The sequence below is a fragment of the Ylistrum balloti genome, unplaced genomic scaffold (genome assembly GCF_031769215.1).
Source record: "Ylistrum balloti isolate Yb309-2 unplaced genomic scaffold, AGI_CSIRO_Ybal_v1 Utg370612, whole genome shotgun sequence".
NCBI lineage: Eukaryota > Metazoa > Mollusca > Bivalvia > Pectinida > Pectinidae > Ylistrum > Ylistrum balloti.
The window spans coordinates 42,479-113,489 of NW_026782376.1; the positions used below are offsets into that span (position 1 = coordinate 42,479).

At 36.4% G+C, this 71,011-nt stretch overlaps 1 protein-coding gene across 2 annotated transcripts; it reads right to left on the reverse strand.

Moving 5' to 3' along the window:
• Nucleotides 1–29,347: 29,347 nt before the first annotated feature.
• LOC132556944 (nuclear pore complex protein Nup153-like) lies at nt 29,348–59,814 on the reverse strand. 2 transcript variants are annotated; one of them, XM_060221409.1, is made up of 26 exons: nt 59,733–59,814; nt 58,090–58,233; nt 57,213–57,468; nt 56,676–56,894; nt 55,317–55,426; nt 54,927–55,043; nt 54,459–54,581; nt 53,900–53,956; nt 53,290–53,355; nt 51,831–51,935; nt 51,621–51,655; nt 49,709–49,832; nt 48,826–49,017; nt 47,648–47,852; nt 47,000–47,266; nt 46,206–46,349; nt 41,128–41,274; nt 40,849–41,007; nt 39,601–40,215; nt 38,805–38,924; nt 36,064–36,228; nt 35,727–35,918; nt 35,061–35,420; nt 34,439–34,536; nt 33,917–34,047; nt 29,348–33,273 (listed from the first exon to the last, which is right to left on the reverse strand). In XM_060221409.1, the coding sequence occupies exons 1-26, from the start codon at nt 59,805–59,807 to the stop codon at nt 33,210–33,212; spliced, it is 4,290 nt and encodes a 1,429-aa protein (XP_060077392.1). In that variant the 5' UTR covers nt 59,808–59,814; the 3' UTR covers nt 29,348–33,209. The 2 variants fall into 2 exon arrangements, with proteins under 2 accessions (XP_060077392.1, XP_060077391.1); XM_060221408.1 differs by having other exon boundaries at nt 35,061–35,423.
• Nucleotides 59,815–71,011: the final 11,197 nt, after the last annotated feature.

Consider the following 71,011-nt stretch of genomic DNA (forward strand, 5'->3'; position numbering starts at 1 on the left):
CCCATGAAATATAGTAAGACATTTTTATAACAAACATGCTAACGGCAAATTTACAGCTAAAACATAGCGTTGTTAATTCCCCGACCAGTGCCTTATCATTTGCGTGTAAATTTCAAAATGTATTACCAATTTCACATGGGGAATTAATGTCTAACATGACGCAGCTTCTGAGTCCAATCAGGTAAATAACAATACTAATTAGTGACCATATAAGGTAGTGGCCCTCTAGAAGTTGTCACGTCACATTGACATCAGCACCCCGACACAATAGTATGTCATACATATGTATACAACTTTTGATACCCATGTCCAGGAAAGATAAGAGAATTGAAAATAAAGTGAACTGTTTTTTATGCATATTTCAGGTGTTCTATTGTATTTAGTGTTCAGAGTTACTAAACTATTTTTATCAAATAATAAAACAGCCTGTACTATTTCAGTTGTTGTTAGTTTGGAAATGGCTGTGTTGTCTCCATCTCGTAAGAGAAAGGCTATTACTCTTGAAACTAAGGACCAAATTATCATTGAAGCTGACAATGAGACCATACCAAAAAATAAAACTGCAGCTAAATCTGAAATCCCTACATCAACATTCTGTACAATTTTGAGAAATTGCACTTAAATTTTAATATAGAATTTGTCTCTAAATTAATCGCTGAGCAGGAAACAACATCAGAGTGCTACATATGAAACTGTTGAAAAGGCTCTATATCAAATGTTAATAGAAAAAAAGGAATTTCAAAACACTGTTATCCGGGCCTAATTTATTGGCAAAATCTGACGAGTTTGCAAAACAAAGTGGAGACAATGACTTAAAATCTAGCACTCGCTGGTTGGAATGTTTTAAAATGAGAAATAATATTGTTTGTCATTCCGTATGTGAGGAAAGTGATGTTGCTAGTCGAATCATTTTTTATTTTCTTTTAACAAATCAAGCAATACTTTCCTCTGATTTTATTGAAAGCGTATAACGAACTATTTATATAACAAACTGATTCACTTGGTCCCTAGAGATTCATTATAAATGTGTTTTACTGTCCTTACCTTCCCAGTATATGAGAGATACTTCACAAACTCAGCACATCCTCATCTATACATTGCCTAGTTTTGATGAGTAATCAATTACTTCGTTATGTTTGCAGAGGAACACCTACACTTATTGATTTTGATTAATAAGAAGAGAACATCCTATGTTTTAATAGTGAGATCCGCCCACAGATAATATATCTGCCCATTATTATCAGATGTTTACAGTAAAACAGTTTATCACCCAGACACAGAATATCTTATGAGGGGAATTGATTTGAGAAAGGTAATTACAAAATACAGCCATTCAGCTTCTAAGCAGTGAGAGTCCAGTGTTACAACATCACTGTTGTTGTTCTGTAACCCATGGGAGCTAATACATAATCTCCCACTCAATGACAGAGGGTGGGCTTATTACAGGACACTGGGAAAAAAATTCTGAATTCTACTGAATCGGAATAGAAATGAGTGGGCTTATCCAACCATACATGGATTTATTACCAGATAACTATAGTATTCTTATTGTGTTTGGTCTTTTTATAGGGAAGCAACTTGTACTTTCTATAACTCTTTATTTTGGAAAAAAATAATCAATAAAGTGTAATGATAAAATTATCTCTCTCTTCACTGACACTTCTGGGCCATAATTAAATTTAACCATAACAAGTCATACACATCAGTGATAACAATTTGTTGTCCTAAAATTAAATAAAGATGGGACCTTTCATGTCACCAGTGATGCGTTAATATTGATAATAATAATTTGATGAATTATCTTCTGATGAAAGTAAAACATATCTGGAACAAAAATTTAGGTATTAGGTTTTGGCCAACTATTTTCTTTTTATTACTGTTTTTTTTTTTTAAATATCTAACTATAGGTAGCCTGCTAAAATGGTACATGTGAACAAGTAATAACGTACTAATGATTTAATTGCTTCTGAATTTTTTTAAGAATGCAAATGGATGCAGAGAAATAAAGAGAGAAAACTTCAGACAGAAAGCTTAAATATGATGACACTCACTGGAGAAAAAAAGAATAGGCACCAAGAGTAGACAAGTGAAAGAGTGAGAGAGAAGCTAAATAACAGACTAACACCTGGCTAATTAGGACATTATACGAGTATACCATCATAGCGTAATCAAAGTAACGACGCTAAACCATATACATTATTGATCTCAAGCCTTACCACTATTTCACATGACGACTATGGTAATTTGCCCTTCGTCAATGCTGTCCTAATTACACTATGCTAAAAGTTTAATTACTTCCTCTATTTCTAATCAATTTTTGGGCAATAAAACGTGTAGTAAAAGTAAAATAGCTTTAACTTGCATCGAATTGCTGTTCTATACTCTCTTCAGAAGATATCCAAAAGCTTACCCAAGGGAGCTAACCCAAACTCATTTTTCTAAAAGACTAGAGGCAATGGCACTAATTACTTATATCTAATAGCATATTCTGCACTTTGCCAGTTTGAAAATAGTGATAAGTAATTAGTAACTCGACAGATAATGATGAAGGATAAGACTTTTTGAAGAAATCAATCTTTTATAATCCGGAAATTACAAATAAAAACATGTAACAAGTATCGTCATGGTAACAAAAAAGATGATCATGTCACATGCTTTCATGACATCAGTTGCGGTAATTATTGGCCAATTAATTAAAACAAATACCTTTGGAAGCCATGGAGTCTTTGTTTTAATTTTCATCAAAATTAGCTACAAGAAGTCGGTGAACCACAGGAAAAAAGATTTCTAGAAGTAATTAATCAAAACAAAAGAAAAAATTGATTTTTTGAAATCAAATATGCACTGTTAATTAAAAGAGAGGTTAAACAGGGAAATAGAGCCAACATCAGTTCAAAGATTGCTGGGTTGTTCAGTGGGGTTCTTCATTTGAGCTTGGATACCCAAAGGTATGCAGGGTAATTAATGAAATAATGGATACAAGTAGGTAGAATTCATCTCAACAAGGCCAAATGTCATGAAATACACAAGTTTAGTAAAGCACCTTGACACCCGTTCATTCATGTATTTGTTTCTAACATATTTGGATCTTGTGGAGAACATTTTAAAAATGGGAGTCAATTTGAATCATTTTGGCCCAGTGCGGGCGCTGGTGAGTATATAAATCACAATGATTATTAAACCTTAACCATGAGAGGTTTCTGCTAAATTTCATTAAAATTGGAAAGTTGGTTCCACTATATTTTTTTTTGTCGTCTTTGAGAAGTCAAAAATGTCAATTGTTTACTGACAGACAACTCCCGACCCTGGACAAAAGGCAATCACAATACGTCATTTGAGACTTTATTTCAGCTGACCTAAAAACAATAAAAATATTTCCCCACTGACTTATCCATTTTTTTTCAAGCACTAAAGGGAGAGCACATGTATAACTTTTTTAAACCTTACTGTGATGTGTTATTATGAGCTACTCTGCTTTAAAATGACCACCAAATGAAGTAGTTAGTAGAGCTTATAACAAGAGAATCTAGAAAATTGTTGAAAACTACTATCACATGATTTTTATTAGTTTTATGGAAGTTTGACCTTTGAATTGATCATCATGCCAAGAGTATTATGTGTGCCACAGATGAAAGGCAATTTGAAAAGAGCACTATCCCTGATAGTAGAAGTAATAAATGATTTTAACATGACAAAAAACTGACCAACATCTGAATGTGGTCAAATGTGTCTAAATGGATTGAGGCTTTCCATGACTGATGTAATCTTAGACTCTGACAATGACAGTAAACAAACCCATAGTGTGAAAATCAGAGATGATCATTGCTTTCTGGTGTCTGAAGTCTACATTGATTGGTCTTCGGTTACAATATACCGTCCTTCACGGACGTCTGTCTCAGTACACCATTATTGGCAAACAGGAACAGTACTTAGTGGCCTCCACCTCACCTGGGACATGTAGGGGTCTGAACGATCAGGTCTCATCACCAGTATGCTGCTGTCCAACACATGGATTACATAACTATTGTATTATTAAAGTTTACAGGGTCAGAGCTGTTATCTCTTTCACAGGCTCCAAGGTAGTGTCTAGGTCAAATGGTCTTGGATATTGTCTAGTTCACATGGTCAGAGGTGTTGTTTACTTCACAGGATCAGAGATATTGTCTAGTTGACATGGTCCAGGGTATTGACTAGTTCACATGGTCACAAAATCCAGGAGTATTGTCTTGTTCATAGCGTTTAAAGATACTATCTAGTTCAAAGTCTAGGAAGCTGTCTAGTTCACAGGGTAAGGGGTAATGTCTTGTTCATAGGGTTCAAAGATAATATTTAGTTCACAATCCCAGGAATGCTGTCTAGATCACTGGGTTAGGAGTAATGTCTTGTTCATAGGATGTAAAAATAATATCTAGTTCACAATTCTAGAAATGTTGTCTAGTTCACAGGGTAAGGGGTAATGTCTTGTTCATAGGGTGCAAAAAAATAATATCTAGTTCACAATTCTAGAAATGCTGTCTAGTTCACAGGGTAAGGGGTAATGTCTTGTTCACAGGGTGCAAAAAAATGATATCTTCACAGTCCTAGGAATGCTGTCTAGATCACAGGGTTAGGGGTATTGTCTTGCTCACAGAGTCGGTGATGTTTTTTTTACAACAAAGGGTCCAGGGAAAACAGGCTGGTTTACATAACTTAAATCAACAACATAAATGAGAACAGATGATCTAGATTTCTCTACAGCTAATATAAGAGACACCTAAACTTCTGAACGTTCTAGTAGTCAGCTAATGTCGCCATTTCTCATCGGTGCTTTTAACACTTTATGTATGGCTAACTTGTATGTTCTATCCCTTCCTCTCAATCAGAGAATGAGTGAGCTCTTAATTCTCCCAGTCCTATCTCTTCACAGCAAGAATTCAGCTTTATGTTTTAGATATCATGATTAACCTAAGACATTTGATAAATGCCCTAGCTAATAAACTACTTAAACGTCCTTTACAAATAACAAGCCCTAGGTGCATGTATTGGTCACTTGCAGCTTATGAAGAGGAGCCTTTACGAAAGGTGTACAATATCATTCCTATAATTTTTATATGTTTACGTCCATAATTTATTGCCTTTCTTTACAGTATGTTACAAATTAAATGTCACATTCTTAGATTTCTTCATTGTTTTAACATATTTAACCCCTGTGACCTTGACACTGGGACAGTCTTTGGAACAAATATGATAGCACATCATACCAGAAAGCCAAAATGAAACGTAATCACAATAGGTCTCTTGGTTACTCAGAAGAATTTTAAATATCTAAACTCATTTCTCTCTGTGACCTTGAAAGTGGGCTAAGGTCATTTATTTGAACAGATATAATACTTTTCACCAGTATACTACTGATTATTTGGTTATTTGGAAGTAGCTGAGACCTTGAAAATAAGTCAATGGTTTTTTTAGCGAAGCAACAGACCCAAGGAGCCTGCATCACTTACTTAGCTTATTAAGTTATTCTTCCATTTAATTTCAAATGTGACAAATCATTTCTCATATAATTTCTTCATCGAGTCCCTGCTTTGTGGTCAAACAGAAATCAGATTCATTTTTCTTGTTTCAGACCAAATTTGGGCAATATCTTTCTACAGAAGTAGAATTTTTAAGAACTCACATTTCCCCAATTGGGCCTATCCTTCCCACCCTTGGGAGCTGGGATGCACTGTTTATACAGACCAGCCCTTGGGAGCTGGGATGCACTGTTTATACAGAACAGATTCCCCTTCACCGGTCCTTTGGACTTTGGATAGTCTATTAATTGATGTCAATATACTGCTGGTCAAATATCATGACCCATGACCTCTTCATTCTCAAAATAAGTTGTTAGAAGTCATTTGTCTTGAGGTAAGTGACTTGTAACAGTAACAATAAGTGAAACTAAATCTTAAGTAGTAAAATTAATTTGTCAATTATGCAAGCCTTTTTTATACGAAGAGACCACAAGAAAGCAAGGTGTTAAACAAGTCCATGGTTCACAAACTTTAGCAAACTTCAACTATATCAAAATTTAAAGGGAAAATGCCATTTTTGGTAACAGTAACCCTTGACCCTAGATTCAACCTCGTCTAAAGCATATCCAATGCAAACATACTTGTTTCATTGGATTACCTGATTAAGCACAATTTTTCTCCCTTGGCAACTGTGCTTGTTGAAACTAAGACAGATCTAAGACAAATTTGACCAAAACAACGCAAATTGGTCCATTCAGTCAACAAACTGTTGACTCACCAAGAGCCTCAGAATTCTCTTGTTGGTATTGTTGGTGACATAAAGAGTTGGCAATAATTAGGAAGCATTCATCAGGACGAATTGATGAAAATAATTAGAAAATGTTTCAACTAACACGCCCCATTTCTCATCGTTGATATGATACTGAAAATAACATTCGACACAAACAGTCAAAGTACAAGGAACAAGAAGTAGGATTATTTTCATTAATACAACAGTTTCCAGTGCACTTTAACTTAAGGTTCGGTTTCTCTCAATAAATGGTACTATTCCATGACTTAGGGGAATGTTACACTTTGTGGATCAGTCTCAAGATAAATGGACTTCTCTATCTATCACTAGGTTACAAAATATACATAACAATCTGGGTTCTGGACAAAGCCGTGGGTCTGGGACAAAGCCATTCTTATCCATTGAGAAAAACTATGTTGTCACTGCAAGACCTACTGTTTCTCTTCGATCAATAACAATTTCTTTATATGGATTCTCTAATATGTAAAAAAAAAAAAAAAGAAGTAAAATCCCACAATATCTGAACATGATTCACATTTGGAAAATCAAACCTTGTTACAGAACTTGGACCAATAAATCTCGGGTCAGAGATAACAGGTGCAGCGGACACTGATGAGTGTGTATATTATTTAGTGAAGTGCCTGTTATGATGTAATTAGTGAATGCAAGCCAATGCATGTTCTGTCTGCACTGCGAGTAACCTTCCCTTGTGTACATAATGGATGAGTTAGTCTCGGGACATCCCATGTCCTGGCTCCATCAATTTTTCACTACATTTGATTTTTACCGATGCTCACCAACAATGTAACACTCAATAAAACCATGGTCTATACATACAGAACTACACAGCAGGAAAATGGTTCCACTTAGAGCCAGGATGTTAACGTCTCACCAGCCCAAAGACTGATCGCCAACCTTATGAAAAATGAATTGGATCTGGTCATTTTGATGTGTTTTCTCCCATAATTTGCCCAGCAGAGTGTCGAGGACTGGAGATAGGGACCGTGGTGTTCTACCTGATCACTAGTGACAGAAAGTAGACATCTACATCCCTCTGCAACACAAGAGGAAGTACTTCCAACACCATCCCAGGCTTTTTTTACAGTCTACAAGTGCAGCTGTACCTAACACTTCATTTATCTTATTCTGATATTTATAAATATCCATTTCATAAAATTTTATTATTAATTTCACACTTGTTTCCTTTTGTAGAATCAAATACATATCCTTTACTTATGTGTCATCCCTATGCCCCCTCCTATGTGTTAATTTTGATACTTTTTTAGTTTGTTAGCATGTGTTTACCAAAAGAGAAAACCATGATTTTCTGAATCTGCATCTACATGCTGAACAGGAAACTTAAACCTAGGTGAAGCCAGTCAACTCACATTTAACTTCTCCTTCTATTAAGCACTGCTACTGAATTTGATCTGAGAACTGATAAAAGAATAAAAAAAATTAATTTCAGGATTTTTAGTTTTTTGCTATAACAGAAGCATATGTATAATTAAACCTATACTTATCATTGCTGACATCAGTCTCAAACTCTGGCAGCCTGCCAAGTTTAAAAAGAATTGTGTGGTAATTACATGTTGTGTAATGGCTTTCCAACTCCCCATTGCCATGACAACAGTGTATGTGAAAGTGTTCCAGCATATAGTCAGGTATGTGTGCCAATAGTGACTTTACAGGACATCATACTGATATATTGTACATCATAACACACAACACACCATTTTGTCTTCATAGCCATACTTTAGTACTTAAAGTGGAACCATGGTGGCCAGCAATTCTGTAACACTTTCATTATTCCCTTGAGACTTTTGTATGTCCCAACACAAGTTAACTCCATTTCCTAGTTAGAAAATAGAAATCCTTCCATTTGAAAGTACTACGATGAATGATTTTTATTTTACATTTAATGTCCTAATTATTCTACACTAGAAAAGGTATCAGGTTGTGGTTAAGAGTCTTGTAAAAACCATAAAAACGGAGAAAAGCACTAATAAAGTGTTCAAAGACAAATGGAATCGAATGTACTTTCTAAATTTTAAGAAATGATTAAACTTAAAATTTCTGAATACTTATTGCAGCAAAGTTGAAGTAAATAACACAAAACTGATAATAATTTGTCCTAATATAAACAGTAGGTAATCTTGAATTTCTCAAAGAAAGTCTTAAGAGTAAAACAGAAACATTGGTCAATGGCCTTAAACAAATGTCTCCTATTCTGTGGCTGTGATGACAACAGGTCAATGGCCATAAACAAAGGTCTCATATTCTGTGGCTGTGATGACAACAGGTCAATGGCCATAAACAAATGTCTCTTATTCTGTGGCTGTGATGACAACAGGTCATGTCTCTTATTCTGTGGCTGTGATGACAACAGGTCAATGGCCATAAACAAAGGTCTCTTATTCTGTGGCTGTGATGACAACAGGTCAATGGCCATAAACAAAGGTCTCATATTCTGTGGCTGTGGTGACAACAGGTCAATGGCCATAAACAAAGGTCTCATATTCTGTGGCTGTGATGACAACAGGTCAATGGCCATAAACAAAGGTCTCATATTCTGTGGCTGTGGTGACAACAGGTCAATGGCCATAAACAAAGGTCTCATATTCTGTGGCTGTGATGACAACAGGTCAATGGCCATAAACAAAGGTCTCATATTCTGTGGCTGTGGTGACAACAGGTCAATGGCCATAAACAAAGGTCTCATATTCTGTGGCTGTGGTGACAACAGGTCAATGGCCATAAACAAATGTCTCTTATTCTGTGGCTGTGATGACAACAGGTCAATGGCCATAAACAAAGGTCTCATATTCTGTGGCTGTGATGACAACAGGTCAATGGCCATAAACAAATGTCTCCTATTCTTTGGCTGTGATGACAACAGGTCAATGGCCATAAACAAATGTCTCTTATTCTGTGGCTGTGATGACAACAGGTCAATGGCCATAAACAAATGTCTCCTATTCTTTGGCTGTGATGACAACAGGTCAATGGCCATAAACAAAGGTCTCTTATTCTGTGGCTGTGATGACAACAGGTCAATGGCCATAAACAAATGTCTCCTATTCTTTGGCTGTGATGACAACAGGTCAATGGCCATAAACAAAGGTCTCTTATTCTGTGGCTGTGATGACAACAGGTCAATGGCCATAAACAAAGGTCTCTTATTCTGTGGCTGTGATGACAACAGGTCAATGGCCATAAACAAATGTCTCTTATTCTGTGGCTGTGATGACAACAGGTCAATGGCCATAAACAAAGGTCTCCTATTCTTTGGCTGTGATGACACCAGGTCAATGGCCATAAACAAAGGTCTCTTATTCTGTGGCTGTGATGACAACAGGTCAATGGCCATAAACAAATGTCTCTTATTCTGTGGCTGTGATGACAACAGGTCAATGGCCATAAACAAATGTCTCCTATTCTTTGGCTTTGATGACAACAGGTCAATGGCCATAAACAAAGGTCTCTTATTCTGTGGCTGTGATGACAACAGGTCAATGGCCATAAACAAAGGTCTCATATTCTGTGGCTGTGATGACAACAGGTCAATGGCCATAAACAAAGGTCTCTTATTCTGTGGCTGTGATGACAACAGGTAAATGGCCATAAACAAAGGTCTCATATTCTGTGGCTGTGATGACAACAGGTCAATGGCCATAAACAAAGGTCTCATATTCTGTGGCTGTGATGACAACAGGTCAATGGCCATAAACAAATGTCTCATATTCTGTGGCTGTGATGACAACAGGTCAATGGCCATACACAGCTTTCACAAATGTCTCATATTCTGTGGCTGTGATGACAACAGGTCAATGGCCATAAACAAATGTCTCATATTCTGTGGCTGTGATGACAACAGGTCAATGGCCATACACAGCTTTCACAAATGTCTCATATTCTGTGGCTGTGATGACAACAGGTCAATGGCCATACACAGCTTTCACAAAGGTCTCATATTCTGTGGCTGTGATGACAACAGGTCAATGGCCATACACAGCTTTCACAAAGGTCTCACATTCTGTTGCTGTGATGACAACAGGACAATGGCCATACACAGCTTTCACAAAGGTCTAATATTCTGTGATGACAACAGGACAATGGCCATACACAGCTTTCACAAATGTCTCATATTCTGTGGCTGTAATGACAACAGGACAATGGCCATACACAGCTTTCACAAAGGTCTCAACAGGACAGAAACATTTCATTTCAAAGTCTATTTCCTCACCCAAGTCTGTATAAGTTATGTCCATGTTTATATTACCAATCCTTACACCAACGGAAAATCACAGATACAGTACAGGAACCTCCCACTAAAAAGTGCATTATGGGATTCAGAGAATTATGATGATATTTTTATGACATGGCCATAACTGGTTCCAATTACCTTACTGGCTATAATAACTTACACTTTACAATTTCTTCTCGATACTTCTACGACCCTGCAGCTTACATCACAGATCATAACGGTCAGAACTTGATGACCAGAGGGGGTCAGAAAATCTTCTATGAGAAAATAGTGTGTTTATAGTCAGTCATAAATACAACCTTTATACCTAATATGTATGTAAATCAGTGTGTACAGAGAAACGAGATAACCTAATTCTTCACTTCTACTAGGTGAGATAGCCTGAGTTCTCTGACAGACCTACTGATTACCTAGTAAACTCCAGCATCACAGTAAATATCTCATTTAACCTCACATAGTATTACACTCAATTGTAATTGAATGTAATTGTTCATCCCATAAACACAAGATTTTGGACAAGAAAACGATAGCTTTCATTTGCGTGATCCAATCTTTTGACTAGGTAGAAGTTGTGAATCAGCAGAACGCCATGCTTACCCTCAAATCTGAGCCCATCACCTTCTTTAATTACTGCTTTCTGTGAATGACTGTCAAGTTTTTTACTCACAGGTAATATATTATAAACAGGAATGTCTCCCACACTGCATTCACGTCTCTCCCACATGCCACCATTTTATAATGGACTTGTATTTAGAGTTAAGATATATGTATATCAAACATCTGTTTTTATATTAAGATGTTGATGTATCACAACACTGCTTTACTACTTCCTTTTTCAATTTTTTTTCAAAAGGTTTGTTTCTCCATTAAAAGTTGTTGATATTTTTATTCAAATAATCAATAACTACTTTTTTCTTTTCAAATATTTTGTTTTTCTATTTAAAGCGATTACCAATATTTGTATTTTCTTTTAATCTTTTTTTTTATAACTTTCACGAGACATAGAATTATGGATGAAAAGAAGAATTGTCCTCATTAACCTTCTCTTCAGTAGTTAAGTATATGTTCATTTATATCAATTTCTTTTCTTATGTCTCCAAATCTATCAAAAATGGGCAATTTTATAGCTCAGGTTTATTAGATTTGCAGACAGGAACCAGATCTTTTTTCATAAAACAACAAACTACCTGAGGATGCATTGACCTGACCAACCTTTCATAGCCTTGGGTCTGGCCTAAAGACTTTTGACAATTTTCAAGAAAAGGCTCTTAAAATCAAGATTTCTTTTCTGTACATTCTTCATAAAAATAATTTCCAGATTAAAAATATTTTCAGAGTAATCTACCCTATTTCATTTCCACATATTATTAGCTGAAACATGTTTTTTAGGCCTAATGTTCTGACATTTACATACTAAGACCTTAATATGCCACATGGTGTCTTCTTTTTAGAACAAGGTCATGATCATTAACATTCCTCTCAAGAGAATTATGGTTATTATTTCTAATTAACTAGTACATGAAGGTTCAGAAATGAGTTTATGGTAATCCTTACCAATTAAAGAGATTTCACTTCAGTACAAGGCTATAACTTATAGTTGAGTCAAAAACCGCTAGTGGGAATTTCCCTTCCGTCAAGTGGTAGAGTGTCCAGCTAGAGACTGAAGGGTCACTAGTTGGAACCCCAGCTGTGGCAAGGTGTTTATCATAACTCCAATGGCACAAGCTATAGAAGCTTAAGGAGATGAGGTTGCTTCTTTGGAGAGATCAAGTGTGGGTTGTTGTCTTCAGCGTCAAAGACTTTGTGCAGGCGGGAATAGTGTAGAAGTTGAGAGTACAAGTCGCCTCACTAGTCTCAGCTAGTGGGAATTTTCCTTTAGTCAGCATTATCCATCTAGGGACCGAAGGTTTGAACCCCAGTGCTGGCATGGTATTTTTCATTACTCCTTCATATCATAATTTTACTGATTATGGATACCAGACAAAAAACTGCTGAAAAAAGTCCTACAGTATTATTATATCTGTTTAAAAAGTAAAGAGTGCTTCATCCAACAGCAAATCTTTGGAAACTTAACTACAGATTCTGTTAAGGAGGGATTTGAAAAGTTTTCACTTTATTCATTACTGGGGCCCGCACTCAATTTGCAGCAGAGAAATTATCTCCACTTCCACTCCACGTTTGCTTTTATTACTGTGCTCATAATCTTGGGACCGATAATATTACAAGGAATAAATCACATAAAAGGTATTTTGAAGTGAAAAGAAGAAAATGGTGGCTATAAATGAATTTTAAGAACAATAATCAGATATTTAAATGGATAATTTCAAGTTGACATCATTGAACTTGGATTTGAGGCTCAATGGAAGTATAATGGGGACAGCACTGGTGGTAAATGTACAGGATGTCAATAGACTGGGAAGTTGAAACAGGTAAAGTGTAAACAGTAGCAAGCTTATCGGGAAAAGTGCATCCATTTTATCCCCCTAGGACAACTCCATGCATTTAGCGATGTTCAAACTAACAGGGAATGCAGTTAAACAGCAATGTAATAATGCATATTTAGATACGTCATATTCTGTCAGCAAGTGTCAGGAACTGTTGTCAAGTGGAAATTGTTGACAATATGTTGGCCAATCATACTGGCCATAAATCACTGATACCCTAGCAACAGCAAACATTTCAAATGTAATGTTTAAAAAAATTTCAAATACCAATAAGTTTGACATATATTTCTGATCAGCAATCAATACTTTTTATAATCGTTCTAGCAGGTGGCTACTCAGATTTACTCCAATGTATCAAAAGTGAATTTACATCGGACCAATAAATGTCTTTATCATTGACTTGGACTAAAATCAGAATAGTTCATAACACCAGCACAGTGTAGCACCAACACATTCCACATTTGTCTCCGTTTCTATAGTGACATAACACTGGCACATTTAACATCAATCTCAGTTTCTATGGTAATAAAGCAACAATACTTTCCACATCAGTCTCAGTTTCTATGGTAACAGGACACCAATATGTTCCACATCAGTCTCCATTTCAATGGTGACATAACATCATCATATTCCAGGTTAGTCTTAGCTTCTATGGTGATGGGTCACAAACAAACTCAACATCAGTCACCGTTTCTATGGTAACAGGACACCATATGGCATCAGTAATCTATATGGGCATGACAACAATTTATTCTCTTGTAATGAAGGTCTTAGCACATTCCCCTTTGTTACCATGGGGACATGATGTAAACACATTATGTTATTATGAGATATATGACGTCAGTACAAGAAATGTGATGCCAAAGAAACGTTACGTTAAAATCGCTTCACAGATACAAGTAATTTACATGTACAGCTTACAAAGTCATCTATGAGACATCACGTCATGTGATTTTCAGACAGATTCTAGAGAGTGTCAAATGAAGGATTTAACATAAGTCTTGCGTAGAAAAGATAAATGGCTCTTGTCTGCTGGAATTGCACTAAGAGCTGTGGAAAGGTGGGAAAATTGCTTTATAGACATATCAACTATTCTCTGGATTTTAGACCTGTCTCAGTCCAATATCCTAACTCCACTTCATGTAAAAAGTAATGTGATTTTTATCAGATATCAGAAACATCTGCCACCACATATCAATTTTCAGATCATCCAGAGTGAGATGATAAAAATATCACATGTTTGATAATATACTGGCATTACTGAATTAGTTGGATTCTCATCCCTAATATAAATATACATTGTGACCTTGACATTTGACATCATTATGTTAGGTCCTTTTTCAGTCGTATCTCATTCTTTAGGAACAGTGTTGAAAGTAACAGAAAAGTATCAGTATCACTTTATATACTCAATAGAAGAATGGACATAATATAAAGGAGTACTTAGGATGCATGGCTGCCCAAACATACTAATAATCAATATGAATGTACTGATGTCAATGGGTCATGCACCAAACTAAAATGTTTACCTTAGCTGCTGATGGGAAGACACAATGATCACCAGATAATCTTACACACCAGATCATCACACCTGTATCTCTTTCTCCACCAATTGATGGACTACATCCTTGATTATACTTGTGTACTTTTCATTTGTTAATTGTTCAGATAAAAAAACTGATTGAGCAATAGCACGAGAGGTTCACCTGACAGGCTGTCCCAGAGAGAGTTCTGGTCAAATGACAAACTGTCCCATAGAGAGTTCTGGTCACATGACAAACTGTCCTATAAAGGGTTGTGGATAGCATTTCTATCCCCAGTATAGTGTTCTCATCTCATTTGTAAGTAAGATCATTATTCTGTAACATGGCAGCAGATATCAATCACTACACATTATTTGTCCACCTGGCTTCAGCCTTCTCTAACAGCAAAACTAACAGTTAATGTCATGAATCCTGAACACAGCATGACCTTCTTTTCTTTAACCTCACATTGAACATAATAATCTGACCTTGACCTTACAATGAACATGATTAACTTCCTTGCCTTCATATTGATCATGATCATCTGGCCTTGACCTTATACTGAACATCATTATTTGTCTAGACTTCATATTGAACATAATCATCTGGCCTTGACCTTATACTGAACATCATTATCTGACCTTGACTTTACATTAATAACCATTTGATTTAACCTTGACTACTCATTATACCATCACAACTGATTTTGACCTCACATCATCATAATTCACTGCTAGGGTACAGTGATATTTTGTAATCTTTATTTCAGTAATACTTCTTTACTTCTTCATCTTACTACATCTATTCATTGGTGTGTTTTTTCTGTATAATCTTCGGGATTGCAGCTGGTAGACAGCTGATGAAGTTGTCCGTAACATTTTCCATAGCTTGCATTCCACAATCTAATTCATTTGAATGATGGCACAATTCAGAATGAAAAACATCTCCTTGATATTCTTCTTAAACTTTTAAATATATATATTATGAAATTTACTAAATTATAGTGTTACTGCACCGCCTCATCTGGATTTTGACTTTTCTTTCGGTCACTTTGGGTTTTCTTTAGATGCTTCTTAGACTTCAAAATCTAGGACCTTGGCATCACTGACAAATCCTTGAAAGATGAAATAGCTGTATACTGCAGTTTAATGAATTGTTTTGCTTTATCTAATATCAAATTTGTATTAAAAGGTACTATTCACCTGTGTGTCTTTTGTACACTCTGTAATCTACACAGCAATGGAAAGACAATGATCTTAACAAGATAAGATCAGTTCCTATAAATAACAATAAAACACAATGCTGAATTTCTCTAAGATTGGGTCTGCTACAGGACAGAGGATAAAAACAGAGAGAGTGTAAACAAGTACATCATCTATATACTTAACTAAAAGCCTACACAAATGGTAAAAAAAATTGTGACAATGACAACTGGACAATATTTATGATGGTAACAGTTGATTAATTAAAATCAAGTGGAAAATTAAATATTTCAATGTAACGATTGATTCATTGTACCGTCAGTAAATTAAAACACTGTGGAAAACAATCTGCACAAAACAATTTGTACATGTGACAACTAGACAAACAACCTGTACATGTGACAACCAGACAAACAACCTGTACATGTGACAACAAGACAAACAACCTGTACATGTGACAACCAGACAAACAACCTGTACAAGTGACAACCAGACAAACAACCTGTACAAGTGACAACCTGGCAAACAACCTGTACAAGTGACAACCAGACAAACAATCTGTACAAGTGACAACCAGACAAACAACCTGTACAAGTGACAACCTGGCAAACAACCTGTACATGTGACAACTAGACAAACAACCTGTACAAGTGACAACCTGGCAAACAACCTGTACATAGGACAACCAGACAAACAACCTGTACATGTGACAACCAGACAAACAACCTGTACATGTGACAACCAGACAAACAATCTGTACAGGTGACAACCAGACAAACAACCTGTACATGTGACAACCAGACAAACAACCTGTACATGTGACAACCAGACCAACAACCTGTACAAGTGACAACCAGACAAACAATCTGTACATGAGAAAACCAAACAACCTGTACATGTGACAACCAGGCAAACAACCTGTACAAATGACTACCAGACAAACAACCTGTACATGTGACAACCAGACAAACAACCTGTACATGTGACAACCAGACAAACAACCTGTACATGTGACAACCAGACAAACAACCTGTACAAGTGACAACCAGACAAACAACCTGTACATGTGACAACCAGACAAACAACCTCTACAAGTGACAACAACACAAACAACCTGTACATGTGACAACCAGACAAACAACCTGTACATGTGACAACCAAACAACCTCTACAAGTGACAACCAGACAAACAACCTGTACATGTGACAACCAGACAAACAATCTGTACAAGTGACAACCAGGCAAACAACCTGTACATGAGACAACCAAACAACCTGTACATGTGACAACCAGACAAACAACCTGTACAAGTGACAACCAGACAAACAACCTGTACAAGTGACTACCAGACAAACAACCTGTACAAGTGACAACCAGACAAACATCCTGTACATGTGACAACCAGACAAACACCTTGTACATGTGACAACAAGACAAACAACCTGTACATGTGACAACCAGACAAACAACCTGTACAAGTGACAACCAGACAAACAACCTGTACATGTGACAACAAGACAAACAACCTGTACATGTGACAACCAGACAAACAACCTGTACATGTGACAACAAGACAAACAACCTGTACATGTGACAACCAGACAAACAACCTGTACATGTGACAACCAGACAAACAACCTCTACAAGTGACAACAAGACAAACAACCTGTACATGTGACAACCAGACAAACAATCTGTACAGGTGACAACCAGACAAACAATCTGTACATGTGACAACCAGACAAACAATCTGTACATGTGACAACCAGACAAACAACCTGTACATGTGACAACCAGACAAACAACCTGTACATGTGATAACCAGACAAACAACCTGTACATGTGACAACCAGACAAACAACCTGTACAAGTGACAACCAGACAAACAATCTGTACATGAGACAACCAAACAACCTGTACATGTGACAACCAGACAAACAACCTGTACAAGTGACTACCAGACAAACAACCTGTACATAGGACAACCAGACAAACAACCTGTACATGTGACAACAAGATAAACAACCTGTACAAGTGACAACCAGACAAACAACCTCTACAAGTGACAACAGACAAACAACCTCTACAAGTGACAACAGACAAACAACCTGTACAAGTGGCAACAGACAAACAACCTGTACAAGTGACAACCAGACAAACAACCTGTACAAGTGACAACAGACAAACAACCTCTACAAGTGACAACCAGACAAACAACCTGTACAAGTGACAACAGACAAACAACCTGTACAAGTGACAACCAGACAAACAACCTGTACATGTGACAACCAGACAAACAACCTGTACAAGTGACAACAGACAAACAACATGTACAAGTGACAACAGACAAACAACCTGTACAAGTGACAACCAGACAAACAACCTGTACAAGTGACAACCAGACAAACAATATATACAGTAGACAACTGGACAAACAACCTGTACATGTGACAACCAGACAAACAACCTGTACATGTGACAACAAGACAAATATCCTGTACAAGTGACAACCAGGCAAACAACCTGTACAAGTGACAACATGACAAACAATCTGTACATGTGACAACCAAACAACCTCTACAAGTGACAACCAGACAAACAACCTGTACATGTGACAACCAGACAAACAACCTGTACATGTGACAACCAGACAAACAACCTGTACATGTGACAACCAGACAAACAATCTGTACAAGTGACAACCAGGCAAACAACCTGTACATGTGACAATTAAATAAACAACTTGAACAAGTAAGAACTTAATAAAAAACTGTATTCATGACAACTGATTACAAACAACCTACAGGTGACAACTGAACAAGCTTTATCATTGATGTGATATTAGTGAAGTCAATATCATTACAATCACAGCTGTACTTTTGACTATAGAATCACATTTCATGTCCCCTGCAGAAACCAAGTGTTTCTTCTGTAAAAGAATGGATTCCTCCAAAAATAAAGTCAGTTGTACCAATGTTATCAGACAACCCTGATAATACTAGTGTAAGTACAGCAATCACAAACTAGCAGATCAACCTTAGTCTGTATGAAGTGGCAGCTTAAAAGAAACACATAGAGGTTCTTACTTAACCCAATATAACACCTTAATTGTCTGATGTATGAGCTGGACTTTGACATGTTGTTGGATTACCTAAATACGGTTAGCTAACTAATCACATTTGATCTCAGCTTGTAAGACTGGTATACACTTAACACAACTCAATCACTGACTTCCACGTTTATTACTTCTCTTAAGTATGACAATTACACTTTAAATTTCCATTTTTCCCAATTCCAAAATGGAATTTTTGGATCAAAATCCGGACTGCATTGGGGATTCTGACCCAAAATTGGGGTGAAATAAAACAAAATGATAACTTGACATATGATATACACATGTGACAACAGGACAAACCATTTATATGTAAAAACTAGAAAAACAAGGACATATAGTCATCAAGATTCCCAGCCCAAGTTCATTTGTAAAATATATATATTTCAAGTAAACAACTTGGAAAATTAGGTATTGAAACCATTTATTATTTATTTTCAGTTAAAAGTTCCACTGGGAGTGATCAATATAATAACAATTTAGAAGTATAATACTGTGAATGTTAAAATCAGCTTAATATACTATGAAAGTCCCTTCTTTCTTTTACCCAATGGTAATGAGAGAATGTCACTTAATTTCTGTGATGCTGGATCATTCAATAATTCTATTACTGCTCAAGTATGACAAAACAGTGAAATGGTTTGTACACATTAATACAGCATCTAATAGTCTGGTATGTATACAGGAAAGTTACTATCAGGAAAACAAACCATAACCAGTGAGAGTGCAACATTACTTTGTACATAAGACTTCTAAAAACATTTTGGAGATTCACTATCATAGGTTCATTATGGCTTTTTACCACCTGGTGAATAGACCTATTGTTATTGTTCTGTTTCTTAATATTACTCTTATTCTTCTTCCATCATTTTGTGATATCTAAATTTCAGAATCGGTAAGAGGTATGTTTAATCTGTAAGAGATATGTTGACAGTTTTTAAAGGTATTTATTATTACTTCATAAAATATCCTGTGCAAAGCAATCAGCCATTCAGGTCAGAGCTGCCTTACTAAATATTCACAGACTTTGTTGAATATCAAACATAAGAGTGTGGTTAAGGTACTAAGTCTGCTAAGCAAGTCTCATAAAAAATTTGATCATTCCTTTGGTAGAAGTGTGGAAAGCGATCCTCAAGATTGTTTCAAGAAATCAGCCAATCAGGTTAGAGCACCATGATTAAATATGCATGGAATTCATGGTTGCTCAAACTTGAGTGAGGAGATTATGTAATAAGTTTACCAAGCAAGTTTCATAAAAATTCATTTGTTCCATCAAAAGATAACATGTGGAAAGTGTTCAGTCTGGGTTCTGAAAGATATCAGCCAATCAGGTCACAGCAGCCTCATTACATACGTGCAGAAATTGCTGTTAATCAAACTTGAACGAGGGGTTTAGGTAACAAGTCTACCAAGAAAAGTCTCATCATAATTCATTTATTCCTTCAAGAGATAAGTGTGGAAAGCATTCAGTTGCAGTGCTGAAAGATATCAGCTAATCAGGTCACAGCAGTCTCATAAATTTGCATAGAATTTGCCGATAATCCAACCTGAACAAAGAATTAAGGTAATAAGTCTACAAGCAAGTTTCCTAAAAACCTTCTTTCCTTCATAAGATAATGTGCAGAAAGCATTCCCATAGAGTGATTAAAGAAATCAGTCAATCTGGTCACACTAGCCTCATTAAATGCGCAGAATTCACTTTTTATCAAACCAAGGATTAAGGTAACAAGTGTACCAACCAAGTTTTACCACAATCCGACCAGTTCTTCAAAGGATATCACATGGAAATTAGCATCCGATAGCGATTAAAGAAATCAGCCAATCAGGTCACAGCAGCCTCATTAAATATGTGTGGTATTCACTGTTAATCGAACTTGGGCAAGGGATTAAGGTGAGTATACCAACCACGTTTCATCAAAATCCAACCAGTTCTTCAAAAGATCAAGCAGAAAGCAGCATCGGGATGGACAGATGGAACCCATTTCAATATCCCCCAGCAACTTTGTTGGGTGGGGATAGCAATCAATACATTGACAACTTCATCAAAAATTTACACAAGTGACAACTAGATACACCATTCATCAAGTGACAACTAGATAAACCATTCATCAAGTGACAACTAGATAAACCATTCATCAAGTGACAACTAGATACACCATTCATCAAGTGACAACTAGATAAACCATTCATCAAGTGACAACTAGATACACCATTCATCAAGTGACAACTAGATACACCATTCATCAAGTGACAACTAGATAAACCATTCATCAAGTGACAACTAGATAAACCATTCATCAAGTGACAATTAGATAAACCATTCATCAAGTGACAACTAGATACACCATTCATCAAGTGACAATTAGATAAACCATTCATCAAGTGACAACTAGATACACCATTCATCAAGTGACAATTAGATAAACCATTCATCAAGTGACAACTAGATACACCATTCATCAAGTGACAACTAGATACACCATTCATCAAGTGACAACTAGATAAACCATTCATCAAGTGACAACTAGATAAACCATTCATCAAGTGACAACTAGATAAACCATTCATCAAGTGACAACTAGATAAACCATTCATCAAGTGACAACTAGATAAACCATTCATCAAGTGACAACTAGATAAACCATTCATCAAGTGACAACTAGATAAATCATTCATCAAGTGCTAACTAGACAATCTATATAAGTGCCAAACAATCTGTACTAGAGACAACTGGACAAATAATTTCTACAAGTGATGCCTAACAAATAATTTGTATGTAGTGATGAAAAGGGGACAAGCAATCTTAAACAAATTTCAACTAGATAAGTACTGTTGTACATGTGATACTGGGCAATCAATACAATGTGTATGTATATAATTATGACAACAGGACAAAACTCAGCATGGTTAATTATAAACCAGGGACAACAAGACTAGCAAACATTACAGTATATTAGATGTGACAACTGTTTTTTAATCCAGACAGGATCATAAAAATGTTAGAGTTGTTACTGTTGGTATACACGAGTGACAAAAAAGAAGGAAATTTAAAATTGATTGGTTTATCAGTCTACTTTCCACCAAAGCCGGTACATTATCTTCCTCTGCTACAATGATACAACACTCGGCAGGTGGTCTGTTTCCTTTGCCATTTCAATAAAAGACATCTTGCTGGTAACCTTAGTATAATGATTCATTACATACACTTATCACATCAAAGACTCCAAACCGCCAACATGACAAATTAGATTATCCGTTGGTTTGTAGCAAGGCCGACTTGTGGGACTCCAAAGTAGGGAGCGACTCACCTTGCTTATTCCTGTTGTCCTCTTGTACACACACACAGCAGCACAAACACTTCCTAACGCACCTGACCCGCCTCTTCGACTTGGTGCCAACTTTACTGTATTGTTTTTGTTTAAGTTTCTTTACCGGTTTACCACAATGTAACTGTCCCGGGATCAATAAGCCAAGACTACTATCATCTAAACCATTTGCGGTCAAGTTCTCTACACATTCTTTCTGGTCATCTAAGTGGTCCTCCTTGTGATCTGAATGGTCTGATGCGTCGTCCAGAAGCCATACCTTGCACTCATTAGGATCAGCTATATCCCCCATCACAGCACAAAAATGCAAGAATATCAGGACACATTGCTAGGCCACACAGCACACAGCCCTGCTGTCCACAAACACAAACACTCCTAATGCACAGGAATACTGCCAATCCACGATGTCAACAGACAAATGCCAAAACATTTTACCTTTACTTAGAATCAGCTTATAGTCCAAACAAAACACAACTCATCACATTTCAATCATGTGAAACACTGATTCTCCTGGGAACCTGCTCCAGGAGGTATTGACTACATTTTCCACTAACAATGATCTATCTGGGAGTATATATGTATGCGATACCTATGGAAAGCATGTCCAAAACCTGCCTCTGGGCCGTGCAACTTGCGGTGTGGAATTACAACTTTATCATCACTGTAAACTATTCATTTGCCTTGCATGTGAATTGTTGCTGTGTGTCGCTGGACAGCTAATGCATCTGTACCCGACAGAGAGCGTGTTTGATGTGAAGATTGCTCACAACCATCGATGATATTAACACTAGTGATAGTAGTAGTAGTAGTAGTAGTAGTAGTAGTAGTATAGTAGCATGGAAAAACTCCTACATAGCACATTATAAGTTTCCATGGCAATGGAAGGCACTTAACAAGTTAAACAAGGGGATAACTATAACACAACGATTGATCAATTATTAATTAGGCACAACCAGTTTTATTGAGTATCATTTCGGCATCGGTGGGATTGCTATAGCACTAAGCAACAAGACAATCATCCATTTGTTACAAATCGCCAAAACCTGTTAACAGCTCAACCGACAGCTATACCATCACAAAGTTTATTAAGTGTGAAAACATTCACTGTAATTATTACAAATATCATCCAGTTTTCCTATAAGCTACTCATACAGAAAAATGATTAACTTGCTGAGACTGTTATGTTGCTATCGATGAGACCTGCATGTGACATTAAACCACTAGTTGTTTCCTTTCAATAATTCATTATGCATGACAAGAGAGAACTAGTTATTTTTTTCTTTTTTTATCAATCAGTGCATGGCAATTGTGTTACTATTTTCTAGTTATAACTTTTCCTGTCCATACAATTTTATAGCAAGGTATTATCAAACATGGACGTCTCCCGCGAGATATTGTACGGCTTCTACACAAACAGAAAGGCATCTAGCTCTGTACCAATATAAACAAAGTAATGACCCTCACGAGATCACAAATTTAGACATGAAAACTAATGGGATTGCCAATACATGCGACATAAAATATCATCTTTATCATAAAATGCACATCAAGTGTCAATTTTCAATTTCAATTTCAGATTCAATATGAATCAAATCAAAAACATTAATTTGAAAAAAAAAAAAATCACAACAAAGCTTTGAAATTGTCTGAAGGTTGTATTGCACTGCAGTGGAGAGAATAAATAATGACTTCTATCAGAAATCAATCGGTACTTTTAAACAGGACACACTGTAGAATTATTAATAGATTTTGTTTCAATTCACAAATTAAAGCATTGGGTAGTTTCTGATAATTATGTCTGAAGCAAATTAAATGGAGAAACATTAATTTGCTCCATAAAGGTTTTACTTCATTCTAAAAATTTAAAATTTATGCTCTCAAATAGCCATATCTCTGTAAGGAAAATAATTAAGGAGGAGAATTAGTTCTAGATCAACTCCAATATTTTTTTTTGTTTTTAGCTCTTTTTACAAATAAATAAACAAGATATACCCATAACTTATTAAATTTTAAATTAAACAGGTGTTTCACCTCCTACATTTTCCAAACTAATATTTTATCATCTTACATGTCCCAAGTCATAAAAAAAAAAGTGAAACCAAATGTCTTTGTGAGTTGGGGTATCTTCAATAATTTTGTCATCAATTAAATTGCAGTAATTGTAAATAACAGCACTTTTACGTCTATGTTTTCTTTCATCTGCCTATTGAATTATAGGATTTGCTCACAACTTAATAACATTACATCATTAAGTTTCCTTCTCACATGTAAACAGAATAAAATCAACGTGCAGCTAAAATGAACTTGCAATTGTTCTCGAGATAGATTGAAGTTGAACTGCATATATGTATTGATTTCACAAGTCAGGACTAAGCTTTCAACTTCTCTCCACACAGGGTGTCAGGCAGAGTGGTTCCATAAATCAATTCTCCTCATATCAAGTCAGCAACAATCAGCTAGCTTTTTTCTGAACATTAATTTCTATACTAGCAAATATATCATAGTTAGACTCATAGTGTACGGCTGTACAAATGCATGTCGTATTTATAAGAGGAAACAACATGGGTATGGGGATACCACAAGGAATGTGCGTTATACCAGCAGCCAAATGATATTGAGAGACTTGGCCTGGCGATAGTTTTTTTTCTCTTACAATCACTTTACTAGTCTACATAGTATACTTTTTGAAAGTTTACGAACATGTATCGGAGTTAAGTGAGGAGTCCGGTCTCAAACACTGTATCACAACGCCTGTTGGCAAAAACTTTCCTTTAGATTTTAAAACGATTTGGGAACAGGTTGTGTTCTATATATTTACACGGTATGCATACCTCTTCTGAACCGGGGGCTAGCCATCTTGCCTTGTGTACATGAAACTTCTTGGACAGTTCATCAATGTGCCACTTCCGAATTAAAAAGGTCAGAGGTCACAAGTTCCGGAAGCTCTCGGAAGAGACGCGTATGTGGACTTCGCGGGAAAATACAACAAGACATGACTACGCAACATATAATAACAAGATTTTCAGTCCGAACACGGAAGCTAGAAATATTTATCTAAGTTCGGGATTTAGATAAGACGTTTTCAGTACCCCAACAAAATGAAAATTCTACCTCAATGTTTTAGTTCAGGGACGTACATAGATATGTCTTATAAATCCTTGTATGGGATCTAAATTATTTTTCCGAGCCAAAATTCTGTTGCTATTTTAAGGTTCTATTGGGCTTTTTAATACATTTTACGGAACATTCGAATAAACGTTAGTCGGGATTTTTTTTGAAATAAGAAGCAATATAAAAATTTGTTGAAATTGCCAGGGGCTTAGCATGCGACTTTTCAGTCTAGATTTAAAATGTAATGAATAGGCCTTTAATTTCGTGTTTAGTGTAACGACCGTTCAGTGTAAAAACTAGCAAGAAAGGTGTCTCACTAAGTATATATCGTAGGCCTAATAGTTGAGTTGTGAGGTTAATGATGTACAATGTTACTCCTAACTGCGTCGGTAATTCGGTAGATTTTAAACTGAAAAATCTAGTTTTACTGCATTTGGAAATAAAAGTGTTTACAATTACAAAAGACCTATTTTCGAGATAATTCACATATATAACAGGCCTGCAGTCCGGGTCGTGAGTCTTCGATTTGTGGTGTATGATTTAACATGCACACCAACAAGACCAATTTGGTTGGCGCCTGAATGGAGGGCAGAGATGAAAGACTAAAACTATTTCTTCAGATATAAATACCATTCCAAAACTAAAAGAATACCTAGTATGATCTTTTCAACCTTTACCTTTAAAGATATCACCCAGTTTGCATTAATCATAGATGTACTGGCCACGTTGCACAGATGATAAGTCCTAGACGTGGACTGCGCAATGCTTCTTAACTGGATTTTAACTTGTGCATTCTGTAGAACATTTATCATTTTCCAAATATGAACTTTTATATTTCTTCTTATCCAACTAAATCATTTGGACATGAAATGTAGGTTCAATCTAGCATCCGCAACACACATTTTACAAATCACCATTTGTGTGACAGTATCCTAGAAAGACTTGTGCAATTCTTCTTAAGTACTGAAGGAAACAGTGCATTCCAATATCTCCTGCCAAAGTGGTATGGCGTTTTGCCGTGACGGAGTACTTTTTGCAGTTCATCGCTTTGCATGGTCGATCTGAAAATACATGAATAATGACGACAGGTAAACAATATAGAACATGTGCGTTCGGAAAGTAATTTGTTTAACGTGTATGACATTGACAATATTTCGACTAAAGCTGGGAAATGTACAAGAAAAGGCGAAAATATGAATTCAAAGGCTGGATTACACCTTATTATTTGACCTTCTATAATCCCTATGTTACACTTAACATAGCGATGATAATTGTTTTTCTATTGTCTTCCTAAACCAAAACTTTCTATTGTTTTCTAAAAAGTGGGCAAATCGAGAACCCAACCGATGACATTGCGCCATGTCTCCAACACTTTAAGTAGGATTCTACGGAACTAGCGCTATCATTTAACGCATCGGCTGAGTTCGGGTTTTGGATCGAGTAACTTCTTGCTGTCTGTGCTACAAAAACTGATGTAGGAATCCCTGGAGATTTTATCGAAACCCAATGTTGAAAGCATATGCACTTAAGATTTTTGGTCCAATTTGATTTTTCAAAATCAGCACACACTTGTACAAATTTTCAAGGATAGGATTTAAATTATATCTGACAACACTGGATTAGGTTTAGTTGTCTAACAGTTAGTATATATGTGCACAGAGTGTCAAAATTCCATTTGGAGCCGGGGAAAGACCCATATTTTAGTGCATATTGCTTCAGGTAGCAACTTTGACAAGCTGTAGAAAATAACACATAACATGTATCGAAGATATTTATTCTGATAATTAGTATTTGGATAGCTTATTGAGATTACCTATCCGAATTCATCGAAATAAAAAAATAATAATAATAAAAAACCTGTTTCACGTTTAGATCGAATCAGGCGGTAACACGACAGACCTCTTTGTTTAGCGTGAAATGTAAATATCTTGCCTCGTGGAAATAAGACAATACACGGACCTATTCAATTACATAGCATGCTTATGAAAGCATTGTAATGAATGTAAATATTTTAAGCAAACTATCACATATATTGTAAATATGTATACATCACAGCCCTGGCTCATTTTCTCATAAAACACAAAGACAAGAGAAAGAATAAAATAGCAATAATCGGGAACTTTGGAATTTGTTTTAGAACAACATTTACTGCCATAAATGTGTTTAAACGTGTTAAAATATTAATGAAAAAGACCCGTCGTACATCTATACGAACTCGGTATTATGCTGGAACAGCTTACAATGATATGGATTCACTTAGTGACACTAGACAAATTTAATCAACTTGTTCTGTATATGAACGAAGGTAATAATATTGGAAAAAGTAAATTGTGATTAGTTTAAACTTCTGAAGAAAAAAATACTTATGGACAGTCTGTGTTGGAGGTCAGAGAGTACCTACCGTCTCAAACTGCACCAGCATTAATTATATATGTACTCTTGAATAGATTCGCTAATCCCAAATACAATCGTTCCGTAACATTTGAAAGGTTTTAGAAATTACCATTTTCAACGTCTAATTATCTGACACAGAGTGAGCTAAGTTTGTTTATCTATGACTACCTTACCGTACACAAAGTGCGATAGGTTTGGTTAGATATTCAGGACTACCTTACCCGACAGAGTGAGACAGGCTTTGTTAGATATCCAGGACTGCCTTACCCGACAGAGTGAGGCAGGCTTTGTTAGACATTCAGGACAGCCTTACCCGACAGAGTGAGGCAGGCTTTGTTAGATATCCAAGACTACCTTACCCGACAGAGTGAGACAGGCTTAGTTAGATATTCAGGACAGCCTTACCCGACATAGTGAGGCAGGCTTTGTTAGATATCCAGGACAGCCTTACCCGACAGAGTGAGGCAGGCTTTGTTAGATATCCAGGGCAGCCTTACCCGACAGAGTGAGGCAGGCTTAGTTAGATATCCAAGACTACCTTACCTGACAGAGTGAGACAGGCTTTATTAGATATCCTAGACTACCTTACCTGACAGATTGAGGCAGGCTTTATTAGATATCCTAGACTACCTTACCTGACAGAGTGAGACAGGCTTAGTTAGATATCCTGGACTACCTTACCCGACAGAGTGAGGCAGGCTTAGTTAGATATCCAGGGCAGCATTACCCGACAGAGTGAGACAGGCTTTTTTAGATATCCTAGACTACCTTACCCGACAGAGTGAGGCAGGCTTAGTTAGATATCCAGGACTACCTTACCCGACAGAGTTAGGCAGGCTTGCTCGATATACAAGACTACCTTACCAGACAGAGTTAGGCAGGCTTGCTCGATATACAAGACTACCTTACCTGACACAATGAGCTAGCCCTGGTTAGATATCCATGACACTGTACCTGACATTGTAAGTTGGGTATAACATTAACACAATTAAAATTATTTACACGTCAAGATCTAAATCAAGTTATGATAAACATCTTACAAAAAATGAGAACTTGCCACCCACCATTGTATGATAATAATTTTGTTATTTAAAATTCGATATTTTCCATTTTTCATGAAATTTGAAAATCCTCTACTTCATTTTTCCGATCAATCAAAAGGGCACAGCTAGGAACCACAGGAAACATTTAAATGAAATCAAAAATTAATCCAATAGTTCTCAAGAAATAGTGAGAAGAATTGTTCAAGGACTGATGACACAAGATAGACAGACCACAAATGATTAAAAAGTCCAACATCTTAATTAGCTGTATAATTCCTGTTTGGCTCGTCCCTCTCGCCCCAGATAATCCATTTATAGAATTGGTTCCCCCACCTTTGGGGTGATTCTATAGAAATTTAGACAAAATTCTGTGAATCCTATCAGATAAGTATTTTAAAGAAATTGCTATAAATACCTATAGCCATCCACCTCCTCTTCAGGCTTAGGAGGGGCTGAGACACCTCTATTTATACAAAACTGGTTCCCATCCTCAAGGATGCTTCTGAAAATTAAGTCCAAATATGCTTAGTTGCTTATGACTAGCAGTGATTTTCAGGAAAAGTTGATACCGGTAGATGGATGCAATGCGAAGGCATAAGCTCACCAGTTCAATGTTGAGCTAGAAACAAAGCAAATCCAGAAATATGTCAAAGATATTTTATTGACAATCATAATTTTTCCACCAGACTTGCGACCATTCACTCTCACAAGACCCATACCAGGCCACAAACAGTCAACTCACAGGTACAGAACTTCACAGATCGTTCATCAATAAATACAGCACTCACTTACAAACCACCTCTATCATACCCAGAATTTTTACCTAAAAATAAATCTCCAAAACAAAATTTTGATAACAACAGGGCATTGCCCAACCTTTTGTGTTTGAGAAGCAGAATGGTGAATTCACATTTCAACATCACAAAAATGAAAGAGAAAGATGAAGAAGAATGAAAGTGTAGATCAAACCATGATTTCAGAACTGTAAAAATAGTCCATATACAAACAGATGTATCAATAAATTCACCAAACTGCTGCTCTCAGCAAAACAATAAAACCATTTTTCTTTACCACCTGATGCAACACGGTTCAAAAGTTGTGTGAACAATAGTATTTTCAAATTTACAACTACAAATGTATACATCAAACTTAAGTATATTTGGTGGAAAGAAGAGTGGTCCTAAAATCTCTTTTTGCTGACTCTGTCATCTGTGAAATCCTGCATTTGTATGGAACACAAGATACACCACCTTATCATAATACACAATAATGATAATAATAAAACAACTTATGCATCACAGTTTTAAGACTCTTTGTGTACAACACAGTACACCTGCTGAGGTCATTGTCAATTAGCACACAGGACAGACATACAACCACGAGTGGCAAAGCACACTTAATAATACATTGGAGTATCAACAGAACAATGTTTAATTCAGATTTGAGAATGTTCAGAAGAAAAATTGTTTATCAACATTCCTCCCAAAATGGGTGACAATGATTCAGTTCCACTTTCACATTGGTGTGACTGACTACTTATCATCACATCAGAGTACAAAGTACATGCTACAGCCGACACAATGGCAACTGAAAACCTTTAAAAGATCTTTGTAGTTTTTTATGTTAAGTCAGCATTATGCTAACAAGTTGGAAGGATAACGCTTATCAGAAAATCATAATACATTATGTATCAGAAGATTCACTCAAGTTTAACACCTAGCATTAATATTCTATTGAAATATTTGTCAATGCACAAATGTATTGATACTGCATACATCTAAACGAAACCATTCACTGCATCAGTACGAAACAAATATGAATTATTTACGTACACAAAATCCTGAGGCCATACGCAGAGTAGAAAGCGTGTATTGAGTGTTTCTATCGGCGTAGACACTCCATTAAATATAGCCCAGCAGGCCTCCATGCACCAATCCGTACTGTATGAATAATAAATTACAGCATCAATACTTATTCATCAAAGACCAAAAAAAATCTTTCAGTCAGATCTGAGCTGGTTGTTTCTACTGTATTACATACTAATTTGAGTACATTCTGGCTTAAACATGGCAGTCAGTTCTAATTTGACACCTCTTCTGTTAAAAGAGTTTAACAGAAGTATCAAGGAAGCACTCAAAATCGATGTCCTCACTTAAAACCGCAGAGACAAGAAACAAACTCTAATTGACATTCATCCTCTATTGGAATTTTGTCTTTTGCTTTTATTTCTATTGTTTATCAACAAACACAAACTTTTTATTCCCCTGTTCTATTTTTAAATGATTCCAGTTGTTATATATTATCTAGGAAGCTTCTTTATATCTTTCTTTTGTTTTGTTTCTGGCTTTTGCTTTAACAGCCTAACCTCATCTTTTGTGAATGACTTTTGAAGATGAGAGCATGATGAAAAGAGAAATATAAGTACATGTGTAATAAATGACCAAAGGATGTAGGACAAATAAATTAATTCTGTGTTACAACACTACTCCACATATGCTCTCAACTATACCTCATAACAACACACTCAAAACAATGAAACCAGCAGGGTATGTAGAACTCTTCGAAATATGTTCACATTTTTAAAAACATTGTTATTGTTATATAACATATACCTATTTGCAAAGGATAGTCGACATATTTGTGGAAAGACTTTGGGATCCATTATAAATTGTTTGAAAGAGTCTTTATGACTGTGATTACATACACATTCAAGCAAATACTTTAGTTCAATTCAAAGCTAATACATGCAATAAATTTTCTCTAGTACCACATAGTGTTTTAACAAATTCCCATACCAGGACTTTTTGAACAAATCAATATAAATTATTTTCAAGTTACTTAATATCAATTAATATTCCCCAACCCCACCCCCACATTTCTCCTATGTGATACTACAAGAGATCAATGATTTGAACAAACTCTGCAGGTTAGTAAGATAAGACTTTTGAGCCAATAAGACTGGTACATTAGTCAATTACTAGGAATTACCCTTTTTAGCACCAAATAAAACCAACAGGACCTGCAAAATTTGTCCAGCAGCCTACAGATATGTAAAAAATACATCTTTACTACACAACTGTAGAATGAAAACAGCTATTATGTACAATTATTTACAATTACGTGGTAGTTTCTTGTTTAATACAGATATATATAAATGTACTAAAGAAATGAACAACTTTTCAAAATTTCCCCAACAAAGTATATCTGGATTATACAAGTGGTCATTATTTACATAATATCTGTGCATACGTAAACAGTGCTTCCTGTGTTATTTTGTTGATTTACAGATTAAAAAACATCAATTCTCATTTTGACTAAAAGTGATCTCTGACAATGCTTAGGCAAAGAAACAATTTGTTAGCTTTGTATTTAAAAAATGAAAAATAAATAGACAAGCTTCCAAACCCAATGCCGAGTCAAATCAAACTGATCACATCATGTGTACCATATACGATACATACAATTCCTGACCGCAACCCCAAGAGTATGCATACTACCATATTATAATTAAATGACCTGTGCCTGTTCAAACCTGTTTTTTTTTTTTATTATTTTTCTAGTTCAATGAATAATCGTAAACATCCTAATCATGTTTCACGACATTTTTGTAGAACTCCTGTATCTGACAACTTAAAACTGATCACTTCAATGGAATGTAGAGATTTGTGTTGCACCAGACAAGCGGTACAGTGTCCAAGCAGTATTTGAGCAATAAGATTTCACAAACTAGTCACAGCTGACAATTTATATTTAATTTTAGGCAATACGTACATATGTTTAGATGAAAATAGCATCATTCAAGTACTTCTTGTTGCAATGCCCAGTAAATTATCATCAGCTTTATACTGCTGTTTCAAGATATATCATCGGCAGCAGTTGTCCATAGTTAATCAAAGAAAATTTGTTAACATCCAAATACAAATCTTTTAAGGGTGTAATAACTTTCACAGCTACCTGTTACAATTGATGGAACTGATAACCTTCACAAGTCCAACTTTTAAACTCCTAAAATTCCAAATTTCGTTAATTCATCTTTGTTTTCTAAAATGAACCTGTGTCTTTGGATACTTTTTCTTCACTTCTAATGACATCACAGACTTATGCAGAAAATAATGCACAAGTACAAATGGTGAGTCCAAAAGCCTGTTTTACTGTGAATTTATCTAATTCTGTCAATCTCAGTGAAACTTGCACCACCTCTGACTGCTGCAGTGGTCTACATCTGTCACTGTGCCAGCAGGTACTGTAATGGTATATTTCCTGTATCGGCTGTGTTACCAGCCTCAGTCACATGATACATCTAACCTTAGTGATTTCAATTGACTATCACAATTCAGTATTCTCGTTCTATCCTCAACTTGTCTTGACACTGTGTCTTCTCCACAGTCTGTAGTGATCCAAAACAGATCTTTGATCATGCCAACTATGTTAACATCAATCCAGGATGAAAATGTTCCTGAAAAGTGACAATAAACTGGAGTAAAGAGCAGTGGTATTAGTCTGTTTCAGCGACGTATTTTACGTACAGCCCTCTTTATTTTCCTTCCTGAACTTGCATCATTGTTTGATCTGAAAAAAGAAAATTAAAGTACCAATTTCATGCCTTGACTATTTTACTTTCTTAATAATGTAATTTCTAAACAAAATGAAGAATGCACTATGTATGTCCTCCCACCCACTTCAAAAAATGTCCAAGCTAACTCTGTCCATCAATATCAAAACATATGGTATGTTGTTGCCATGTTTAAATATAATATTGATTGATAGTTAAATCTGAAATGAAAATGTCATTTTTTTCTCTCAAAAGTTCACTCACATCTGATATTTTGATACCAAAAATATACCTTCTCAAGAAAGGAGAGGAATTCTCATCTAATATCTTAAAGTGTTGTTTCAATATGACCATAATAAAGTATGAGGTGAATAAAACAAGCTGGAAGATCTCTTATGATGTTTTGTAAACGATGAATGTGTTTAGGTGTCTACAGTGTGACTTAGATATATATTAAACTGATGAACAGTTTCAGGAACAGATCTGATGCAAAACTGTCGGTGAAATGTTGATGATGATATTGCTGAAAAAGTAGCACCATAACCTTTCTTCTGTTTGATATTCACAAAGATTTTCAATTTTTTAATAACAGAGAAATGGGGAATGTGGGAATTTCCATGTGCTTTCGATATCAATAGTAAAATGACTAGGTGTACCTACCCTATGTTAAATGAGGCATTACCGCCTTGCATGGCTGGTTGGGTACTCTGTCCAAAATTAAATGAAGATGAAGCATTGAAGTTAAATCCTGCATTAGTCTGTGGTGCAGCAGCAGCAGGAGTTCCTTCACCCTGTACAAGGAAAACAAAACATTAAAGCATGTGTACCTCGCTGGATTGGTGACAATGGTATCGGTAATGATGGACTTTGATAAAACTACTTGCTCTCTCATGAATTGACCGGGACATAAAAAGAATATGTTCAGACTTCTGTTAAACAATGTATGACTACAGGGAGCCTTCTAGCAAAATGTCCCTATTTTGAAAAAAAAAAGGAAGTGATACAGATTTTCACAAGACAGAATTGTTTAAAGTCAACGTAAAACCCTCTCAAAATTGGGACATGTTAGTCATATATCTTAAATTAAGCTCTTAACCTTTTCTTAACACAATTACATGTTATTGATTATTTTGTATAAAAGTAACACAAGCATTCTGAAGTTTTGCCGTCTTTCTAACTTACTGGTTTTGCACCAAACTGGAACACTCCATTGTTTACCGGTGTATTTGATTGTCCACCAAAGTTGAATGATTGTTGTGGATTTCCAAAACTAAAGCTTCCTGTCAATAAAAGTAAAATCCGATGTATTTGAATTAAAGAAATATCAAATTCCCAAGTGATAATATGCATGATCACACTTAGATATTAATAAATTGTCTTAGTTAACATGCATGAATCTCAACTCAGTGAGTTACCTCACAAAATCAGGAAACCATAAAGCAAAGTATAGGATTGCTTTTATTTCATTTTAACATTATACCAGTAACTCCATTGACGCTTGCATGAAGATAAAAATGTGATGACACAAGGTGAAATACTCCATAAACAGTGATATTTTCATCCAGTCAACTTTTATTTTTCATCATTTTTTCCCCAGGTTATTTCAAAACAAGATGTAAATTCTATTTCCTGCTGTTTAACTAATCTCAATGTTGAACAGAGGAAAGGTAAATATATAAAAAGCTCATCAACTTTTATAGCATGAAGTGAATCCAAAATCAGATATAAATCATGCATAATATTACATAAACCAGCTGTATCCCTACACATTTAACCAAATCTTTTTCCCTGTCTAGTTCCCTACCTGTAGGTGCAGTGTTGGAGGTGGTGGCGGCTGCACCAAAGGCGGGAGCATTTCCTGTTGACGTGTTGTTGAACCCGGCCGCAGCTGCACCAAACCCAGATGGAGGAACTGCCCCATTGGCTCCAAATGATGGGGTACTGCTGCTACTGCTAAACATGTTACTTCCAGTTCCAAACCCAGATGTATTGGCTGCAAATGCAGGTGCAGGTGTAGAATCTTGGGCAGATCCAAAAGGAGTCGGAAGTCCCTGACTGGCTTCAGGAGCAGAGGGTTGAGCCGTAAATGAAAATGGTGCTGATGGAGCAGAAGTTTTCACATCTGTGTTGATAGAGCTTGCACCAAAAACAGGAGCTGTTGTTGCTGCTGATAATAAAATTTATTTGAATTAGTGTAAGACATCATCAGTTTCCTAATGAACAACTTTAACATTCAAACTGCATTCAAGTGCAAAGCATTCATCTTTAAACTGGATTTTTCAAAACAACTATTCCATAACGTTTAAAATAAGATGTTTAAAAAATATTGGAAAAGATGTGTGATTGTTACAATCATTAGTCCAAAATCTTTGTTGAAGGATCACATGCATCCAAAAAACAATTCTGTTCCTGTTATTTTAAAAAGTTATGTACAGCTGATCATTTTCCGCATAAATCATTCCTGCCTCACCTGTACTAGACCCACCAACAAAATTGAACACAGCTGATTTGTTTGAATCAACATTGAAGTTGAATCCAGAAGGATTTTTAGCAGTAGTTCCAAAGCTGGAATTTCCAAGTCCTCCAGAGGGTGCAGAGTTACCTCCCATCCCAAAATTAAATCCTCCAGCTGGAGCTGTGGACACTGCCGTAGACATGCTTGCTGCATTGATACAAATTAAAATAAAAGTTAGTTATCTCATCAGGAATGTAAAATTCATGTTAATATTATTGATATATCAAATATCTAGCCTTAAATTTTACTTTTTAAACACAAAGTTAGTTTAGACTTGGAATGCATCACTTACAGGTAGGGGCAGTAGGGGTCTGGAATATTGATGCTTTGGTTGCAGGAGTAGGGGCTGAGGCTGGTGCACCAAACAAAATATTGTTTCCAAGTGACTTTGCAGGCTCTGCTGTAGATCCAGCATTGAACATAAATGGTGTCCTCTTGGTATCACTTGGTCCATTTTCTACAACATTGATTAAATTTCATTGTAACCCGATTGAAACATTTCAAAACAGGAAACATTTTTGTATAAAAACAGCAAAATAAGTAATTGTAAATATACTAGACCACATAACTACATCAGAGACCAGGGTAAATACACTACATGGTAAATACACTACATCAGAGATCAGTGTAAAATACACTACATCAGAGACCAGAGTAAATACACTACATCAGAGACCAGTGTAAATACACTACATCAGAGACCAGTGTAAATACACTACATCAGAGACCAGTGTAAAATACACTACATCAGAGACCAGCGTAAATACACTACATCAGAGACCAGTGTAAATACACTACATCAGAGACCAGCGTAAATACACTACATGGTAAATACACAACATCAGAGATCAGTGTAAATACACAACATCAGAGATCAGTGTAAATACACAACATCAGAGACCAGTGTAAAATACACTACATCAGAGATCAGTGTAAATACACAACATCAGAGATCAGTGTAAATACACAACATCAGAGACCAGTGTAAATACACAACATCAGAGACCAGTGTAAATACACTACATCAGAGATCAGTGTAAATACACAACATCAGAGATCAGTGTAAATACACTACATCAGAGATCAGTGTAAATACACTACATCAGAGATCAGTGTAAATACACAACATCAGAGATCAGTGTAAATACACAACATCAGAGATCAGTGTAAATACACAACATCAGAGACCAGTGTAAATACACAACATCAGAGACCAGTGTAAAATACACTACATCAGAGACCAGTGTAAATACACTACATCAGAGATCAGTGTAAATACACTACATCAGAGACCAGTGTAAATACACTACATCAGAGATCAGTGTAAATACACTACATCAGAGACCAGTGTAAATACACTACATCAGAGACCAGTGTAAATACACTACATCAGAGACCAGCGTAAATACACTACATCAGAGACCAGTGTAAATTCACTACATCAGAGATCAGTGTAAATACACTACATCAGAGACAAGTGTAAATTCACTACATCAGAGACCAGCGTAAATACACAACATCAGAGATCAGTGTAAATACACTACATCAGAGATCAGTGTAAATACACTACATCAGAGATCAGTGTAAATTCACTACATCAGAGATCAGTGTAAATACACTACATCAGAGACCAGTGTAAATTCACTACATCAGAGATCAGTGTAAATTCACTACATGGTAAATACACTACATCAGAGACCAGCGTAAATACACTACATCAGAGATCAGTGTAAATACACTACATCAGAGACCAGTGTAAATACACTACATCAGAGACCAGTGTAAATACACTGCATCAGAGACAGCGTAAATACACTACATCAGAGACCAGTGTAAATACACTACATCAGAGATCAGTGTAAATACACTACATCAGAGACCAGTGTAAATTCACTACATCAGAGATCAGTGTAAATACACAACATCAGAGACCAGTGTAAATTCACTACATCAGAGACCAGCGTAAATTCACTACATGGTAAATACACTACATCAGAGACCAGCGTAAATACACTACATCAGAGATCAGTGTAAATACACTACATCAGAGACCAGTGTAAATACACTACATCAGAGACCAGTGTAAATACACTGCATCAGAGATAGCGTAAATACACTACATCAGAGACCAGTGTAAATACACTACATCAGAGATCAGTGTAAATACACTACATCAGAGACCAGTGTAAATTCACTACATCAGAGATCAGTGTAAATACACAACATCAGAGACCAGTGTAAATTCACTACATCAGAGACCAGCGTAAATTCACTACATGGTAAATACACTACATCAGAGACCAGCGTAAATACACTACATCAGAGATCAGTGTAAATACACTACATCAGAGACCAGTGTAAATACACTACATCAGAGACCAGTGTAAATACACTACATCAGAGATCAGTGTAAATACACTACATCAGAGACCAGTGTAAATACACTACATCAGAGATCAGTGTAAATACACAACATCAGAGACCAGTGTAAATTCACTACATGGTAAATACACAACATCAGAGACCAGTGTAAATACACAACATCAGAGACCAGTGTAAAATACACTACATCAGAGACCAGTGTAAATACACTACATCAGAGATCAGTGTAAAATACACTACATCAGAGACCAGTGTAAATACACTACATCAGAGATCAGTGTAAATACACTACATCAGAGATCAGTGTAAATACACTACATCAGAGACCAGTGTAAAATACACTACATCAGAGACCAGTGTAAATACACTACATCAGAGATCAGTGTAAATACACTACATCAGAGACCAGTGTAAAATACACTACATCAGAGACCAGTGTAAAATACACAATATCAGAGACCAGTGTAAATACACTACATCAGAGACCAGTGTAAATACACTACATCAGAGACCAGTGTAAATACACTACATCAGAGACCAGTGTAAAATACACTACATCAGAGATCAGTGTAAATACACTACATCAGAGACCAGTGTAAAATACACTACATCAGTTTCAGAGTTTAGATATTAAGAAAAGATATGCTTTACCTTCATTGTGACTCCTTTTTAATGATGGGGCTGCAACAGTGCTGGCTGGTGGTTGTACATTAAATAAGGGAGCTGGTTTGTGTGTCTCTTCAGATGACTTAGCCATGGTGAAATCTGGCCCTGTAAACAAATATGCCATATTTAGTAGTTAGCACTGGCATGACATTTCATCTAGGTTTCTAATGGAAAATCCTGTATCCGATGAACAATTCATTAATATCTTATCTGGCATGTGGATATTACAACCCTCATATTCATATGGTGTACACTTCCAGAACAAAATCAGTATTGCCATAGACCACACACTACTATGTACGTCCTTGTTTTTAAATTAACACATTTAATACTGCCAGTGTACTGTAGGTAACACAAAACTGTTGCCAGGATGGTAAAATAGTATTGTTTTTTTTTTTACACCCCCCTAAACATTTTTATATCAATTTTCAACTTAATCAAATAATATTTCAATTACAACCAGAAGCCTCCAAAGAGTTTCCATGTAACTGTTTTGGAACACCTATTGTCAAATCATAGGCTGTAATTAGCCGTAGCATTTCATCAAGACTTCAGTACTTCATTAGATCCCCCTCTCCCTACTGAACTTTGTTGATAGGGGTAATAATACAAGTTATACTGGTCAAGCTGTAGGATAGGTATTCAGCTCAGACATAAAAACACAGCAGTGTCAGGTTTCAAGGTAAAGTTTTAGTAATCAATATCCAAAATATCACCACTGGATACTTTTTCAGAACATTACAAAGTCAAACTTGATTTTTCAATCAGAATATTAACATACCAGCACTAAATGTAGTGGGAGGTTTCGTAGGAGCTCCAAACTGAAAACCACCAGCTGAAGAACCGGTTGCAGGTGTTGATAAACTGCCATTGGACACCTTTCCTGAGGTAGAATCAGTCTTTGGACCCGATGTTATTTCAGATTTATCAATACCAAATAGAGATTTAAATGTACTAGAACTTTCACTTTTATTCTGACTTTGATCACCAACAGGTGAAGATTTCACAGATGGCATCTGAAAACCACCAGAAACAGTATCACTTTTAGAAACAACTATAGAATTTATTTTGAAGCCTGTTGTTGGAGTGATATTTGGTGCACTAGCTCCAGTCCCAAATTTAAAGCCTCCCACACTAGGACCACCTGAGGAAACTTCTCCACTTCCAAATTTAAAACCCTCAGTCACATTTGTTGAGCTTTTGGATGGTTCAGAGGTGGAATTACTACTTGAAACAGGTGGTATTCCAAAAGATAATTGTCCTGCTCCAAATGAGCTCACAGGTTTACTGTCAGTAGACGAGTCTTTGCTTGCATCTCCAAATTTAAAACCACCTTGATCTACACTACCAGTTGATTTGCTGACAGGTACACCACCGAATTTCAATCCTCCAGAAACTGAAAAAATCAATGAAATGTTCTAAGTCACACAAGACAAAACCAATGACCATTTAAAAGTTTCAAAATAATGAAAACATTCAATTTCACAAACATTTAAATATGGTAAAAAACATGTTTGAATTAAGGGTTTTCAAGATTTAATAATGATTTGAGGGGTTTTTCAAATCAGTGTGAACCATCCAAACACTGATTTTTAAGTATTTAACATTTCCTATGTGTGAATTATCCATCTAAACCAATATTTTTGTCAACTGTTCAACAAGTGTCTGTCAAGGTAAAATGAAAATTTATATGCAGTTGTCTTGAATGAATTACCTGATGTCTAAAATCACTTATTGGAAGAGGGAAGGAAAGGCCTTAGTGTCACACATGATTTACCAAAGGGTTAAAGGTCAAGTCTAGGTGTCGCACATGATTTACCAGAGTGTTGAAGGTCAAGTATAGGTGTCACACATGATATACCAGAGGGTTGAAGGTCAAGTCTAGGTGTCACACATGATTTACCAGAGGGTTGAAGGTCAAGTCTAGGTATCAAACATGATTTACCAGTGGGCTGAAGGTCAGGTCTAGATGTCTCACATGCGTTACCAACAGGTTTAATATCAGGTCTAGGTGTCTCATATGACTTACCTGATGGTTTAAGTTGAAGTCCAGGCCTAGGTGTCTCACATGCTATACATTTGGAGGCTGTTCCATCATTTGGAACTAGACAGGTATCACATTCCCAATTTCCTGTGGGTTTCTCGAATTTGGCAGTTGAACTTTCTTTTACAGGAGAATTAGCAGAACCTGAAAAGCAATATTAATGAAATCAACTGAAATCAGTGAAATTAATCAAAATTTTTTTCCCCTCAAAATATGTCACTACATGGAATTCTAAAAACAATAATTTTGATACTATGATCTTACCAGCAGATCCTGGTTTATTTGCCTGACAAGGGACACATTTTGTATCAGTAGACTTATTCTGTATCATACTGCTGTCATAAGTCCATGATCCTTCTGCAACTTTAAATACGGACGACAAGTTTGGTTGACTGGAGGGTGACGCAGAACCTAAATAGTAAGTAAAAGATAAATCAGAGGTTTTCCTCTCATTACCCAGCATAATTTCTGTTACAGTGATTTTTGGACTCAGATATTCAAGTTCTTGACTGATATTTTTTGTGACTCAAATTCTGAGGCCCCTCTATATATCTTATGTGAATCATCAAAATTTTAGAAATGGCTGCAGTCACTTTAAAAATCCTTCAGTTAGTGACACTTATATTGAGAACATTTCCATTCAAATTTTTTTTAACGCTAATGGAATTTTTAATCCATTCTCCACAAAATGCAATAATTTTCAATGTCACTGATACAAGCTGTAAGGTATGATTGTAAATTTCATCAAATCATCTGTAGTCACGCATTAATAAGACTTCCTTCTTGACATGCATTTTAAACAAGAAAAATTGATAGCTGAATAACTGAAAACCAAGGTTGTAAGTACAATATTTGTACAGTACAGTAATTGGCCTACAACTTACATAATCATTTATTGTAAACTTCTAAAAATCAACTAAAAGGTGGGGTCAACACATATGGGGATATAACATTAGCATTGGCCCCCACTTAGAAATTCAAAATATAACCATTAAAAGATATGGGTATCAGAAGCTTAAATACAGAAAAGTAAGTCTTGGAATTGATTTCTTATAAAATGGGAGATCCTTGACTAACACCTTTGTGGGTGTTAAAGTAGTTGTTGTGTAATTCCTTCTAGTGCATTATTACGAGGCAGATCCAATAAAATTATGTCATTAATATGTGCACATTGTATCAACCAACATTTTGATACCACATATCACACTATTTCAGGAGAAACGTTTCTTTTCTGTTGAAAAATGCAGCCAAATTAATATAGAAAGCCATTACTTTTGAGAAAAGTATTGTTTTGGACACTTTAATTGTCACATTCTGAAATCAGTCTATTTTTTCATACGTGCTTAAAAGTTGGCCACAGACGGTATCTTTCAAAAGGAGGATTGTTGGAAAAAATTAAAACCAGTAAATTTGTCATTTTACACCTTTGCTTCAAAAAAACCCCAAGAAACACTGATTTTTTCTTCATTGTTTTTAGATAGTGACAGCTTAATAACCAAAAGTCTGTAGGTCTTGCTATTTAACAAGGTGGTTGTTCATGCCAATTTGTATCAGTTTGGTTAACATTGCTGAACTTGACCTCTGTTCAAGGTCACACAAACAAAATTTGTTAAGAAAGACATTTTTGTGCAAGTTTCACAATTTGAAGATTTAGTTAGCAGCTTTATACAAATCTTTTGATGAAGGTCAATAAAATGACCTTATCAGCTAGATTATGTACAGTAATAGAGACAGGTTTTGCCTTTGTTAGTTCGAATCCTTTTGCGTTTTAGTATAGCAGAACTGCTCAAGTGATTGCTTGTTAGAACTCGAGTGTTGCATGGACTGGGTTAGTTCGATCTTGATGCTAACCATGGCCCAAAAAATACAAAATGCATGCAACATGTGCACACGTTCCAAGGATTTGCTTGCCCGCTGGACAGACACAGGAGTAATCTTTGACAGGGTCGTCTTGATCATATCTGTCAAACGCAATCCAAACATTGTATTTTGACTGTGATTTGTGCCTTGAATGGATTTGGCATCAGAGAAGATTTTCATCATGCTGATAGACCCAAACTTCAAAGTCTCCAGCAGGAGCCAGATTCTCAGCAATATAACTGGGTGCTACTTTCAACTGGTATGATCCGCAGGTTACTGTTTCTAAATATTACATATCCAGTACTAGAAACTCTATTGAACAGGCATCAAGTTTCACCCAGTTGGCCTTGTTGCGTCTAGAAAAGTCATGTTCATCTGCAACCCTGGAGGCCAAGGTGTTGGGCAGAGCCAAACGGGATTGCATTCGCTCAGCAAGGCGACAGTCCCTCAAGTCCCTCTCTTGTGGACACATAAATTGGTCCATGTACAGCATTCAAGGAAGCAGTAGATATTTTAACCAGTTCCTCTATGACACTAAGGAAGTAGTTTGAGTTGAGTTGTTCTCTGAACAGTTTCCACTGTTTCAGTCGACCATGGTAGCTGTCCACAACCCATCTGGACTTAATACACTGACGGTCCTCGTTGGCAATAAGTGTATCATGCTGTGTCTGACCTGACAGAAGATAGGAAGGCATGTACACAGAAACCCTGAACCTCGCAGAAGCCCCAGCACATCCCTAAACCTCCGGTCAACAATGAGCCAAAAGGTCAGGTTCTCAACTGTTCCAAGAATTTTTGTCAAGATATTTGCATCCTTTTCATTGCCATAAAAGGCCCAATAGTGTCTAGTACATAACCATCTGGAAAGACAACGCTCATGCATTGAACATAGTTGCGCTTCTTTTGCCCCAATATGAGGATCTTTGAAGGGAGTGATCAGCACTTTTTTGGACATAAATGTAAGTACCACCAAAGATTACAATTAATTTGTCCCTGTAGAAACATTTTGTCAAGGCAGTGTTGTGGCACTTAGTGTCCTCGCGGGTTTTGTGTCTTAGTCCATGGCAACAGGGCACAATGGTCTGGCTCAAGGCTTTTAAGACACTATGAAATGTGTGAGACACATATTGTTTTTCTATCAGACCACACAAGACACCCAGTTGAGACCATGAAATATTGGTCCTCAGTTAAACCCAGAAAAAAAAACATGGAATGTAAAGGAACATGATCCTCTATTCATGTGTGAGGAACAAATGCTATGGATTTGCTGCATTTGTTAAAGTGTGTAACCAGTCCATGCTTTAAATTCTTCATTCCTGAGATGGTCTACATCTATGCCTGTGTTGGTTGGAGTAACAGCAGAAAGGAAATGGCTTAGTTCAAGGAGGTCATTGATAACCTGATTAGCTCTTTTTGGAGATGAAGAGCTATTAATTCCATTGTTTGCAGATCTAGTGGCAAAGAAGGATTCAGAAAGTCATCAATTACGTGGTCATTGCAAACATGAACATCAGGGGGACACCATAGAAAAAGGAAAAATATAAAGTTGTCCTGGCACACTGGGGTATAGTGCATAGCCCAGTGCTCTCTTTACCACATATGACATATCTTTTATGCAAAATGCCACCATAAAATAATTTCTCAACAGAGATTAGTGGTAGTTGGTTTGATGACATGAAATCAGTGTAAGCATCATCTGCATCATTCGCCAGGTCATCTGGAGTGCTCATACCAGAAGGTTGCTTGAGGTACCACTTGTAGCAGTTTCCACACAATATGCTTTCTTCTGTTATGCTAATGATCCCAGCAGTCAGCATCTGGTGCAGTCAGTTATACTGGGGTAAATATACATGTCTTACTTGAGCTCTGTCTCTTTTGAGATATATCTTTCAACCTGGTTTTGCAACCACGACCTATGCACATGTCTGACATGATTATCAGTAAACTTGATAGGAGATTTGCAGTAATTTGAATTTAATTCAGAATGTCTAACATAAGTGTAACTTTGTCTATGTAATTGTCTATAGATACTTAGCAAAAATGGTATGAATATTTTAAAGTAATACCTTTATATGTTTCAGGAAATCAACATACTTGCACATTCAAGTGTCAGACAAGGTTATCATTTCTGGCCTTGTTTATTAATTAGAATATCAAATTAATTTATATCCATTATTGTTATACGAAGAAAAGTGGAATGACCGTAACATGTTATCAGTAATACTGATTATTTAATCATTGGTAAGTTTTTATAATACAAACAGCTGTCAGTTGTTCTTTAGAGGATAGATTTCTAGTGTAGAAAACATCATGTAAATAGCAGTATTTGGCACAAAAAAACAACAAAACTAAATCTTCATTATTAAGGCAAATCATGCAATAAGCATATTTAAATTTTGTTAAAAATATATTTTACCTGTTCTGAAATCACTTCAAATTTATTCAATAGACAGCATATATACATAGAATTTTTTTTTAAAGAAGTATAATATAAAGACTGAGATTGCAACTTTACAAAATGAACTTGACATACTTTGAGATATTCTTTACTTAGTGAAAATTTTGCATTTTTTTTTTAAGTTATCAATATGCTTACATTTTTTATGCCAATATAACGTATGTGGTATCAAAATAATGGACATTTTATGTACGTTAGACTGGTATATAAATATTTTCATTTAAAATTCTAATGTAACAAGTATTAGTCATTATGTTAGGGTACCTTTGTCACTCAACCTGGTGTTATACAAGGTCCAGTATGACTATAAGTAGTTATAACAACTAATCATTTATGTGGTTGTAGGTTATTTTCATGTATCTACATAGGACGAAAAAATAATAGAAATCTATGTGGAGGCCAAATGTTGACCCCACCTTTGGTATTTGTTAAAGATAACCAAATCTGAATGCCATATTATCTAAACTTTCTGAGAAACTGATCCATTTGAAACCAAATACTGATATGGAGACTTTCAGAAAAGTAACAACTAAGTTGCCATGCATTTCCTCAGTTGTATGAAGTCAAGAAGCAATATAGAGCTGTTCTTAAGTAAAAACGGGTGGGATGGTCGGGAGGCAAATTTGCAAGGAATGCAGTGGATAGAAGCATATGTTACATGCCATTTTTACTTCATTTATTTCACATGTTTTCGTTATTTTCTTCTCATGTCAAATCCAAGCAAATAGGAAACTTGCTTGTGGCTAGTCCACAGAAATATATTGGTGTGATTTTGCATTACAAACGTGCCATGAGTCAGCTTGACTAAAACCAACAAAAATGCTTACTAATGAATGGCCCTCACAAGGATTCAAGGCCATTTTGGCCAAGCCATGTGATCACCTTGTATAACTAGTAATCTTTTGCCATTTTTTTCTCCTAAATTGTGTTAAGTTAGTTCCCTTGAATTTCTGGATTGGGAACAAACGTGCATTTGGAAGAATGAATCGTGATGTTTAGTTTTGTTACATAAATTGATATAAACCTGCAGCATCTGGCTTTTTGGCTCCACAGGCTACACACTTTATGATATCAGCTGTGTTGTTGATACAGCAGGAATCACACTCCCAGCTGCCTTCTGCGACCTTAAACATGGCGGACAGACTGGGTTTGCTGTCCTCCTTTGAACCTAGAGCACAAAAATCCTTATTAACAGATGATTCCTAAGTCCACATGTGCCAACTGCATTTGTCCACCAAGTAAAAAATGACATTGTAATCTCCCTCTCCTCGGCACATAAAAGCAAGTAATTAACATACATTCACATTACCTCCATTGAATGTGGATGACTTGATAACATAACTGTCACGCAATGGAGGAACCACTTCACTGTACACTGGATATATCTTAATCCAGGTATAAAGCGTTCTCCTTAAATTTGTGAATGATCAAGAAACATTGTTAATCAAAACAATGTGAGTAGCAGCTCATGTAGATATAACCATCAACCACTTTTTCATTTGATATAAATACATTGAGGGGTTAATCTATTATTGGTTGACATTATATCTTGTACACAAACTTATCGTGGATAAGACTAAGTGATTACTATATATACTCTCCTCCTGTACCTAAGTGGGGGCATACAAACCAAATCGAAGATCTCAGTAATGTTTGTGCATTTTCTCTGACAACACTGATAATCTTTGTCAATGTCAACATCCCTTGACTGTACTTTATATCCAAATTATCAAAGATCCAGTACTTAATGTTTTTATATATTTGAAAGACATCAAAACATGTTTTTCACAGTTATGCATTTCTTTTTTATACACTCACTTTTACCAAGAACATCTGTAACACTCCCTTTTTTGAGTTCTTTGGCAGGTTCAAAGCTGCTATTGAATGAAGATGTCTTGGCACTGGATCCACCCAGAACATCCATCACACTGCCTTGCTTCAGTTCTGATGCAGGTTTGAATCCACCCATGCTTGTTGTGTCTTTGTTGGTCTTGGTAGAGCCAAAACTGAAGCCACTCTCCCCTGACTTACCAAGAACATCCATCACACTACCAGATTTCAGTTCCGTGGCAGGAACCAGACCTCCTGCAATACAAAATTTTCACTTTAACTTACAAAGTGTGTTCAATTTTTTAAAAATAAGATTTATCACTAAATTGTTCATATGATAGCAATACTTGTGTAGTCTAATTTACTCTTTCATATTCTTCATTTATTATTTAACTTTTACAAAATTAGAATCTTTGTGATGTAAAATATCCCTATCCAAGAAAAATATGCAAACAATGAAAATAAAACAATAACTAAAAAAAAAAGAAAAAAGTTACACACATTCACCAAAAATATCTCGTTTTCACAAATTCTTTTAAGCATTACTCAAAATCCATCAGAAACAATCACATCGTAGAGAATGGAATCGTTTATACTAGGACTAAATAAATGTCCTCTGTGATATAATGGTTGTACCTGAAGATCTGGGAAGGACTGGTGATGCTCCAAGGTTTGATGGAGACTTGGACTGAAGGCCCATAGGACTTCCAAACTTGAAGGCGGGTGAGGAGAAGGCGGCTGGAGATTCTTTGTCCTTCACTGGCCCAATGTCAAATGTGACAGATTTGGGCTTTAAATTACTCTCATTTTCCATATTCAGTGGAGAACTAAAGGTGAAGTCCTATAGAAAACATACACAGATTACTTAATTTACTTCTTAACAATCTAATATGGCAATTGTGATAATGGTTAGGGCGGTTGAAGAGTTAAATGTGATGATCATGCAGGTGCAGGTTGGGAGGCACTTATTTTTTTACCCTAACAACCCATGAAATAAAGTTTATTCAATACCTAAGCATGTATACATACTTTAATATCACACAAACTTGTTACTTCAAGCACTTCCTTATCCTTCACCTTTTTTTTTTTTCAAAGTTGCATTAGTTCTCGCATTCCAAAAGAGTTTCAAAACCTAAATGAGTTATCGGACTTTCTATATCAAGTCTACCGCAACATTTTTTTTTTTGGGATTCCCGTTTAACCAGTCACCCATTTTATTAAATTTGTAATATCACTGATCACACATAAAATTTATTTTTTGGTGTTGTCCAAACCACCAACAAAACAATTCATCTGCCACCCGCTGTCCCTACATTTAATTCTGGGACTGTCCGTATGTATTTTCAGTCTAATGAATGCCACTTTTGTTACTGTTTGGTTCTCATATGAGAGAAATCTTCTGAACAATGTTAGGCAAGAGGCCCCGACGACCTACATCGCACATCTGATATTTGATGCTTTTTGAAAACAATTCCAACATCACTGACCTTCATAATGGAGTCTACACCAAATAAAAAAACTTGAAATTCAAAGCACTTAATGCAATAAAGTTTCTGGTGAAATATTATCACATTAAGACTTTTAAAGAAGTTGTTTGCGTTGAAAACAAATTTAACCCTGTGAATATGGACAGTTTTTTCTTTCCACTACCTCTGTAGCAATGATCTCTGCAAGAAATAGGCAAATAACGTACTTGACACTAACCAGATGCTTTATGATTCTACATCAAAAAACTCTATAAGAAAAATTTAACTTATTCTTATACAAAATTCTGAGCAAGTTAGATTTAGTAATCCAAAGATAGAATATCTCACTGTTTTTGTGGGTGGGACCTGGTCCGACTGTTTAGTTGGGGTTTTCTGTATGGGTGTCGCGAAAGTAAATTCTGCGTTGGACTTTTCTGCCTTCTTTTCCACTGGCTTGGTAAGTTGTGATGTTCCAAAATCAAATTGAGGGGTACCAATCACTGGCAATGTGAATTCTGTTCGTAAATTGGGCATTTCAACCTAAAAATAAATCATCAGTTCATTTGTATGTTTTTATCTAATAGCAATGCAAAACATGAATAAACTAATAATAAATCTGTGAAAATATGAAAAGCCTCTTTTCAAGTTTACAGTTTGTGACCACACTTGTATCTTGTGATAAAGCTGTTCAACTAAATCTGATATCAGTAGTACAAGTGAGATATGTAGGATCATCTTCAAAGATTTTGTATCACTCAATTACATAAGTTATAGAAAAGCTCCAAGTAGATATTGGTCTACAAGGTGTTAAATAATACAAGAAAGACTTAATGTGCTTCCTGTCTATATCATAATCATAAAACTAAGAAAATATTTGAAAACATATAATCTTGTCCCCCCCTCCCTTCAGAAAAAAAAAAAAACAAAAAACCCTCTCAACAAACTCAGTTGCTTTATTTTTGTTGCAATAGCTTGTGGAAACTATCAAGGTAATGCATGAGCATTACATTTATGTATACTAGAAGTAATTAATGAAGAATTAATCAAATTCAGTACTTTTACAAACCTTAGATTTATTATTGATAGGAATCTGGCTGTTAGCATTGTAACTGAGGTATATTTGGTTTAGGTTGATGTAGAGCTATGAGAACTGCTTGATTGAAATATGTAATCCCTCATTATGTGGGATTATCCAGAGCTGACAATGTTACTGAAATATTTTAGACTTTACCTCTTCTTCCTCCTCTTCAGCAGCCTTCCGTCCTGGAAAGTGCTGCTGAAACTTTTTACTTTTCAGTTTTCCACCCCCTGATGCAATGCTCGGCGTCTTCTCTGGTTCCTGAGGGGTTGGTCGACTACAATAACATCAAAGTCAAATATTTCATCCATGACGGTTACAAAACCACAATAAATATGTACAGTACTACAGCCCAACATGACTTTTTTTAGCTATCTATCTGGAACTTGTAAATATCATCAATCATCCGAGTAATTATGATTCTTTTTATGTAAATGGCTGCAAGACCTATGACATGAATGGCTCAGTCCATTTTATATAACATGAATGGCTCAGTCCATTTTATATAACATGAATGGCTCAGTCCATTTTATATAACATGAATGGCTCAGTCCATTTTATATAACATAAATAATCTCTGTCCAATGTATATAACATGGATGGCTTCAGTCCAATGTACATAACATGGATGGCTTCAGTCCAATGTATACAACATGGATGGCTTCAGTCCAGTATACATAACATGGATGGCTTCAGTCCAATGTATACAACATGGATGGCTTCAGTCCAATGTATATAACATGGATGGCTTCAGTCCAATGTACATAACATGGATGGCTTCAGTCCAATGTATACAACATGGATGGCTTCAGTCCAATGTATACAACATGGATGGCTTCAGTCCAATGTATATAACATGGATGGCTTCAGTCCAATGTATATAACATGGATGGCTTCAGTCCAACGTACATAACATGGATGGCTTCAGTCCAGTATACATAACATGGATGGCTTCAGTCCAATGTATATAACATGGATGGCTTCAGTCCAATGTATATAACATGGATGGCTTCAGTCCAATGTACATAACATGGATGGCTTCAGTCCAATGTATATAACATGGATGGCTTCAGTCCAATGTACATAACATGGATGGCTTCAGTCCAATGTACACAACATGGATGGCTTCAGTCCAATGTACATAACATGGATGGCTTCAGTCCAATGTACATAACATGGATGGCTTCAGTCCAATGTACATAACATGGATGGCTTCAGTCCAATGTACATAACATGGATGGCTTCAGTCCAATGTACATAACATGGATGGCTTCAGTCCAATGTATATAACATGGATGGCTTCAGTCCAATGTATACAATATGGATGGCTTCAGTCCAATGTATACAACATGGATGGCTTCAGTCCAATGTACATAACATGGATGGCTTCAGTCCAATGTACATAAGATGGATGGCTTCAGTCCAATGTATACAACATGGATGGCTTCAGTCCAATGTACATAACATGGATGGCTTCAGTCCAATGTATACAACATGGATGGCTTCAGTCCAATGTACATAACATGGATGGCTTCAGTCCAATGTATACAACATGGATGGCTTCAGTCCAATGTACATAACATGGATGGCTTCAGTCCAATGTATACAACATGGATGGCTTCAGTCCAATGTACATAACATGGATGGCTTCAGTCCAATGTACATAACATGGATGGCTTCAGTCCAATGTACATAACATGGATGACTTCAGTCCAATGTATACAACATGGATGGCTTCAGTCCAATGTATACAACATGGATGGCTTCAGTCCAATGTATACAACATGGATGGCTTCAGTCCAATGTATACAACATGGATGGCTTCAGTGAAATGTATTTAAGAATCAATATTTGATGAACCTCTATAAAGGCTAAATGTAATATTGACCTAAGAACACTGAAATAAAAAGTTATCTAAAATATTTTGATCACATTCAAGTTCAATTGCTCGAGTGACGGCATCAATCGGGAATCTGACACAACAGCACAGGTAAAGATAGACATTGGGTAACACTATGACTCCCCTCCCCCCTTCCTTCAAACATTGACATGAAAAATCACTTACCTGATCTTTGTAGGTACTTTTGCATTTAAGAAACCCTGAAACACATTAAAGATGCGTCAAAAACCATTTTGAATATCATATTTCTTGATTACTAATGAATACCTTACACTTTAAATGATTCCAAACAAAGCAGAAACTAATCATTCAATATGTTTTGCAGTACTGTGGCACATGGTCTATGTGTAGTTATATTTTAAACAAAGGTTTTACCTTGTCTGACTGTGTCTGGGGAACTGTTACTCGCTGGTAGTTACGACTGATGGAGGCTGGTACAGGTGTGCTAACTTTACCTGTTGGTGGGCCACTCTGGGATTTCTACAACCAAGTCTCTAAATTATTACTCAATATAACTCATTGCAATATGACTCAGAAACCTAATATGTCTAACAAAATATGAATTGTTAAGAAGAAAGACACACAATCATATATATTACAATAACAGGTATTAAATCCATTCCAGCATTGTCAATATCAGTATTAGCTTGAATGTAAAAAAATTCAAGTATCTATCTTCAATGATTTTAGAGCTCTGCTCTTGAAAAAATTAATAATTTGGCATGTTTCCATGGTAACAGATAAAGTGATTAAAAAGAGAACTGCTCCATTTCATGAGTACTAGCTTTATACCTGTATAAGATTTTGAGAAGTAATTCTGAACACTTTCAAAGTCCTGGCCTGAAATTGTCATTTGACCCATGTGTTTTCCACAATAAAAGAAAAACTATTTAAATGTAGAATGTCTCTATCACAACAGGCACTACTAGAGTACCAACTTAGTAACTGTACAAAAATTTCAGTTGTTAACTTGAGCTCTGGTCCAGATAATACCCTTGTCTAGACACACAGATGGATGAAATGACAAAGCAAATTTAATATCCCCTACTAACGTGCTTAAGGGGGGATAACTACATGCTTTTAAGATGCAAAGTAGATCAATCTAAAACATAATAGCTTCATGCCCCACTGTTCAGAGTATTAAGACCTGAACTTTGTGAATAGGAAGCATTTTCATATTGCCATGTATACAGGAAAACATTCACCGTAAGTTTATTTGCTCATGTATCAAACTGAACATCTTCTGAAAATATGCTCAACTTAATATGTTTCACTCAGTGTTTAATTTCACCCTTTAACAAAGGGACTACAGCTAAACTGTGAAAAACAATTTGCCACCATCTTCGACATTAATGAAAGTTCCCTGTGCGACACTATGTGGACAAGATGAAAAGACCAGTTTGATCCTTTGATGTACATCAAACAAATCTCAGTGTCACATATGTTAAATGGATTTGACATTAGGTGTTGATCTCCTGTAATCTTGTGATTTTTTGTGATTTTGCTGGGTGCAGAGTGAAAGTGATTGTAACCCCTGCAATATTGAGGATGATTTCCCACATATAGTGATTTTTTAAAATTGATTTGGACCATCAGTTGCAATCATGGTTGTCTTTAAAGTCATAGATATCAAGCGAATTTATCAAAAGCCAGTACTTTACAAGTTTCTCCATCACACCAATAATAATATCAGTTAGGAGGTTTTACATCTGATGTTTACCACACAAACAAAGAATAAATATATAGGCATTAAGTATACACCAAAAGAGTGATGGTAAGGAAAAACCTCCTGTGAATACCTTATGTAACACAATAAAGTTGGTAAATTCCTCACCTGTAGTTCACGTCTTGTGTTAAGGTAGGAGCCTATGCTATGGCGTGCTGGTTTATAACTTGTAGGCTGAAACCAAGAAATATTATTTCAAAAAATGATTTATCAAAGAAAAGAAATCTAGAATAATTCTGCAGGACTTAATTGCCCCCCACGGCCAAGACTATGACTTCTGACCTCTGAAACACAACTTTGTCTAAAGCATACTTTTACTTGATCATTCCGTTAACCCTAGACTGAATTCTAAGGAATATGGTAAGGGTTTAAATCAAATTAGGTGACAATTTTCTATATATAACAAGGGTGACCTTGGCCTTGACCTTGGGCCCCGAAACACAAGACATAAAAAATATACTTTTGATTGATCTTTACATTAAGTTTGACCAAAATCTGTCAAAGAATAAAGTTGCAAGGTGATTACATTGAATTGGATCTGAATGGGATGGGAGAGACTTGACCCAGGCAATGCTACGAACCACCCCACCTGTCTATTTTGTGGCATTGGCATAAAATCAATGGGTTTTTTTTATGCAGAATTCATTCTTCAACCAACTTTCAAAAATATTAACATCCAAACAGACCACTCATTTCTGCTACATATGAAAATACTTACATTGAATGAAGAATTCAGTCGCAACACTGTATCATCAGTAGGTATTTTCTTAGCTTCCTGAAATCAGCAGAAGCCAAAATTAATTTTCTGAGTTACAAGAACAGGTAACATTTGTTACACAATGTAAATCAATCTATTCAATATTATGGCAATAAATTTATACACTAAGAAACAAAACTGGAAAAATCATTTTGACACCCACTAATACTAAAATACTAAAACAACATGAAACATTAAAACATCTGCTGTGGTAATGACAAGTAAAGAGAAGCAAGCTAATATCCAAATAATCATATCACATTAAAACATATTTAAATTAGTATCAACATCAGAAAGTAAAGTATAGTTTCTTTGGCAAAAATCATAAAAGTATTTCCTCCTTGAGCTTGTCCCATTTCTTCATGAACAGAATAGATAGAACTTGTATAATCCTGAAGTTAACTTATAAGCTGGTAATAGAAAATCAGGTGGTAATTTTGGTTTTACATAAGATGATGAAAATGGAATTAATTCTGATTACTGTATGGCGCATTAGAGTACACCCATTTATCAAACTTACAGACAATGGAGTTGACATCTTTTCTAGTGTTTCCAGAATCTTCTGTGCCGTTGAACTAGTTGCAGCACTTCTAGATGTATTGACTGGCTTTACTTTCATTTTTTGACGCATTGGGAAAGGTGACTGAAGCATACAGAAATGTTTACATTCTAAACACTAAAATTTAAAGTATTTTATATAATTGCAATAACACATAAAGAAACATGTAGATTTTCACAACAGGAATAATTGGACTCAATATACATGAGAAATTATCAAAGCTTTCCAAATTGAATTACACCATCACAAATAATTTCACTTATTTTTTTAAATTCTAGACAATTTTATCTTTAAGTTCGAAGATAACTTGTATTGAAAAGAAACAGAGACATATCTCATCATGTATACATAGCTAATGATTTGGAATTAGTTTAGGAAATTGTCTATATAGGCAGATGCTGCTATCTACCTTTAATTAAGTTATGTTACCTGATAAGGCCCTGTGACATTTAACCTTGTCTTCCTTTGCGCTGACGCTCCTCCGTAGGTTGTCTTACCGGGATAAAATGATGACTCATGAGAACTTTCCCCCAAGAGGGAATTACTCTGAAAAGAAAACAACTTTTAAACATAGCACATTGTATAATAGATTTTTTTAACCTTCTTATTGAAATGATAATAATTGGACATGGATTTCACAAACAATATCAAGTATAAGAAAAAGCTTATACTTATTATGACTTCCTTCTTTTCTGGTGACTATTTAATTAACTTCATTTCAAATACATCTCTTTTTCATTTTCAATTCTAAAAGGATCATTGCAAAAATTATTTTTTGTAGAAATCATTCAGATAATTTTAGAAAAAGAAAAAACATACATGAAGGGGCGCCCCAAATAGGGATATGTCAAATCCAGGTTTGCTGTAACTTGACGGTTTTGACTTCCTGGCAGTGAATCCTTCAGTCCAAGTTGTTGATTTGTTCAAACCTAAAGGTAAAATTACTCCATTTCAATCTATAACAGTAACTTCCATGGGTTGAGATTAAAAGTAACAACAAGAATATCAAACAATACTTTCCAGGTTTCCAATAGGCTACAAGATGAAATTTAGGGGTAAAGATCTCTCTGTAGGGGTAAATGGGAATGCTTCTATAGTCTACTTTGAGTCCATTTCTAACTACATCACTAACAACAATTGATATGCTTCATTTTAAGTACTGTCAGGGTTTTCTATAAGATCCGGTCGCCGGCCAATTTGACCGGCTTCTTTGATCATTTGGCCGTCTACACCAATCCAGTTCCGTAATAATGTTCCGTACACAACTACACGTACACGGCAGGCCGCCAGCACCTCGCCGCATTGCGACTCGGGTCGGCTTGCTTCACCAGCCTCCTACTTTCACTACACAGCCTACTACTAACAAAATTATGGAAAATCCTGACTGTATAACATAAAATGTTGTTAGGTAATTTCTGTCATGGTTTAAGTCTTATGCATCCTTCCAAGGGTGAAAACTTTCATGGATGTCTCATAAATATTCACTTAATTCTTTAAGTAAAGTTTTATCCATCGCATTTTATCTTCAAGGTTTGTATATAAACATGAAAATTACAAACATTTCATGTTATACAGTATAAATGAAGATGTCACCTATGTAAACAACAGATTTATTTCTACTTTTAATTTTTTTTTTTTTACGTATTTTAGGAGAAGTTTGGCAGTACCTATTATCAGATGACATTTAGCAATTAAAGTGGTTGAAATGTGTGGATGTTAACATTACAAGACTATCTACACTGAAGCTATCCAAATGGAGAACTTCCCCTAATTATATTAACAAGAAGTTTTGAACAACTATCTTGAATGATTTTAGAGCATTGGTCAAGAAAAGCTGAAATTTGTGATGAGGGTTATCCGTTTCAATGGCAGAAAAATTTAACTAGGACACTAACCTAATATTTGTACAGAAAGCTTTGTGGACTAATTTTGTGCTTTTTGACTGTTTCCATGGTAACAGATATAAAATATGAAAAAAAATGAAATGCCAATAGCAAAAGGCACAACTATGGCACTAACCTAATATATACTGAAAGTTTTGTGGAATTGAGTGGAATGGTTTTGAAGCTATAAAATCAATATCCCCCATAAATACATTTTATAGGGAATAAAAACAGGAAGGGATGCAACAGAATCCAAAAAGTTGAGACAATGATATCATTGTATGAAACAACTTACGATTTACAGATGCAGGTAGTGTTTCTTCCTGCTCTTCGCTTTCCTCACTCTCATTGTGATTACAAATGGATGAGATATCTGCAGGGTTTGTCTCTGTATTGCTAGGTCCTGGTCTGGCAATATCATCACTTGGCCCTGATGAAATATCACTGTCCAACTGCCCCCTCCCAATTGTGCAATTACTCAAAAAGTTCCTATTTCTATCAACTGATTTAGTATCTGGAAAGGACATATTAACATATTTTACAATAAAACAATAACAAGCACATATCTTTGTACTATCATTGATGTTGAATTTCTTGACTTGTAAGGTGTCTATTTTTCATTTCATTTATTTCTAGAATAATTCCATGTTGTGATTGTTACTTCATTAATTGTATGACAAAATTATGCTGTTTTCGCATGATGTTATTTTCTCACCAGCAAATGACATAATCAATACCTGCTCCCAGGAGGAGACAACTTTACATATAGAAGGAAAACCAAGGTTAAGAAATATTCTCCTCCTTTTGTAAACCTTACTCTGTTTTTCTCTACCTTGCAAGAAAATGCTTGGTTGTGTTTGGTTTTTCCTCAATCCTTCTCCATTATCACTCTTTTGGGTGCAGAATGTCATTGGTGGTTGCGATTGCTGTGGGGGCTGCTGAAGTGGCAAGGAGGGTACCAGAGGTAACGAAGACCTGGGGGAAAGGTTGGCCAGACCATTTCGTGTCAATGGTACAAACTTTGGAGGACAATATTGAGAAGAATCTCTAGATGGAATCCTATTACGTTGCTGCGATGGAAGGGAACTCTGGAAAGACATCAGAATCAGTAAATTTTATTAAACATTGTTTCCACATTATGAAACACAATATGAATCATATTTAACAGGACATTTTTTCACTGCTTTGGGAATGGGCCCCATGACCTTAAATTGATGAAAAAAGTGACAAAATCTCAGATAAGAAAAAATAACAAGAGCTGTTAAAATTCCATCATAATATCTCTCATGTAGATCATACAATTTGCAGAGGCAAATACATAACCATCTGAACAAGCTTACTGTAAACAAAATTGTTCATAGGACAGCACCATCCACAATCATTTTAATGTACCGAAACCTAGCATGAAATTCTGAACAATTGTACATCACTGATTGAAACAATCAATTTCTTTAACCATATTTTGCACTTCAGCTTCCTTGACGTAAAATTGTTCAGATGACAGTTGGCCTAGTCAACTAATAAAATAATAAGTCACAGAATCCCTGATGTTGATGCTCCATTCTTTATTTACTTGATATTAATCATTTGTTAAACTAATATTACTTATGGAATTTTAGTTCTTTCATTGGGCAATCATCAAGGTTTTGTTATTGGGAATGACGTCCATATTTAGCCAGATACAAATAAAACAAAAAAGAATACCTTACCATATACTGTGGCTCTTGGACTGGAGGAGTTGACAGTTCATCTCCTCGCTGTGGGCTTGGTTTTTTCACACTATTCACCAAGTCTGATAGCCAAGATGGCGAAATCAATTCTTTAACAGTGTCTGTAACTTTTCCAAGGAATGACTGGAACATAACAATATACAAAGGTTGAGAAAAACAATGTATGGACACCACATTTGAACTGCCTGCATTGTAATAGTCTTTGAAAAGCTTCAGATGGATCTGGTAGCATACACAGAAACACTTAGTCTATCACTGATCATCTCCATGTTTACTCCTTTTGGAAAACAGACTGCTTGTCAGCTGATTTATTATCATGTTGCTGTGCCTACTGAAACCTCTTAATTTGTTGCTTGGACATCCCATGATGTGGAAATGGGTAAGGGATGATTCAATGGTAATTGTTTATCGCACAAAACTTGATGACTACAGAGTATACTTGCAGCCTGGGCATTAATCATGCCATTGAAATACTTCAATCACTATCACATATTAAACCATATTAATAGTGAAATACAAAGAAAAGGAGTCAGGAGTACTCTGTGTTTGTATTTTTTCCTTTTTTTTTTTTACCTTACACCAAATTTCTTTCCAAACACCATCACTGGTAACCTACATTTTTTGAAGTGCAATAGGAAGAAGTAATGAAAAATACCTTGCCCCTACCTACCAGGATTTGAAGGAGCAACTCTTCAGTCTCTAGTTGGACACAATACTGGTATTCCCTAAGCAAGTAAGGCATCATGTAACTTAACTTCTACATTACCCTCTCCTTCACTAAGTCTTTCAACATTTCCAAGGAAGCATCTCATTCTCTTATAGCTTTTACCCTTGGAATGGTCAACAACTATATATCTGTAACAGGAAGGTGTAAGGAAAAACACCCCTAGGGTTTGAAATAGCAACCTTTCAATATATTGCCAACACTCTACTGTTCTACATAAGGAAATCTACAGTAGATGAGGCTAGTAAGGTAACCTGTACACTCAATACAACAGCATTAGAACAGAATAGAACAATCTCCACAGAAAACTAAATACAACTGCATACAAAAACATGAAGGTGCTTCTATAAAAAGAGGGATTTCTTAGAAGAATGGCACTAGGTGTGGTGAGATTAACAAAGTTGTAACACTGTCACATCATCAGTACGGAGAAAGTAATCGATCACTATCCTCACTTACTGGTTATAATGACCGCGAGAGTACAGTCGTTAAAGACCAAATATCTATGAAGATTTGTCATTACATTTTGATGACAACAGCCTTGCTATCATGATTAGCAAGTTATGAAACAGCGACTTACCACGAATGGCATGCATGTTTCAAGTTTTGAAAACAACTTAAGACTTCTGTGTCCAAATTTCTTAGTTTTTTCCCTCCCAAGTCTGATGATCAGTTTTTACAGACTTACAGTCATATTATCCACATGTAATCTAAACAGTTTAAATGATATAAATAAAATATTCCAATGGAATTGAGTAAAAGCAGTAAAAGTCAAGTAACAAACATTAATACATGTGATTTCACCGAAGTTAGTAACTATAAACTAGTCTTTAGCTAGGCCTAATGAATGATCAGAATGAAACAGACATCTGAAATATCATTTCCGTTGAATACTTACTTTCCGCCGTTCGTATGGTTTCGGTGGATTCAAAACTTTCTTGTTTTTTATCTTGCCACCACCCTCCTCAGACATATTGATTTGACGTCTGAGATAGAGTGATATAATCGCTATTAAGATCCTTTCGTCGTTTCATCCAAGACCATGCGACTTTCCAGAATGGAAAAAGATGGCGGTATTAACAAGAAAAGTGATTGGTTGACTCTCGCACGTGATCTTTAAATGTTAAGGTCACCGAGTAAAGATTTCGTTCCATGGGAGGTTACTCTGCAATGTTACATTTGGTTATATCGCTGATAGAAAAAAAACCTAAATAATTTTTCAAAAATGTTTTGATTAAACATATAAATCTTCCCCGATATTCCGATGTTAATATGACGAAAATAATAAGAATTAATTTAATTGAGTTCGGTCATTATGAGAAATATTGATCTGTTTATAAAGATCTAAAATGTACGTCTTTCCCTTGTGAGATAAATAATTTGTTGAGTTTTCTCCATCACAGAGAACTAACGAAGTTATTTCAGGGCTTTCAACGGAAAATATCTGTAAAATGTGTTAACTGTACCCGGAAAACCAAGTCTCAATTGTATAATTAATTTATACGTGGTCGCTTGTCTTTGAAGAGTGCTAGTGGATCTCATGGAATGCTTATGTGATAATTACATAACTGGTTGAACACTTCATAATAACAGCGTTTTTTAAGTTAAGGTAAATAACATAGGATGTAGTCTTCGATAAAAAAGTTTGTTAAACTTCCCTAGTATTTTCAATCAGTATCGCATATACATGGTTATCTGGCTTTAAAATACTTGTTCGCATTGCTTATATGTTTTCAAGTTGCAGATTGCTGTGTTTGGTGTATGGTTGGAAATAAAACAACACTAATCAGCACGATTGGCCAACATGTATACATAACTTTTTTGTTTGTTTTATTTTTCAAAACTTTTGCAAAGTACATAAGAAACAAGACTACAAACAGCACACCAACATTCACCCATATATTTCATTCGATACCATCATCAGCATCATTATATATATTTCAAATATCAATGAAAATCATGTGATCATTCAACCTTCTTTTTTATCATCATCAAAAATTAATCATAAACTGACCTCGAAGATTAAGATTTAATTCTTCATCATGATCATCGGATGTTATTATCATTAAATTTCAACACATATGTTTAACTCTTTTACTCATAGACACACACAATCACACACACACAAGAGGTGAATAGAGTCATGTTAAAAGTGTGGGTAGAGAAGATACAGAGAGGTGGAGAGAAAGCAGGGAGATAGCAAGGAAGAGAGAAAGGAAAAAAAAACTCTGAGTTACTTTTTAAACTATTTTGAAAAGTGCAAACAATTTCTTGTTGCTACAACGGAAGATTATGTGTACTTTTAGGTTCAGGGGTATTATTTTATGATAGGAGCCCCAGAAATATAATCAATAAGTGTTGGCTATCTATCCTAGTCTGCAACATCTATAAGATTCTTCCATTTCCTCCATTCATTTACAAATTTGATTTTTCTGAATCATCATGAATGTTCACTTTAAATTTTTGTATAGTTAAATAATCCTTATGATGTTTACAAGTTTGTTTATACCAAGCCCTTTTGTGTAGACATCTAGTTTTGTAAATATAGTGTCTGACAATAAGTACAATTGCATTGTTAGTTCTATTGTCTGATTATGGTTTGGTATTAAGAATCCAAAGAGAAATATTTCTTTGTTGAAAGAAAATGGAATAAATAATACATCTAACTGTGTCTTTACGTTTTGCAATAAATTCTGCACTTCTCAACTCTTCCACATGATATGAATTTCTTGCTCTTAATAATAAACTGGAACAAAGAGGGGTAACTGATATTCCCAGTTTAAATATTAAAGAATTTGTGGTTAAAATATGGTGGACTTTTCTAAATTAAAACCACCGTAGTTTTGTATTTTAAGATACTGAAAAAGGGAATCTTATAAATTTCTTTCCATGCCAGATAGTTAAACTGAACTAACTCTTCCCATTTCATCCTACTAGCAGGAATTGAATCATTTTTGATGAGAGTGTTATAAAAATGTTTTGACCTTTTCTTTTTAAATAAATAATTCAATATTGATAGGTACCAAAGGGTTGATCTTAGATAAATATTTTCTTACTGCAGATAATATACCATGATATTTAAGAAAGTCAATGTTAAATTGGTATAATTGATTTGTTTCTTCTTGAGGATAAAAAAGTAAGGGCATCAATGTTTTTCATTAAGTCATTTATAATGGTAATACCTTTCTTTATCATACCATGTTTTTTGAAATATAGTATCATTCCCTACAATTAAAATTTGATTAAACCATAACAGTGTTTTCAAGACATGTTTTTCCTGTACGTACCTTTCCCCATCTTTGAGATTCAGTTTTGTTCATACCTGAAGTACATCTTCTCAAAGCTTCTTCTTAAACAGATTTTGATGTAATCAGTTCCACAGTTAGACAACATGTGTTAATCTATATAAGATTTCAAAATTACATGCCATTTACCTGATTTATATTATAATGTCCTTATCCATCCCAGCTTTAAAGAATCAATGAAAGATCTTACATTTACCATTTTAAGTCCCCCTTCACATTAATCTTTGATAATAATATCTCTCTCAACTTTATCTGTTTTACTGTTCCACAAAAAAGGATAAAGAATGGTATTTAAGTTTTTCAAGAAATGGTCATCAGGACCTTATTTTTTTTAATTTGTTTTTTTTTATTTATTTTGGTTGTTCACATCATTTTTTTTATGTAAACAGACCTTTGTCATATATGACTACAGTGAAGTAGACAAAATGTTATATTTAAAGAAGTTAAATATAAACTCAGAGTATTACTGGGATTAAGAAAAGGTATTTTAAACATTTGAAAAGAAAAGAAAAGCCAATATCACTGGGGTAAAAAATAAAACTGAAGCCACCTTGATTTTAGAATTTGAGAATAATGTACAGTAATTGGGTTGGTATGTTATACATGTAACCAATGTTGCTCAAGAGGTAGATATTACACCTCAAAAGTAAATATAGATATCCTGCTGGAGGTTGAAAAATTATTCTCCAAAGTTTTTTTTTTTTTGAGGGACCATTTTTCTGTTTTATTTGAATGAAAAAAAAATCATTAATTAGATTGTTTGAGGTTGGGACTATTTTTGAGTAAAATGTCTGGACTAAAAAATTATAACCGATGACTGAAAACAATCTCATAAACATATAATGTAGAAAGTAAATGGTACCTCACCCTCCCTTAGTAATGGACACTTATAGGGTACCTCACCCTCCCTAAGTAATGGACTCTTATAGGGTACCTCGCTCTCCCTAAGTAATGGACTCTTATAGGGTATCTCGCTCTCCCTAAGTAATGGACTCTTATAGGGTACCTCGCTCTCCCTAAGTAATGGACTCATAGGGTATCTCGCTCTCCCTAAGTAATGGACTCTTATAGGGTACCTCACTCTCCCTAAGTAATGGACACTTACAGGGTACCTCGCTCTCCCTAAGTAATGGACTCTTATAGGGTACCTCGCTCTCCCTAAGTAATGGACTCTTATAGGGTACCTCGCTCTCCCTAAGTAATGGACTCTTATAGGGTACCTCGCTCTCCCTAAGTAATGGACTCTTATAGGGTACCTCGCTCTCCCTAAGTAATGGACTCTTATAGGGTACCTCGCTCTCCCTAAGTAATGGACTCTTATAGGGTTCCTCACTCTCCCTAAGTAATGGACTCATAGGGTACCTTGCTCTCCCTAAGTAATGGACTCTTATAGGGTACCTCGCTCTCCCTAAGTAATGGACTCTTATAGGGTATCTCGCTCTCCCTAAGTAATGGACACTTATAGGGTACCTCGCTCTCCCTAAGTAATGGACACTTATAGGGTACCTCGCTCTCCCTAAGTAATGGACACTTATAGGGTACCTCGCTCTCCCTAAGTAATGGACTCTTATAGGGTTCCTCACTCTCCCTAAGTAATGGACTCTTATAGGGTACCTCGCTCTCCCTAAGTAATGGACTCATAGGGTATCTCACCCTCCCTAAGTAATGGACACTTATAGGGTATCTCGCTCTCCCTAAGTAATGGACTCTTATAGGGTACCTCGCTCTCCCTAAGTAATGGACTCTTATAGGGTACCTCGCTCTCCCTAAGTAATGGATTCTTATAGGGTATCTCGCCCTCCCTAAGTAATGGATTCTTATAGGGTACCTCGCTCTCCCTAAGTAACGGACACTTATAGGGTACCTCGCTCTCCCTAAGTAATGGACTCTTATAGGGTACCTCGCTCTCCCTAAGTAACGGACACTTATAGGGTACCTCGCTCTCCCTAAGTAATGGACTCTTATAGGGTACCTCGCTCTCCCTAAGTAATGGACTCTTATAGGGTATCTCGCTCTCCCTAAGTAATGGACTTATAGGGTATCTCGCTCTCCCTAAGTAATGGACACTTATAGGGTACCTCGCTCTCCCTAAGTAATGGACTCTTATAGGGTACCTCGCTCTCCCTAAGTAATGGACTCTTATAGGGTACCTCGCTCTCCCTAAGTAATGGACTCTTATAGGGTACCTCGCTCTCCCTAAGTAATGGACTTATAGGGTACCTCGCTCTCCCTAAGTAACGGACACTTACAGGGTACCTCGCTCTCCCTAAGTAATGGACTCTTATAGGGTACCTCGCTCTCCCTAAGTAATGGACTCTTATAGGGTACCTCGCTCTCCCTAAGTAATGGACTCTTATAGGGTACCTCGCTCTCCCTAAGTAATGGACTCTTATAGGGTACCTCGCTCTCCCTAAGTAATGGACTCTTATAGGGTACCTCGCTCTCCCTAAGTAATGGACACTTATAGGGTACCTCGCTCTCCCTAAGTAATGGACACTTATAGGGTACCTCGCTCTCCCTAAGTAATGGACTCTTATAGGGTACCTCGCTCTCCCTAAGTAATGGACTCTTATAGGGTACCTCGCTCTCCCTAAGTAATGGACTCTTATAGGGTACCTCGCTCTCCCTAAGTAATGGACTCTTATAGGGTACCTCGCTCTCCCTAAGTAATGGACACTTATAGGGTACCTCGCTCTCCCTAAGTAATGGACACTTATAGGGTACCTCGCTCTCCCTTAGTAATGGACACTTACAGGGTACCTCGCTCTCCCTAAGTAATGGACTCTTATAGGGTACCTCACTCTCCCTAAGTAATGGACTCTTATAGGGTATCCCAAGATCCCTAAGTAACGGACTCTTATAGGGTATCTCGCTCTCCCTATGTAATGAACTCTTATAGGGTATCTCGCCCTCCCTAAGTAATGGACTCTTATAGGGTACCTCGCTCTCCCTAAGTAACGGACACTTATAGGGTACCTCGCTCTCCCTAAGTAATGGACTCTTATAGGGTACCTCGCTCTCCCTAAGTAATGGACTCTTATAGGGTACCTCGCTCTCCCTAAGTAACGGACACTTAAAGGATATCTCGCTCTCCCTAAGTAATGGACTCTTATAGGGTACCTCGCTCTCCCTAAGTAATGGACTCTTATAGGGTACCTCGCTCTCCCTAAGTAACGGACACTTATAGGGTACCTCGCTCTCCCTAAGTAATGGACTCTTATAGGGTACCTCGCTCTCCCTAAGTAATGGACTTAAAGGATATCTCACCCTCCCTAAGTAATGGACTCTTATAGGGTATCTCGCTCTCCCTAAGTAATGGACACTTAAAGGATATCTCGCTCTCCCTAAGTAATGGACTCTTATAGGGTACCTCGCTCTCCCTAAGTAATGGACACTTATAGGGTACCTCGCTCTCCCTAAGTAATGGACTCTTATAGGGTACCTCGCTCTCCCTAAGTAATGGACACTTATAGGGTACCTCGCTCTCCCTAAGTAATGGACACTTATAGGGTACCTCGCTCTCCCTAAGTAATGGACACTTATAGGGTACCTCGCTCTCCCTAAGTAATGGACTCTTATAGGGTATCTCGCTCTCCCTAAGTAATGGACTCTTATAGGGTACCTCGCTCTCCCTAAGTAATGGACTCTTATAGGGTACCTCGCTCTCCCTAAGTAATGGACTCATAGGGTACCTCGCTCTCCCTGAGTAATGGACTCATAGGGTACCTCGCTCTCCCTAAGTAATGGACTCATAGGGTACCTCGCTCTCCCTAAGTAATGGACTTATAGGGTACCTCGCTCTCCCTAAGTAATGGACTCTTATAGGGTACCTCGCTCTCCCTAAGTAATGGACACTTATAGGGTACCTCGCTCTCCCTAAGTAATGGACTTACAGGGTACCTCGCCCTCCCTAAGTAATGGACTCTTACAGGGTACCTCGCCCTCCCTAAGTAATGGACTCTTATAGGGTATCTCGCCCTCCCTAAGTAATGGACACTTATAGGGTTCCTCACTCTCCCTAAGTAATGGACTTACAGGGTTCCTCACTCTCCCTAAGTAATGGACTCTTGTAGGGTATCTCACCCTCCCTAAGTAATGGACACTTAAAGGATATCTCGCTCTCCCTAAGTAATGGACTTATAGGGTATCTCGCTCTCCCTAAGTAATGGACTCTTATAGGGTACCTCGCTCTCCCTAAGTAATGGACTCTTATAGGGTACCTCTCCCCTCTTTATGTAATGCACACTTATACAGTACATTTCCCTGTTCTGAGTAATGGACTTATTTAGAGTATCGCCAACCAAGGTAAACGACTCCATCAGGTCATCTCTCTCCTCCTTAAGTAAATGAATCTTTCAATGTATCTCCCTCCTTAAGTAAACGAATCCTTCTGGGTATCTCCCTCCTTAAGTAACGAATCCTTCAGACCTCTCCTTCAAATAAATACTTCAGGGTATCTGTTTCCTCTTTGAGTAATGGACTCGTGTTGGTATATCTTCCAGTAGCATGAGCAGGAGGAGGAGCACGAGGAGTAGGAGGAGCAGAGCACGAGGAGCAGGAGGAGGAGGAGCACGAGGAGTAGGAGGAGCAGAGCACGAGGAGTAGGAGGAGCAGAGCACGAGGAGCAGGAGGAGGAGGAGCACGAGGAGTAGGAGGAGCAGAGCACGAGGAGCAGGAGGAGCAGAGCACGAGGAGTAGGAGGAGCAGAGCACGAGGAGTAGGAGGAGCAGCAGGAAGAGGAGAGGGAGCAGTTTGTCTGTCAGTTGATGACATCTTGCACGAAAATCGTGATATTAGGAACAGGCTCTTGGATATATCGAATCAGCTGTGACATGAAATAAACACCATAGGTTGGGGTTGTACATAACGGCATGTTGCTATACAGAAATAGAAAATTCACGATAGGGAAATTGAAATCATCACACTTATCATATAGCTTAGTGGAAAGCTATCCGTGTTGGTTTCGCTGTCATTGATATGCCAATAGTTTGATGGAAGATTTTGCCACCAAAGATAATGGCAAACAGAAACTCGGTCATTTTGAAAGGCGATGAGATGTGAGGTTTGTTAGTGTAGACGTGCTTTGTCTAGCATATATGTATTGTAATGAAAAATGATAAATAAGTAGATATCCAGATTCCAGGTCAAGGATACATTTGTACATTGTATCTATTTAACCATGTAAAAATAATACAAAACTGATGATTTCTAGATGTTGTATGCCAAAACAATTTTTTATCTTAGTCGTTTCTTGGAGTATGCTTTATTTCCAGATTGATATGATTAAAACGTCGACAGAAGGTCAGAATAATTCGGACTATGCCATGCGTTAGTCACTCTTACGGGTAGTTTCCAATATGTTCTCCAAAATAACGTATGGGTGCACGTGTCACATCCATTTCCACCGTTCAATGACAGGGCGCCAAAAGTTATGTTGTCGTTAAAGCGGGAAATAATGCGACGTTGTTGGGCGTCGTCATGACGTCACTATCTGATGTCAGGACGTCATTGTGAGAAATATCCCGAATATATAGCAAACATGGTTATAACAAATGGATATAAAGATAAACGCAGCGTGGAGGCCATAGATGGAAACAGAAAGCGCAGAAGAAAAGTTCTTCCGCGAATAATGTTCAATGCATTTGAAACTGGTAAGTAGGCATCTGCACGAAAATTTAACGTTCAAGGGCATGATTCAGAGCTGCAAGGTGTGAACGAACCCTAGTATCGAATAATCAAACTTCGTTAACAGAGAAGTTCTCACACATTCGTTCATTGTTAATCAACGGAAACCACACATTTGTTAACTGATACTTAGGCATAACGGCCATCAAATATTCATTTACCAAGAGTTACTAATCACGATGAGTTATGTGACCGAGATTTTGTTAGTCATCACATATTCGTTAACTGAGAGGCTAAACGGTCAGCACACTGTCATTTACCGAGAGTTGCTACTGGTAAAGTGGCATTTGTGACAGAAAGTTTCATGTCTTTATGGCAACAAAATTTCATAAAATGAAAATGGAAACTAAGGCCAGCCAATGAGAGTTTGTAAATCACCAAGCATCAATTACCTAGGAGTCTATCATCATACAATCGTTGACGGAGGGTCCAAGGACATCACACACTGACTTACTGTAAGGATCTCGGATCATGCCCATGGTAATCGCCCACTCTTTGGCCATGAACTATTGTCACTACACATGCATTCGTTACGAAAGAGTCTTGGGTCACCAAACATTCATTTACAGGGTCCAAGTATATTGTTAAAAAGAAAAACGAATCCGAGTATTGGGCGATCCATTGGAGACAGAACTATAACGCGCTCGTTCCTTATACTAGTCAACCGCGCTAAATATGATGTATTTTGTCTGGAAGAGTTATAGACCGACAACTGGACCATTTGTTTAAGACACGAATGTCCCGCTCCTATGAATACATATACCCGCTACTGTTTAACTTTATTTTATTATCACTACTTGGTAAATATGAACCAAGTCTTTTGAGGGGTTCAGAACTGGACAAGATAGGATGGGCGGACATGGGTAACGCTATCATAGCCTATCAAATGGATGGAGCTAGATTACATATTTGATATACATGACGTTTCTAATATAGAAAGCTATTTGAAAGAAATGTGATTTGGAATGAGCTGTTTCTTGTGGGTGTATTGGATGTATTAGATAAAAGAGTTGCGTCCCTTCGATTTGATATCCAAGATACAAGGCGTGTACATTTTCCAAGATATATGACACACGGAGGTTCATGTCAATGACAGCTACACAAACACACACGCTATGTCAATATCACCCTTACAACAAAAGCTGAACATTAAACACTGTTAATACAATATCTACATACTTGTTACACAAGTTACACCTATATTACCGTAACGTCTGAGACGACACCCCAGGTCGCTGATCCGATCACCATTTAACATAAATACATATAGCGCTCATATCACTGTACTATGTTTGCCGATATTTAAATGTTTGTAAAATCCTAGATTACCATGATAGGTATGTTTGATTTTACGTTTCCTCCCCAGTAAAGAGACTCCCTCGCACGCTTCCAAAGAACAACGATAGCGATGACAGAAGTTGATATAATCGTGGACGTAAATGCATTTATTATACGTCCCTGATATAAATTATTTCACAATTAGCATAGAAGTAATACAGTTTAGAGTATCAGATTCACTGTTTCAGATTTTCAAATGAAATGTCATTTATATAGAAATGCCATAAAATTGCTTTGTATGATTTCTTCACCCTTCCATGCTGTAGAACCATCAGTAGGATGAAGTAATAATTAAGGACAAAAAGCAGCAGTGATTTTAGAGTGCATATGATAAATTTGGCAATGGTCAGTTGTTGCTCGCGGTCAAGTAGGGGCTTTGTGTTTTTATTTGTACAATACGGGTACTTGAAGAGGACCGTGTGTGGAGAATGAAAACAAAGTTTCTTTAATCACAGGTAAATTGTTGAAATCTCTGCTGTTGAGTTGGATTATTATGTATCAATTTGGTGCCAGTGATCTGATTTCATAAGTCTTTGTAAGCTTGTAACATCAACACTGTAACGTACACCCCGATCGGATAGAATTACATGTGTTACGGCAACATTGATTGACAGTGTATGTGAGCATGAGACGCCGGGGTGTGGGACAGCTGATACTCAACAGTTGGTGGTCGCAGACGACACCGGCACGGTACCTTGAGTATACGGTCCAAATGTACACATGGATTTACCGACTTGAACGACTTCAAAACTCGGGGATTTAAATAGTATTACTGAGGTCCATTGGAGTAAAATGGAAGTGAATGCGTGTCCACTGTTTACAGCTTGTAAAACGCAGAGATGTGAACACGAAAAGCGGGATTAGTGCTTTATAAATTTCGCGCCATTTTCTTGTGGAAGCATCCAGAGCCGGATGCGGGCCGAATGTTTCCGGCCCATCGGGCGGTCAGTTTCGGACCTGACACTGACACAGCGCTCAAGGGATGACTTGGAAAGGTTTTATATGCCCACATCCGTGGTGTCTGTCCAGTACGATGTTCCTCGAGTACTTGGACCTTTCTCCAGCCCCCCTCACAGCAGCCAAGGAGCCCGTCCTCGCCGCCCAATGCATCTTCCCGTGTCATCTGTTTCTCAAAGAACTCCACACAGACATAGCCTTAGGATAGAGGCCAGTAGCTACACAAAGGCTGGTGAGTGTGTGGAGGGTGTGAATGAGATAGAGGAGGGTTTCATTTAGCTGTGTGTAGAGTTTGGTGGGTTAAGAAGAGGATGGTTGTGTACATGTATGTGTGCTAGGTTCTGTCGAAGGGTAAAAGACAATAATTTTATAACAAATACTGCTATGTCGTTGAATATTTTTTTAATAAAAAAAAATGTTTATTCTCAAATAGCATTTCCAATTTTCTAACAGTATAAAATGCTCTGAATTATTTTGTATAACTCATGAGACATTATTGAAAAATGTATGTAACTTTCTTGGTTATAAACATTTCCGTCTCCATGTTAACCAATATCTGGGCTGTATTGTTTATTTTGTTTCTCATATGACATTTATATTCATCTAAGTGACTAATAATTCAAAGTTCTGTTCTGTCAGGTGGTGAAGGGGATGAGGATGGGGTCTAAAGGGGTTGTCAGGTGGTGAAGGGGATGAGGATGGGGTCTGATGGTGGGATGCTGGGTGTGCATCATGTGGGAAAAGTGTGTTTGTTTTATGAGGTTGGAGGGGTAGGGGTTGGGGGAGGGGAGAGACCAGGTGTGTATCATGTGGGAAAGGTGTGTTTGTTTTATGAGGTTGGAGGGTTGGTGGGGAGACGAGGTGTGTATCATGTGTTGAAGGTGTTTGTTTT

Bases quoted from the DNA above. Each gene is read 5' to 3' on its own strand.
- LOC132556944 (XM_060221408.1), bottom strand. From the start codon at position 59,807: ATGTCTGAGGAGGGTGGTGGCAAGATAAAAAACAAGAAAGTTTTGAAT. The intron at 53,957-54,458 runs GTAAGTTTGATA...TGCTGATTTCAG, and splicing joins AGATGTCAACTCCATTGTCT to GAAGCTAAGAAAATACCTAC. The intron at 34,048-34,438 runs GTAAGTTAGAAA...TTCCTTGTACAG, and splicing joins TCCAGTTTGGTGCAAAACCA to GGTGAAGGAACTCCTGCTGC.